Consider the following 70,871-nt stretch of genomic DNA (forward strand, 5'->3'; position numbering starts at 1 on the left):
AAGACTTGAACTAGCAGCTGGCTAGTTAGCACATCCTGACTAACAGCTAGTACTACAGCAGCTGGCTAGCTAGCACGTCCTAACTAACAGCTAGTACAATAGCAGCTGGTTAGCTAACACTATCTGGCCAACAACTTGAACGGTCCTACAACTTCTGCTACATAATACATTCTGGTTAGTAGCTACTAAGATAGCTTCTGCTAGCTAAAGTGGCACAGCCTGTCTAAAAGCTGGTACTGTAACAGCTAGCTAGCAGAGGCAGGCAAACAGCTAGTATTGGTGCATCTTATCAGGGGGGTGTTGAAAGGTATGAGAGGTCATTGAATAAAGACACAATGGGGGTATATAATAGTGTATTTTTAACCTTAGAGTTAAGTATCCTGGAATAGCTCCATGCCCCTGTGGAGACGGAGGTAGGCTTGCTAGACTGGCTGGATCCAGGCCCCTGTGTGGGATATATGGGCTCCCTCACCTGAAACACACACATTTGAAATGAGATTGTGTAATTTATCTGGCTTCTGGAGTGGCTACTAAAGGTCCCCTCTACTGCTGCATTAGCAACACAGAGGTGATGCAGCCGCTCTGAAAGCTGTGCTCCAACGACCGTCTGCGCATGATAGGCTTCTTTATGTTCACCACGCCTGCTGGATGAGTTTCGGTTGGTGTGTGATGTGGCTGGCGCATGCTCCTTGAGTCTGACCAGAAACACTCAGAACTATGCGCTTCAGATCCTTGATCCCTGCTGGACTGTACATGTGTTACTGTACGTGGCTGTAGATGAAAGGGTCTGCCAGATGAACACAGTGTGAATGTAGCAGACACAAACAGGCTGGCTGGAGAGGCAATGCAGGTTTTACATTCAGGGAACCCAGGGTTTGAGAGAGTAAGGGGGAGAGAGGTAGAGATTGAGGAGGAGAGAGGAAGAGAGAGATTGAGGAGGAGAGAGGAAGAGAGAGATTGAGGAGAGAGGAAGAGAGAGATTGAAGGGGAGAGAGGAAGAGAGAGATTGAGGAGGAGAGAGGAAGAGAGAGATCGAGGGGGAGAGAGGGAGAGAAAGGGAGAGGGAGAGAACTGACAGAAAAAAAGAGCTGGACTTTCCCATCATCATCCTCATCATCAAAAGACCTCACAGTTCATTACTTGATTCATGAAGACTCCGCCCCCGTAGTGCATGACTGAGTTTGTTACACACACACATACACACACACACATGCACACACACACATACATACACACACACAAAACATCCCAAACATAAGGGCTGCTTTTCCGAGAAGCTTAGCTGGAGCCAGTGGAATCCCTCCTTTTTTAGGGGCTTGGGTAATTGCTAAAGTTTGAATAAAAAGTGGAAGACCAAAGTCATTCACTGAGTCACCCCTAACCCACAGGCTTCTCTCCCCCTCCTCTCTCCCCTCTCTCTTCTTCTCTCTCTCTCTCTCTCTCTCCCTCCTCTATCTACCCTCCCTCTACTCCCTCTCTCCCTCCCCTCTTTCCCTCCCCTCTCTCTGCCCCCTCCCCTCTCTCCCTCCTTTCTCTCCCTCCCCTCTCTCTCCCTCCCCTCTCTGCCCCCCTCTCTCCTCTCTCTCCATTCTCTCTCCCTCTCCCCCCCTCTCCTCCCCTCTCTCCTCCTCTCTCCCTCCCCTCTTTCTCCGATGTGGGAACGTCCTTTCTTCCATGCCGACCTCCAGAATGAACTCATCCTAAACCTCTCCGAACAAAACAACCTTTCATGAAAGCCCTCATTCACAACGGCCTCCTCAACAACCAATCTAGGAGCAGCGTGCGTAATCCCATCAGCCAATCACTGAGCTGGCTCACTGTGGGAACCTAGGAACTCAACAACACGGTCTGAATGGAGATGGAGATGTGCACATGTTGGATGTTGGTTGGATAAGCTGGAGGGAAGGAACCAGGGCTGAGGATGTTGGATGTTTCAGGGAGGAGGAGGTGGTTAGGGGGAGCTGCACTGCTGCACTGTGAGGTTAGATGAAGCTGCACTGTGAGGTTAGATGAAGCTGCACTGTGAGGTTAGATGAAGCTGCACTGTGACGTTAGATGAAGCTGCACTGTGACGTTAGATGAAGCTGCACTGTGAGGTTAGATGAAGCTGCACTGTGAAGTTAGATGAAGCTGCACTGTGAGCACTGTGAGGTTAGATGAAGCTGCACTGTGAGGTTAGATGAAGCTGCACTGTGACATTAGATGAAGCTGCACTGTGAGCACTGTGAGGTTAGATGAAGCTGCACTGTGAATTTCTACCACAGAATCATGGGGTTCTCAGGGTTTCATCACAGTTGTATCGTCAGGGTTCTCTGAGGAGAGAATGTTTACACGCTGACTAGGGGCGGAGCCAGACATTGTAAACATTTGTGGCTTAGCCCCAACCTAGGACCTAGTGAAGGTTTGATGTGTGTCCACAGGTAATGCAAGCATGCAAAAACAAACATTATGTAGATTAAACATTAGGTTGGACTCATATTATTATATTTGCAGAAAATTACAACCCACATTTTTGGCTAAAAGATTCAGGGCTGTTGAGAAGACATTCGGGGCTTAAGCCCAAGAACCCCAACCCCCCCCCCCCCACCCACAACGCTGACGTTTCGGTTCAGAGTTTCTGTCCAATCAGATAGGTCCTGCCCAGCCTCAACCCCAACCCCAAACTCAGTCTCTCTCACATCTTTATCCCAACCTCAACCCCAGCCTCGGGTTCCCCCTCAAATATGAGACGGGACAATCAACTTGGGAAAAGATTTAAAACAAACAACTTGTGTTTGAACCAGAGCAGCAGACGGACCCATTCCACTGGCTCAGACAGCACAGCTTCACTGGCTCAGACAGCACAGCTTCACTGGCTCAGACAGCACAGCTTCACTGGCTCAGACAGCACAGCTTCACTGGCTCAGACAGCACAGCTTCAAGAATTGTTTCTTTATAAAAACAGGAAGCTTTTCTGAGATCACAGCTCAGTGACACAGTCTGACATGCAGGTTGGGGGACGGGGGCCATGTTAGTTGATTAACGTCCATTTGCATTCATGTAGGACCTACTGGGAGTGTGTGTCAGTGGGTGTGTGTCTGTGTGTGTCCGTGTGTGTGCGTGTGTCAGTGTGTGTGCGTGTCTGCAGAAGATAGAAGTGGAAATCCCATGACCTTGTCTCCCCCTGTCTCCATGGAGAGGGTTAGGGTTAGGGTTAGAGAGGTCAACAACTGCTCCAACTCAACAACTTCCAAAGAAAAACATTCTCTCTCTCCTCTTCTTCTCCTCCTGCTGTCCTCTCTCTCTCCTCTCTCCTCTTCTCTCCTCACCAGTCAGAGCCCTTATCAGGGTTAGCTACTCATGCAGGTCAGAAGGGTGCTTCTCGGCTACACACACACACACACACATTGACATGTTTCCTCTGTGGGAGATGCAGGGTGGCCGACAGCTCTCTCTGTGTGCTAATCAGAAGCGCTTTTCAGACTGATGGAGGGAGGGGGGGGCTCTATCAGGGGAGGGGGGGTGAGGGGGCAGGTGGACCGGGGGAGGGGGGATGGGCTCTACCGGGGGGGCAGAAAGGTCACAACCCCTGCACCAGCTGAGACCTGAACTCAGGACCCCGGCAGCTATCCTAACTACTGTGTGTGTGTGTGTGTGTAGCGCTCTGCTCCAGGTTGGAATGCTGCGTGTGTTCTGTGACATCATCAATGTTCCAGGAGGACGTGCCCCTCCTTCCAGGCACAATGAGAACACTTCCTGTTTGACAACACTTCCTGTTTGGGAGAGGGGGGCTGGACAGGTTTTACATAATTTCCAAATACTCACGCTACTGTGAGTCACATCTGTACCCAGTGGGGATCGAACCCTAACCTGTCTCTCGCCATGTCAGAAAGCCCACCATTAGACCACAGGACGCCCTCAGATAAGGAGAGAGAGAGAGAGAGAGAGAGAGAGATAGAGAGAGAGAGAGAGAGAGAGAGAGAGAGAGAGAGAGAGAGAGAGAGAGAGAGAGGGATGGGGGAGAGAGGGAGAGAACTCCCAGTCTTTTAGGGTATTGGCAACAATAGTCACTCATTCATGCCATGAGTAAAGTAAATTTTAAAAGAGAGATGGGTGGTGAAGCAACTAAATATATTAAACCTAAATCAGCCATCAATGATTTTGTAGAGCGACCAGCACTCCCAGAGACACCAAGCCTGTGTAAGGGGGGTGGAAGAGACGTGGTTTTGCTCCGCCAGGGCCGTCGTTGGCTGCCATCAGGAATCGAACCTGCCACCTCTGGACTGCCAAGCGCAACCACTACCAATTACGCCAAAGAACAGCTAGGTTTTCGTCAACGCGGGTAGCCCGTTAAATACCTGAGGAGTGAGTTTCACCGATTCACACCGGTTACACCTGCAATAGGAACAGTCCCAATCTCCCTGTAATCTCTTCTATCAACAACAAACAATAATAACCAGAAAGAAGTCAGAGTTCGACAGCTAAGTACAAACTAGGGGAAAGAGAAAGATAACAAGCGAGAGAGAGAGAGAGAGACAGAGAGACTGGGAGAGAGAGAGACAGAGAGAGATCGAGAGAGAGACGGAGAGAGACAGAGGGAGACGGAGACAGAGAGAGACAGAGAGAGAGAGAGAGAGTTAGGAGAGAGAGAGAGAGACAGGGAGAGAGAGAGACAGGGAAAAAGAGACAGAGAGAGACAGACAGGGAGAGAGAGACAGGGAGAGAGAGACAGGGAGAGAGTAGGAGAGAGTAGGAGAGAGAGAGAGAGAGAGAGAGAGAGAGAGAGAGAGAGGGAGAGAGAGAGAGAGAGAGAGAGAGAGAGAGAGAGAGAGAGAGAGAGAGAGAGAGAGAGAGGGGCCGTTGGGGGAGAGCTGCTGTTCGGCTCCAACCACTTTCACAGCAATCATTCTGACTCGAGCCACGGGGTCTACGGAGCACTGGACAAAGAAGTTTATCTGGATTTAAACAAATTAATTTTAAAAGGTAGGCGTTTACAATTCGTCGCTTGGGTTGCAAGTCTGCCTCCTAGCACTTATAGGCATTTGTTGTTTGAATTAGAGGTTTTAATAAATAAATGTAGTTTTTTATTAGTAATCTTATCGACATTTTCCGAATAGGCTACTAGAGGTCTTCTGTTATTTTCGAAATACTTGTTTTTTCCGTTAATGTAGCCTTACGTCAATTTACCGTGACTGTTCATTTCGATCGGCTATGGTCCAACAGAATGTGAACGCTCTGCAGACAGATGTATTACTCACTTTCGGCCACAACAGTTTTTTATTTAAATAAACTCATTTTATTTTAGTTGGGGATTTGCCTGTGCAATAATATCAGGAGATACCTATAAAGAACAGGCCAACACAGTCTCCAGACGGACCGGCTATAAATCAATAAGCACTTTCATGAGAAGCGGGCATAGTTATAATTTATAATCAGGTGGTAATTCCATTAAATAGCCTGAGTAGCCTATACAATTTCCAACTGAATTTAATCGGTCCGTGTAACCTACGTTCGTGCTTTGCGTTTTGTGTTTATGTTAATTCTAAACAACAGTACAGATTGTCCAACAACATTCTGAGACGGAAGCGTAGAGACGCGAGGAGACAGGGGTGGGAGAGATGGACAGTTTTACGGTGTATGGGCTGGCACTTCTAAAAGTAGGCTTTTCTCAAGGTTATCCAATTGAGCTACACAGAACAACGTAGGCTAGCATTTGAAGTGGAAAAAAATCACATGAATCAAGCGTTCTGAAACCGCGGAAACGAAATAAACAAGTAAACTGTAATTGGGTGCTGAAAAACGCCAAGTCTAAGTTACTCATTTAGTTTTACAAAGTTGATGTTGTAATGTGGCTGTTTCTGCTCCTGCCTTCCCCTGCTCTCCAGGCCTCCCTAGCGTCCTCACTGCGCAACTGCGCCGGCACGAGAGGGCAGAGATCCAGCAGGATACAATATCTGATGACGCATCACTCTGACATTGAATGCTTCCTGATTCCAGCAAACAGCGGATTACAAAGAGGAAACTGAACCACTTAAGGGGATTTCAGAGAAACTATCCCAGGGAATACCGCCTGCCCTGGCTCAGTTCTGTGCCCTTGACTGAAACATGGACCATCTGACTCAACTTGGATGCCCCATCTGAAGGATCTCAGTGGTTGAATAAAGATCTGTCAGACACACACACACACACGCTCAGCAGTCATGTCTACCGATGCGTCCCACGCTGCCTACGCGGGGGCGGAGCCCTCCACGGTTCCCATGACGCCCGGGGCGGGGTACCTGCTGCGGATGTTCAGGGAGTACCAGAGCAACGCCGTCATCATGAAACACTACAACTTCACCGGCAAGCTGAAGGAGAACAAGTACCGTGATGGCCTGAAACCTGAGGCCATCTTCTTCCTGCTGGTCTGCCTCCTCATCGTCCTGGAGAACGCAACGGTTCTCCTGGCCATCTGGAGGAACAAGAAGTTCCACCTGCCCATGTACTACCTGCTGGGGAACCTAACACTGTCCGACCTGCTGGCGGGATTCACATACATGGTGAACATCGTGACGTCGGGCGCCAACACGCTCACGATGACCCCTGCCCTCTGGTTCCTGAGGGAGGGGGGCGTGTTCATCACGCTGGCGGCCTCTGTCATCAGCCTCCTGGCCATCGCCATCGAGCGCCACGTCACCATGGTGAGGATGAAGCCCTACCAGGGCGCCAAGCGCGGACGCATGTTCGCCCTGATCGGAGCCAGCTGGGTTCTGGCCGTCCTGCTCGGGGTTCTCCCGGTTCTGGGGTGGAACTGCATGGGCCGTCTGGACCGCTGCTCCACGGTGCTGCCGCTCTATGCCAAGAGCTACATCCTGTTCTGCATCACAGTGTTCACCGCCGTGCTGCTGGCCATAGTGGTGCTCTACGTGCGGATCTACCGCATTGTCAAGTCCAACACGCAGCATCTGGGCTCCGCCCCCCAGAGGAAGGGCCTTGCCAGGAAGAGTCAGAAGTATCTGGCTCTGCTGAAAACCGTCACCATCGTGGTGGGGGTCTTCATCGCCTGCTGGGCTCCGCTCTTCATCCTCCTCCTCCTGGACTTCTGCTGCGCCCCGCGGGGATGCCAGGTCCTCTTCAAGGCTGACTACTTCCTGGGCGTGGCCATGCTGAACTCCCTGCTGAACCCCATCATCTACACCCTGACCAGCCAGGACATGCGGCGGGCCATCCTGCGGCTGCTGTGCGGGAGCTGCCTGCGCGGGGGCGGCCGCGCCCACAAGCTGGGCGCTCTCTTCCTGGACGGCAGCACCAGCCACACCGAGGCCGCCCCCCAACGGCTGGAGGGGCTGGAGACCACCGTGTCATCTGGGAACTTCACCCCCTCCACTGTCAAGGCCATCTACCCCCGCATGGCCCAGACATGATCCTACCCCCAAATCGGGGGGGGGGGGGGGGGGGGGGATTTGGAGGAGTTCTAAGGACAAGACTTATACCTGCAGATGACAACTTCCTGTGTGGAGAGGATGGGTGGAGTACAGGATGTGAATACATCTGGACGGGTAAAGCTCAATGGTAGACTGCAGGTCGTCGTGGTCTACATCTTTGGATGAAAGCATCTGCTAATTGAACCTTTTCATGTACTTATGTAGACTGTTTGTACATGTCCTGCTTGAGGATGACCGTCTCCTGAGAGGACTGGCTGCCTGTAGATCTCACACATCAGGAGGCCCACTTGAGTTGTGTCTTGCGGGATCTCTACTAGTCAAGGCTGTGTTTCCAAGTCACTAAAGAAGAATTAGTTAGGGGTAGGTGTAGCTGAGTGGTTAGAGCATTAGACTACCGATCAAGCAAGTTCAAATCTCTCTCAGTAGGTTGTTTTGGATAAAGGTATCTGCTAAATGAACAGTACTCATCACTTACCCCACATAATAATGCTGTTTGTAACACAACCCAACAGTACAGTACTACAGACAGTGAAGCATATGGAGCTGTTCTGACAGCCTCTGTTATCAGACTGCTGGTCTGACTGATGCCTGGTAGCGTCTTCAACATCTATCCCTCCACTGCAGAAAACATTTAACAGACATGATGATATGTAGTTAGAGCACACTGCCTCCACACCCAGTGCTGCCCTGCTAAGCTTGTCCTTCCTGCTGTCAGATCTGCCCTCAGAAGGTATGCTGGGAGATCTCAGGGCTGGGTGTGGAGACAGGACCTGGGATGGTGAGGCGGTGGAGAGAGGAGCTATTTGGTCCATTCTACAAACAAAATCTGTTTCTGTAAGGCAGCCAAACTGGGGGTTGTTTGTAAATAGAACCAACTGTAGATTTCTTATCAGAAATGCATTTTGTATAATCTGAACTATTCTTAAATTATGAGATTGTCCCCTGTGTTATATATGTACGTTCAACAAATAAATGTATATTTAAATGAGTATTATAATATTAAAATAGTTTGTTGACACTGTCACCACCTTGTATAAATAGTATTAACTGTGACCACATTTAAATATATGTATTGCCTTTCTTATTGTGGTTTCTTTTTTTAAGGATTTATTTAATAGGAAGATTTATTTAATATTGACAGAGAGCAAGACGGGATGGCAGTCACAAGGGGCCGCTTAACACCTTCAGACACCTTCAGACACACCAAGGCTGTTGCCATGGAGTCAACATTGGGAGGGGACGAATTAAATTTTTTATGATAATTTCGGACAGCGTGCATGGTTGCCTGTCGTAGCGTAGCACATTTACACTTTTTTTCAATATATTGGGGGGGACATTTTGACCAGATTTGAGGGGGATGTGTCCCCCCCCAATATATATTATGATTACGGCCTTGAGACATAATACACTCAAAGAGAAATTCTTCTCCGTCTTGTGATGAGAAAAGCATGACAGGAGTGATCATAATATCATGACAGGAGTTATTAGTTGTTCAGCATGGTTAGTACACACACATACACACAGACATACCGACAAACAAAGCATTTCTCATAACTGAAACCAAAGTCTTTGTTCTCCAAGCCACAGTCACCGCACAAAGCCACCACACACAGTCACCACACACAGTCGCGTGTCATCAACTTACAACATCAACTTTATAGCCCTTGTATGCGATTATAGTCCCCAGGTGATAAAGTTATGTAGATTTGTGTGTAATAATTTTCTGCAAAATTATGATAACACACTGTTGTTGGTCATCCTGTCAGCTGGCAGAGAGAGCTGACAGGTCCATGAACACAGTGCAGAGAACACCTTCTCAGAGAACCCTGTGGCCCACACCCACCCTCAGCCATGACACCACCTGTAGTGCACAACAACAGCGCCCCCTGGGGGACTGCCAAATAACACAGAAATGATGTATTCATTTAGTTTATTCATTTACCATCATCTTTTATCCAAGGCGACAGTACAAATAGTGCAGATAGAAAGCACAACAGAAGATGAAGGATCAGAAGTACAAAGTTCTAAGGTTAGTTTGGTGGTCAGAGTGCAGGAACGGTTTGGGTTTACCTGGCCTGGTGCAGAGGAAGCAGCTGTTATGCACACCATGTGTGTGTCCTGGAGTGTATGACATGTGTGTGTGTGTGCAACACTTTCATCCAAAGTAGCGTACAGCGAGGAGAAATGAACCTGCAACCTCAACATTTTACCGGGAAAGACTGCCCTGTCCTAACACAAGCTCTTCTCCTGCCTGGCCCCCCAGTGGTGGAATCACCTCCCCACCTCCATCAGAGACACAGACTGTCTCTCCACCTTCAAGAGAAGGCTCAAGACACACTTGTTCCGGGAGTACAACAGTACTTAGGAATGGTTTGTTGAACCCAATGCTAGTTTCCTCGAGGATCACAATGACTCTTGCTTATTTTTTATTTTATTTTACTGTTGTTTGTTTTTCTACAGGTACACTTGCACTTACAGATTCATGTTATTTAAATTGTAACTTGCTTAACTACATGCTCTTATGGTTTTTCCCTTTGGCAATTATATTTTGGTTGTTCACAATGTGTGCTTCTTGTTTTGGCTACCCACAAAGCTTTGGGGCTATCTTGTTGTTATTATCAGTGACCTATGCACTTTGTAAAGCTCTCTCTAGGAAGTCGCTTTGGATAAAAGCATCTGCTAAATGAATAAATGTAATTTTAGGACAAATGCTCTACCGCTGAGCTAGCCCATGTAGCATGTTGTACTCATGATGTAATGCTATATTAGCTGAATGCACAAGTTGTGCCCTCACAAAAGCACAAAAAAGCCAGTGAAATATTTGTGATTTATAAATTATATAAATATATAATTACTTAAAACAACGGACAGAGAGCTGTAACCAAAAGAAGTGTTGTTTAGGAGCAGCCTCTGTGAGGTTCCAGGGCTGCAACACAAGCTATATCCAGGGATTAGTTAGAAAAGCAGTTTATTCAAGATTCAAACATGAACATAAATACAGATAAGATAGTTAATTCCATCTATCCTCCAGCCAGGATAGTTCTACCAGTCTCCACTCTACCACTCCTGTCCTCTCTTCTCCTCCTCTCTACCACTCCTCCTCATCTCTCTTCTCTACCACTCAGTGTTGACAAAGTCCCAGAGGTCGTTGCTGACAGCACAGGCAGAACGCAGCGATGTGTCCATGTGGATGGGTGAGGCCAGGTCTGCCCCGTAGTGCACTGTTCAGAAACACACCCACACAGTTCAGAAACACACACTGTTTAGACACACACACACTGTTCAGAAACACACACAGTTCAGAAAACACAGTGTTTAGACACACAAACAGTTCAGAAACACACACAGTTTAGACATGCACAGTGTTCAGAAACACACACAGTGTTTAGACATGCACACAGTGTTTAGACATGCACAGTGTTCAGAAACACACACAGTGTTTATACATGCACAGTGTTCAGAAACACACAGTGTTTAGACATGCACAGTGTTCAGAAACACACACAGTGTTTAGACATGCACACTGCACAGTGTTCAGAAACACAGTGTTCAGAAACACACAGTGTTTAGACATGCAGTGTTCAGAAACACACAGTGTTTAGACATGCACAGTGTTCAGAAACACACACAGTGTTTATACATGCACAGTGTTCAGAAACACACACAGTGTTTAGACATGCACAGTGTTTAGACATGCACAGTGTTCAGAAACACACACAGTGTTTAGACATGCACAGTGTTCAGAAACACACACAGTGTTTAGACATGCACAGTGTTCAGAAACACACACAGTGTTTATACATGCACAGTGTTCAGAAACACACACAGTGTTTAGACATGCAGTGTTCAGAAACACACACAGTGTTTATACATGCACAGTGTTCAGAAACACACACAGTGTTTAGACATGCAGTGTTCAGAAACACACACAGTGTTTAGACATGCACACTGCACAGTGTTCAGAAACACACAGTGTTTAGACATGCAGTGTTCAGAAACACACAGTGTTTAGACATGCAGTGTTCAGAAACACACACAGTGTTTATACATGCACAGTGTTCAGAAACACACACAGTGTTTAGACATGCACAGTGTTTAGACATGCACAGTGTTCAGAAACACACACAGTGTTTAGACATGCACACTGCACATTGTTCAGAAACACAGTGTTCAGAAACACACAGTGTTTAGACATGCACAGCCAGTGTTCAGAAACACACACAGTGTTCAGAAAAACCCACAGTGTTGACAGACAGCTGAGAGCAGGTACCTCCTCTGAGTATGTGAGGCTCTGTGTCGTATTCCCACTTGATCCTGGTCACCTTGTGGTACAGCTGGGCCATGTATCTGACACACACACAGACACACACACACATTAACTACTGACCCCTGTATTAAATGACCCTCACCCTGTATCTGAGGAGAGCAAGGACAGGATAAAAACCACAGTACTGCGCCCTGTGATAACCACTGTGATAACCACTGTGATAACCACCGAGGCCTGTGATAACCACTTTGATAACCACTGTGTCAGTGTTAAGGTTAAAGGTCGGGTAGAGGACGGACTCACATGGTGGAGGGGATGACCTCCGTGGTGTCTTCATCCACTTCCTGCTGCAGGACCTGGAGTTCCTGTTCAGAGTGCTGCAGGCTATCTAGCTCCCTCTGCAGGAACCTGGGGGAAGTGGTGAAGGAGGAACACTGCTGCCAGGGCCTACACTGCTGCCAGGGCCTACACTGCTGCCAGGGCCTACACTGCTGTCAGGGCCTACACTGCTGCCAGGAGAGGTGGTGGGTTTAGACAAAAACCACCTCTCTCTCCCTCGTATCTTTCATCTGTCTCTCATCGCTTTTCAGCCCTGACCCTAACCCAGATCAGACAGACAGGCACCACACCTTAACCCAGATCAGACAGACCGGCACCACACCCTAACCCAGATCAGACAGGCAGGCACCACACCCTAACCCAGATCAGACAGACAGGCACCACACCCTAACCCAGATCAGACAGACAGGCACCACACCCTATCCCAGAACAGACAGACAGGCACCACACCCTAACCCAGATCAGACAGGCAGGCACCACACCCTAACCCAGATCAGACAGACAGGCACCACACCCTAACCCAGATCAGACAGACAGGCACCACACCCTATCCCAGAACAGACAGGCAGGCACCACACCCTAACCCAGAACAGACAGGCACCACACCCTAACCCAGATCAGACAGACAGGCACCACACCCTATCCCAGAACAGACAGGCAGGCACCACACCCTAACCCAGATCAGACAGACAGGCACCACACCCTAACCCAGATCAGACAGGCAGGCACCACACCCTAACCCAGAACAGACAGACAGGCACCACACCCTAACCCAGATCAGACAGACAGGCACCACACCCTAACCCAGATCAGACAGGCAGGCACCACACCCTAACCCAGAACAGACAGACAGGCACCACACCCTAACCCAGATCAGACAGACAGGCACCACACCCTATCCCAGAACAGACAGGCAGGCACCACACCCTAACCCAGATCAGACAGACAGGCACCACACCCTAACCCAGATCAGACAGGCAGGCACCACACCCTAACCCAGAACAGACAGACAGGCACCACACCCTAACCCAGATCAGACAGGCAGGCACCAAACCCTAACCCAGAACAGACAGACAGGCACCACACCCTAACCCAGATCAGACAGACAGACAGGCACCACACAGTCCTCTCATAGCAGTGTCATACTGAGGAGTTAGTTTTACTCTGTTACACGAGCACTACTTAGGTCAATCCTAACCATGTGTGACACCATGATTGACCAGCCTGCTGACCAACCACATGACAGGATACTGCAGCTCAGAGTCCATGTTGTGACTCTTGGCCGTGACGCGCTGAAGCTCCGCCTCCAGACTTTCCAGCTCCGTATCTAATTGGCTCTTCTGCTCTTCCTGGTCCAGCAGCTTCTGGCTCGCCTTGTGCTCACTCTGCATGATGTCTGGAGACAAACATGACAGGTCACACATACACACGACAGGTCACAGACACACACACACACACGACAGGTCACACACACGACAAGTCACACACACAACGGGTCACACACACACACACGACAGGTCACACACACACAAACACCAAAAGACCCCCCCACACACGGTATAGTAAGAACGACAACGAAAACAACAACACTATCCCTCCCCTTCCCCCCTCTTACTCTTCAGAATCTGCGCAGCGGTGTTCTTGGTTTCCAAGTGTCGGTCGTAGAACGTCTTCAGGCGCTCCCCCGCCAGCCGCAGCTCCTTCTCCGCCCTGCTGCTCCTCACGAGCCCCACCAGCACCTCGCCGAAGTCCTCCAAGCTGTTCTGAGACATGGCCACACAACTGCTGCACAGGACAGCATCAACGGAAATAACGGATAAAGCTTTAAATAATAGATACGTTGGATGTATGTTTTAAGTATTAATGGACAGTTTGGATTGTTTTGAGTTCTGACTAATGTCAGACTGGAAGTGAATAACGGCCCGGGACTTTGAAACGCAGACCGGCCCACCAACGTGTAGTATTATTATAAATGTATTTTTTTTCCCATCATGCCGTGGCCTTTTGACCGGCCGTTCGGGAAATCCCCCGACGGCCAATCCGACCCTTATGTCAGTGGCGTGTATACGGGTGCTCATGAGCGTTGCCCACCCAGATAAAGCATCTGCCCATTTAATCATAATTCTGAACAAATGCCGTCGAAGGTATTTTAACGTTAATCGTTTTCTGTAAGTTTGGCATTGATCATGAAAACATGCACCGCTTTCACGTTGCCATTTTTGAATTTGTGGGTGTGCTTGGTCGTTATGGGTAAATAAGTAGTTTTTCTTTATTTTCGGTAATAAATACATTTTTTCCTCTATTATAAGCAATTTGTGTATACTAATTAGCCCTCTGAGTTGGAAAGTTGCATTAGCCAACAACACACAAAATAGGCTGTTTGATAATCCTCTAGTCTACAACATTCAAAAAGACCTGTAACTCGACGAAATTGCTAAACGCATCCCTGAAAACGCTTGTCTAAACGTCAAACGTCACCTTTGGCTTATTATACATTTTTACAGTTACCTACCCAAAGATGAAATCCTAGTGAAGCCAGAAGGTTAAACTTCTTCCTACTAGTACCGTAGGCTAACTGTGTTGTCTACCAGTTAGATTAACTACTAGAGCAATAATCGGTGCAACTACACAGAACTAGCCAGCTAACCTTACCAATTAGCATTATCTGCTTGCTATGTCCCCTGTAAATCTTACCGTTTAGCATAACCTGCTAGCTATGTACCCTGTAAACCACCATAAACGCAACAACGTTACACTCCAAATACTTCACGATTTCTATCAAGACTGTAAAATGTGATTTATAAACAAACCTTAGAGACGCTAGCTGTTCGTTCACCTCGCTTCCTAGTTTAAAGTGGTCCTACTAGCGCGCGCATTCTCAAGGGGTTCCGAGGATGTGCCTGACGGGAAAATATCATCACCCAAATTATTACGATTAAATATGATTTTACAGGTTTATAGACGTCTGATTAATTCGAGACTATTCAGGATGTGATTAATCTAGTCATATATTTTTCATAGATTGTTGCGTCTTCTAAAATACCATAATTAATTGCATTTTACTGTGTCCAACGTTAATTGTGTCCACACGCGGCGACAAATGAACAAATTAAATCGTATTTGTAACTTTTATCAACTTTACAGTGGGTTCACAGATGACCAGAACTGCCCCTAAACAAACCTAAAACCATAATGAAAAACTCGGATAAACTCTTTGCAAAACCCATGACAAGGGTTCCCCCTCCTCCAGACACGGTCTGGTGCGATCAGTGGTAAATTGCGGTTACTTAACGGACTCCATCATCATTACTTTACTAATATTTTGTTAAAAACACAATTAGACAAAACAAAATTTTTGTACACAAAATATATTTACAAAATCCCACTTCAGTCAAACAAAACAACACGTTGAAAGCTACTCTCATTAAGAGAATCTAAATAAAATATAGATTTAAAACAATTTATTGGAAAACGAAACTTTGTTCAGGCTCGGGTCGTCAGAGCTGCTATGGGGAGGTGTGTTCTGGAACATTCTCCAAGAAGAATCTTTAGACACGCAAGAGTATCAATAATATGATTATAATAATATGCAGGCAGAGTTGGTGATGAGTTTCCCCCGACTCGCCCTCCCTCCCGACTCGCCCTCCCTCCCGACTCGCCCTCCCTCCCGACTCGCCCTCACTCCCGACTCGCCCTCCCTCCCGACTCGCCCTCCCTCCCGACTCGCCCTCCCTCCCGACTCGCCCTCACTCCCGACTCGCCCTCACTCCCGACTCGCCCTCACCTCCCGACTCTTCCTCACTCCTGACTCTTCCTCTGGGCCTTGTTCCTCTGCCGCCCCAGCTGTCTAAAGTGCAGTCTTTTGGGGTTCAGCCCATAGGCCTTCAGCCTTTGGCCGCTGAACTCACGGCCCCCCATCTTCAGCCTGAAGGGCCTCTGGATGAGGCGTCCTCCAGGGTGCCTGAAGGGCGTTTTCCTGGGCCCTCCGGTGGTAACCCTGGTAACCTTAACCCTCCTAGCCTGGCTCTGGGATCCGTCTGCCTTCTCCTCCTCTACAGGAGGAGTTCTTTCCTCCTCTATCCTCTTCTTCTTGGGGACCAGGAACTCCTCCTCCTCCTCTTCGTGTCCAGCCTGTGTCTGGGCTGCAGGCTCCTCCTCAGGCCTCTCCTCGGGCACCTCCTCGGTGTCCTGTCCAGGCTCCTCCTCCTCCGGCTTCTTCAGCATGTCTATCCTCTTCTTCCCTGTTCTCTTCCCCTCCTCCTCTCCATCCTCCCTGCACACAAAGAGAGTTACACACACACACACCTCCAGCACTCCATCCTCCCTGCACACAAAGAGAGTTACACACACACACACACACACGCGTGTGCGAGCCAGGCTGGTCCTGTGCTGCAGGGGGCTGTACTCACTTAGAGTAGAAGGAGCTCAACACCTCTCTCTTCCTCTTTACATTCTGGGCCTTGATCTGGTAGTTCTTCAAATCACACTTCTCCTCCTTATCAGATCTGAGAGAAGGAGAGAGAGAGATGGAGGGACAGAGAGAGAGAGAGATGTAAGGGAGAGAGATGGAGGGACAGAGAGAGATGGAGGGACAGAGAGAGAGAGATGTAAGGGAGAGAGAGAGATGGAGGGACAGAGAGAGATGGAGGGACAGAGAGAGATGTAAGGGACAGAGAGAGATGTAAGGGACAGAGAGAGATGTAAGGGACAGAGAGAGATGTAAGGGACAGAGAGAGATGTAAGGGACAGAGAGAGATGGAGGGACAGAGAGAGAGAGATGGAGGGACAGAGAGAGAGAGATGGAGGGACAGAGAGAGATGGAGGGACAGAGAGAGAGAGATGGAGGGACAGAGAGAGATGGAGGGACAGAGAGAGAGAGATGGAGGGACAGAGAGAGATGGAGGGACAGAGAGAGAGAGATGGAGGGACAGAGAGAGAGAGATGTAAGGGAGAGAGAGATGTAAGGGAGAGAGAGAGAATGTCAGGAAGACTTTCACACAAACAGCTAATTTAGCATTTCTTTTAATAAATATAATGATAAAAAACTCAGGACCCAGACCCTGGACCAGGTCCAGAAAGCAGGCTAGCTGTACCTGAACATGCAAGTCTTCTTCAGGGAGCACCAGCGGTTCAGATCCTTCTCATCCGACCCCAGGATCTGAGGACACACAGGAGGGGAGAGATATGGAGGGAGGAGGAGGGAGGGAAGGAGGGAGAGATCGTGAATAGGATGGAGGGAAAGTAGTTCTCCCTCTCTCACTACCCCTTTCTCCCCCTTCCCCCCTCTCCCCTGGCCGGCTCAGAGAGAAGATTAACTGAGTCATGTCCTGGTCAGAGCTGCTCCTGGGAGCAGCAATACCAGATCAGCTACATCAAAGCTCATCAGCACCAGCCAGGGGACAGGAAGTCTACCCCGCACCCCACTAGACTAACCCAGACCCCACCAGGCTAACCCAGAGTACACAAGGCCAGGCTAACTCAGACCACACCAGGCTAACCCAGACCCCACCAGGCTAACCCAGAATACACCAGGCTAACCCAGAATACACCAGGCTAACCCAGACCACGTTTAAACATCATGTCTGCTACCTCATCAGTGGTCAGGCCAAAGTTGTTGGGCAGGACCTGGCGGTAACGGAAGCGACAGGGCAGGTCATCTATGATATCCTCATAGTCCAGTTTATAGTACTCATCCAGGTACTGCTGGAAACTCTTCTCCTCTGGAACACACACACACACAATCATCTCTCCTCTGGAACACACACACACACAATCATCTCTCCTCTGGAACACAGACACACAGACACACACAATCATCTCTCCTCTGGAACACACACACACACACAATCATCTCTCCTCTGGAACACACACACACACTATCATCTCTCCTCTGGAACACAGACACACACACACACACACACAATCATCTCTCCTCTGGAACACAGACACACACAATCATCTCTCCTCTGGAACACACACACACACAATCATCTCTCCTCTGGAACACAGACACACACAATCATCTCTCCTCTGGAACACACACACACTATCATCTATCCTCTGGAACACACACACACACAATCATCTCTCCTCTGGAACACACACACACACACAATCATCTATTTCTGGAACACACACACACACACAATCGTCTCTCCTCTGGAACACACACACACACACAATCATCTCTCCTCTGGAACACACACACACACACACAATCATCTCTCCTCTGGAACACACACACACACACACAATCATCTATTTCTGGAACACACACACACACACAATCATCTCTCCTCTGGAACACACACACACACACACACACAATCATCTCTCCTCTGGAACACAGACACACACACACAATCATCTCTCCTCTGGAACACACACACAATCATCTCTCCTCTGGAACACACATACACACACACACACAATCATCTCTCCTCTCGAACACAGACACACAATCATCTCTCCTCTGGAACACACACACAAACATCTATCCTCTGGAACACACACACACAATCATCTCTCCTCTGGAACACACACACACACAAAATCATCTCTCCTCTGGAACACACACACAATCATCTCGCCTCTGGAACACACACACACACAATCATCTCTCCTCTGGAACACACACACACACACAATCATCTCTCCTCTGGAACACAGACACACACACACAATCATCTCTCCTCTGGAACACACACACACACACACAATCATCTCTCCTTTGGAACACAGACACACACACACAATCATCTCTCCTCTGGAACACACACACACACACACAATCATCTCTCCTCTGGAACACACACACAAACATCTATCCTCTGGAACACACACACACACAATCATCTCTCCTCTGGAACACACACACAATCATCTCTCCTCTGGAACACACACACAAACATCTATCCTCTGGAACACACACACACACACAAAATCATCTCTCCTCTGGAACACACACACACACACACACAATCATCTCTCCTCTGGAACACACACACACACACACAATCATCTCTCCTTTGGAACACACACACACACTATCATCTCTCCTCTGGAACACAGACACACACACACACAATCATCTCTCCTCTGGAACACACACACACACACACAATCATCTCTCCTTTGGAACACAGACACACACACACAATCATCTCTCCTCTGGAACACACACACACACACACAATCATCTCTCCTCTGGAACACAGACACACACACACAATCATCTCTCCTCTGGAACACACACACACACACACAATCATCTCTCCTCTGGAACACACACACAAACATCTATCCTCTGGAACACACACACACACAATCATCTCTCCTCTGGAACACACACACAATCATCTCTCCTCTGGAACACACACACAAACATCTATCCTCTGGAACACACACACACACACACAATCATCTCTCCTCTGGAACACACACACACACACACAATCATCTCTCCTCTGGAACACACACACACACACAATCATCTCTCCTCTGGAACACAGACACACACACACAATCATCTCTCCTCTGGAACACACAAACACACTATCATCTATCCTCTGGAACACACACACACACACAATCATCTCTCCTCTGGAACACACACACACACACACAATCATCTATTTCTGGAACACACAATCATCTCTCCTCTGGAACACACACACACAATCATCTCTCCTCTGGAACACAGACACACACACACACAATCATCTCTCCTCTGGAACACACACACAATCATCTCTCCTCTGGAACACACACACACACAATCATCTCTCCTCTCGAACACAGACACACACACACAATCATCTCTCCTCTGGAACACACACACAAACATCTATCCTCTGGAACACACACACACAATCATCTCTCCTCTGGAACACACACACACAATCATCTCTCCTCTGGAACACACACACAATCATCTCTCCTCTGGAACACACACACAATCATCTCTCCTCTGGAACACAGACACACACACACAATCATCTCTCCTCTGGAACACACACACACACACACAATCATCTCTCCTCTGGAACACACACACAAACATCTATCCTCTGGAACACACACACACACAATCATCTCTCCTCTGGAACACACACACAATCATCTCTCCTCTGGAACACACACACAAACATCTATCCTCTGGAACACACACACACAATCATCTCTCCTCTGGAACATGCATACACAATCATCTCTCCTCTGTGTGTGTGTGTGTTCCAATCATCTCTCCTCTGGAACACACACAATCATCTCTCCTCTGGAACACACACACAAACATCTATCCTCTGGAACACACACACACACAATCATCTCTCCTCTGGAACACACACACACACAAAATCATCTCTCCTCTGGAACACACACACAAACATCTATCCTCTGGAACACACACACACGCAATCATCTCTCCTCTGGAACACACACACAATCATCTCTCCTCTGGAACACACACACGCACACACACACACAATCATCTCTCCTCTGGAACACAGACACACACACACAATCATCTCTCCTCTGGAACACACACACACACACAATCATCTCTCCTCTGGAACACACACACAAACATCTATCCTCTGGAACACACACACACACACACACACAATCATCTCTCCTCTGGAACACACACACAATCATCTCTCCTCTGGAACACACACACACACACACAATCATCTCTCCTCTGGAAAACAGACACACACACACAATCATCTCTCCTCTGGAACACACACACACACACAATCATCTCTCCTCTGGAACACACACACAAACATCTATCCTCTGGAACACACACACACACACACAATCATCTCTCCTCTGGAACACACACACACACACAATCATCTCTCCTCTGGAACACACACACAATCATCTCTCCTCTGGAACACACATACACACACACACACACAATCATCTCTCCTCTCGAACACAGACACACACACACAATCATCTCTCCTCTGGAACACACACACAAACATCTATCCTCTGGAACACACACACACAATCATCTCTCCTCTGGAACACACACACACACACACACACAATCATCTCTCCTCTGGAACACACACACAATCATCTCTCCTCTGGAACACACACACACACAATCATCTCTCCTCTGGAACACACACACACACACAATCATCTCTCCTCTGGAACACAGACACACACACACAATCATCTCTCCTCTGGAACACACACACACACACACACAATCATCTCTCCTCTGGAACACAGACACACACACACAATCATCTCTCCTCTGGAACACACACACACACACACAATCATCTCTCCTCTGGAACACACACACAAACATCTATCCTCTGGAACACACACACACACAATCATCTCTCCTCTGGAACACACACACAATCATCTCTCCTCTGGAACACACACACAAACATCTATCCTCTGGAACACACACACACACACACAATCATCTCTCCTCTGGAACACACACACACACACACAATCATCTCTCCTCTGGAACACACACACACACTATCATCTCTCCTCTGGAACACAGACACACACACACACAATCATCTCTCCTCTGGAACACACACACACACACAATCATCTCTCCTCTGGAACACAGACACACACACACAATCATCTCTCCTCTGGAACACACACACACAATCATCTCTCCTCTGGAACACAGACACACACACACAATCATCTCTCCTCTGGAACACACACACACACACACAATCATCTCTCCTCTAGAACACACACACACACACACAATCATCTCTCCTCTGGAACACACACACAAACATCTATCCTCTGGAACACACACACACACAATCATCTCTCCTCTGGAACACACACACAATCATCTCTCCTCTGGAACACACACACAAACATCTATCCTCTGGAACACACACACACACAATCATCTCTCCTCTGGAACACACACACACACACACAATCATCTCTCCTCTGGAACACACACACACACACAATCATCTCTCCTCTGGAACACAGACACACACACACAATCATCTCTCCTCTGGAACACACACACACACACACAATCATCTCTCCTCTGGAACACACACACACACACACACAATCATCTCTCCTCTGGAACACACACACAATCATCTATCCTCTGGAACACACACACACACACAATCATCTCTCCTCTGGAACACATACACACACACAATCATCTCTCCTCTGGAACACACACACACACAATCATCTCTCCTCTGGAACACACACACACACAATCATCTCTCCTCTGGAACACAGACACACACACACACAATCATCTCTCCTCTGGAACACACACACAAACATATATCCTCTGGAACACACACAATCATCTCTCCTCTGGAACACACACACAAACACAATCATCTCTCTTCTGGAACACACACACACACTATCATCTCTCCTCTGGAACACAGACACACACACACACAATCATCTCTCCTCTGGAACACAGACACACACAATCATCTCTCCTCTGGAACACAGACACACACACACAATCATCTCTCCTCTGGAACACAGACACACACACACACAATCATCTCTCCTCTGGAACACAGACACACAGACACACACAATCATCTCTCCTCTGGAACACACACACACACAATCATCTCTCCTCTGGAACACAGACACACACAATCATCTCTCCTCTGGAACACAGACACACACACACAATCATCTCTCCTCTGGAACACAGACACACACAATCATCTCTCCTCTGGAACACAGACACACACACACAATCATCTCTCCTCTGGAACACAGACACACACACACACACACACACAATCATCTCTCCTCTGGAACACACACACAATCATCTCTCCTCTGGAACACACACACACACTATCATCTATCCTCTGGAACACACACACACACACAATCATCTCTCCTCTGGAACACACACACACACACAATCATCTATTTCTGGAACACACAATCATCTCTCCTCTGGAACACACACACACAATCATCTCTCCTCTGGAACACAGACACACACACACACAATCATCTCTCCTCTGGAACACACACACAATCATCTCTCCTCTGGAACACACACACACACAATCATCTCTCCTCTCGAACACAGACACACACACACAATCATCTCTCCTCTGGAACACACACACAAACATCTATCCTCTGGAACACACACACACAATCATCTCTCCTCTGGAACACACACACACAATCATCTCTCCTCTGGAACACACACACAATCATCTCTCCTCTGGAACACACACACACACAATCATCTCTCCTCTGGAACACAGACACACACACACAATCATCTCTCCTCTGGAACACACACACAAACATCTATCCTCTGGAACACACACACACACAATCATCTCTCCTCTGGAACACACACACAAACATCTATCCTCTGGAACACACACACACACAATCATCTCTCCTCTGGAACACACACACAATCATCTCTCCTCTGGAACACGCACACAAACATCTATCCTCTGGAACACACACACACACACAATCATCTCTCCTCTGGAACACGCATACACAATCATCTCTCCTCTGTGTGTGTGTGTGTTCCAATCATCTCTCCTCTGGAACACACACAATCATCTCTCCTCTGGAACACACACACAAACATCTATCCTCTGGAACACACACACACAATCATCTCTCCTCTGGAACACACACACACACAAAATCATCTCTCCTCTGGAACACACACACAAACATCTATCCTCTGGAACACACACACACGCAATCATCTCTCCTCTGGAAAACACACACAATCATCTCTCCTCTGGAACACACACACGCACACACACACACAATCATCTCTCCTCTGGAACACAGACACACACACACAATCATCTCTCCTCTGGAACACACACACACACAATCATCTCTCCTCTGGAACACACACACAAACATCTATCCTCTGGAACACACACACACACACAATCATCTCTCCTCTGGAACACACACACAATCATCTCTCCTCTGGAACACACACACACACACACACAATCATCTCTCCTCTGGAACACAGACACACACACACAATCATCTCTCCTCTGGAACACACACACACACACACACAATCATCTCTCCTCTGGAACACACACACAAACATCTATCCTCTGGAACACACACACACACACACAATCATCTATCCTCTGGAACACACACACACACACAATCATCTCTCCTCTGGAATACACACACACAATCATCTCCCCTCTGGAACACACACACACACAATCATCTCTCCTCTGGAACACAGACACACACACACAATCATCTCTCCTCTGGAACACACACACAAACATCTATCCTCTGGAACACACACACACAATCATCTCCTCTGTGTGTGTGTTTGTGTTCCAATCATCTCTCCTCTGGAACACAGACACACACACACACACAATCATCTCTCCTCTGGAACACACACACAATCATCTCTCCTCTGGAACACACACACACACAATCATCTCTCCTCTGGGAACACACACACAAACATCTATCCTCTGGAACACACACACACAATCATCTCTCCTCTGGAACACACACACACAATCATCTCTCCTCTGGAACACACACACAATCATCTCTCCTCTGGAACACACACACACACACACAATCATCTCTCCTCTCCAATCATCTCTCCTCTGGAACACAGACACACACACACACACAATCATCTCTCCTCTGGAACACACACACAATCATCTCTCCTCTGGAACACACACACACACAATCATCTCTCCTCTCGAACACAGACACACACACACAATCATCTCTCCTCTGGAACACACACACAAACATCTATCCTCTGGAACACACACACACAATCATCTCTCCTCTGGAACACACACACACAATCATCTCTCCTCTGGAACACACACACAATCATCTCTCCTCTGGAACACACACACACACACACAATCATCTCTCCTCTGGAACACAGACACACACACACAATCATCTCTCCTCTGGAACACACACACACACACACAATCATCTCTCCTCTGGAACACACACACAAACATCTATCCTCTGGAACACACACACACACAATCATCTCTCCTCTGGAACACACACACAATCATCTCTCCTCTGGAACACGCACACAAACATCTATCCTCTGGAACACACACACACACACAATCATCTCTCCTCTGGAACACGCATACACAATCATCTCTCCTCTGTGTGTGTGTGTGTGTGTTCCAATCATCTCTCCTCTGGAACACACACAATCATCTCTCCTCTGGAACACACACACAAACATCTATCCTCTGGAACACACACACACAATCATCTCTCCTCTGGAACACACACACACACACAAAATCATCTCTCCTCTGGAACACACACACAAACATCTATCCTCTGGAACACACACACACGCAATCATCTCTCCTCTGGAACACACACACAATCATCTCTCCTCTGGAACACACACACACAATCATCTCTCCTCTGGAACACAGACACACACACACAATCATCTCTCCTCTGGAACACACACACACACAATCATCTCTCCTCTGGAACACACACACAAACATCTATCCTCTGGAACACACACACACACACAATCATCTCTCCTCTGGAACACACACACAATCATCTCTCCTCTGGAACACACACACACACACAATCATCTCTCCTCTGGAACACAGACACACACACACAATCATCTCTCCTCTGGAACACACACACACACACACACACACAATCATCTCTCCTCTGGAACACACACACAAACATCTATCCTCTGGAACACACACACACACAATCATCTCTCCTCTGGAACACACACACAAACATCTATCCTCTGGAACACACACACACGCAATCATCTCTCCTCTGGAACACACACACACACACACATCTCTCCTCTGGAACACACACACACACACAATCAACACACACACACACACACACACACAATCATCTCTCCTCTGGAACACACACACAAACATCTATCCTCTGGAACACACACACACGCAATCATCTCTCCTCTGGAACACACACACAATCATCTCTCCTCTGGAACACACACACACAATCATCTCTCCTCTGGAACACAGACACACACACACAATCATCTCTCCTCTGGAACACACACACACACAATCATCTCTCCTCTGGAACACACACACAAACATCTATCCTCTGGAACACACACACACACACAATCATCTCTCCTCTGGAACACACACACAATCGTCTCTCCTCTGGAACACACACACACACACAATCATCTCTCCTCTGGAACACAGACACACACACACAATCATCTCTCCTCTGGAACACACACACACACACACACAATCATCTCTCCTCTGGAACACACACACAAACATCTATCCTCTGGAACACACACACACACACACAATCATCTCTCCTCTGGAACACACACACACAATCATCTATCCTCTGGAACACACACACACACACAATCATCTCTCCTCTGGAATACACACACACAATCATCTCCCCTCTGGAACACACACACACACAATCATCTCTCCTCTGGAACACAGACACACACACACAATCATCTCTCCTCTGGAACACACACACACACAATCATCTCTCCTCTGGAACACACACACAAACATCTATCCTCTGGAACACACACACACACACAATCATCTCTCCTCTGGAACACACACACAATCATCTCTCCTCTGGAACACACACACACACACAATCATCTCTCCTCTGGAACACAGACACACACACACAATCACAACACACACACACACACACAATCATCAACACACACACAAACATCTATCCTCTGGAACACACACACACACACACAATCATCTCTCCTCTGGATCATCTCTCCTCTGGAACACAGACACACACACACAATCATCTCTCCTCTGGAACACACACACACACACACACACAATCATCTCTCCTCTGGAACACACACACAAACATCTATCCTCTGGAACACACACACACACACACAATCATCTCTCCTCTGGAACACACACACACACAATCATCTCTCCTCTGGAACACACACACAAACATCTATCCTCTGGAACACACACACACACACAATCATCTCTCCTCTGGAACACACACACAATCATCTCTCCTCTGGAACACACACACACACACAATCATCTCTCCTCTGGAACACAGACACACACACACAATCATCTCTCCTCTGGAACACACACACACACACACAATCATCTCTCCTCTGGAACACACACACAAACATCTATCCTCTGGAACACACACACACACACACAATCATCTCTCCTCTGGAACACACACACACAATCATCTATCCTCTGGAACACACACACACACACACAATCATCTCTCCTCTGGAATACACACACACAATCATCTCCCCTCTGGAACACACACACACACAATCATCTCTCCTCTGGAACACAGACACACACACAATCATCTCTCCTCTGGAACACACACACAAACATCTATCCTCTGGAACACACACACACAATCATCTCCTCTGTGTGTGTGTGTGTGTGTTCCAATCATCTCTCCTCTGGAACACACGCAATCATCTCTCCTCTGGAACACACACACAAACATCTCTCCTCTGGAACACACACACAATCATCTCTCCTCTGGAACACACACACACACAATCATCTCTCCTCTGGAACACGCATACACAATCATCTCTCCTCTGTGTGTGTGTGTGTTCCAATCATCTCTCCTCTGGAACACACACAATCATCTCTCCTCTGGAACACACACAATCATCTCTCCTCTGGAACACACACACAAACATCTCTCCTCTGGAACACACACACAATCATCTCTCCTCTGGAACACGCATACACAATCATCAGAAACCCATTACAGCAGCGATTCCAAACCACTGTGCCCATGCACACTAGTGTGCCGTGGGAGATCGTCAGGTGTGCCGAGAGAAATTATCCAATTTCACTTAATTAGTCTTTTAAAACATTTTTTATTAGTTATTATCTGCAATGATATTCCATTGTTGAGTGTCGTTAATATAGTGACTGGCAGAGTAATGTAATATTTGTCCGGGTAGCAGCAGGAAGCGAATTGCCTCGTTCCTTCTAAGAGAAAATTGTGGGGTGTGCTCCTGTATTTTTGTACGCCCTTCGACTGGTTAGCTCCTGCGATTCCCACACAACATAAGTGTAGTAGTTAGCTAGCTCTACTATTTACCGGAGCTAGGTCTGAATCTAGGAGCTAAACGGAACACAGCTGCCAGCTGTAGGTATATGCAGGTAGCAACGCTAGTGCTAAATAAGTATAAGGGAGTCAGGTGGCTGAGCGGTTAGGGAATCGGGCTAGTAATCTGAAGGTCGCCAGTTCGATTCCCGGCTGAGCCAAATGACGTTGTGTCCTTGGGCAAGGCACTTCACCCTACTTGCCTCGGGGGAATGTCCCTGTACTTACTGTAAGTCGCTCTGGATAAGAGCGTCTGCTAAATAACTAAATGTAAATGTAAATTTAGCTGGTCGGCTCGATTACACTCGTGAGACTGCTCACCAAAAGAACGAAGGGCGAATACAAGCAACTAAATCGGGAAAGTTTTATTTGAGGTGGGAAAATAAATAATAATAAATTTATGAGAGAGAACAATAGTTGTACCCGCCGAAGGCTTGAGCACACCCAATTATATATGCTGTATTAGGCTACAGTGTCATTTTGTAAAATATTTGGTCGGTCGTTTGCCGCAAGATTTTTCCAATGTAAAAAATGTGCCGTGGCTCAAAGCAGGTTGAAAAACACAGAGATAAACACTGCATCACACACACACACACACACACACACACACACATCTATGACAAGCAGCTAACTGACAGGAAGTCAGACAACACCTTGTTATGACAGCGGAACAATGACAACTTCCTGGTTACTGTTGCTAAGAGCTACTCACGGGGATCAAACACAGGCTTGTCCTTGGTGATGACCTCAGCAAAGTGAGACTTCCTCTTCCTCTTCCCCATCAGAGGAGCCTCCTCCTTCCTCCTCCTCTTCTTCTTGGAGCTGCTTGGCAGGCTGGGGTCGTAGTCCGCATCCATCTGAGAGGGTCAGGGGTCAGTCAGGTGATGTTTTCTAACCTATCATATCAGGTTGTTTCGTCAGATGTCTTTGGAATCAACACACTCACAATGAAGTCTGGGTCTTCACAGTTGGGCTCCTCCCCTTCCCCCTCTTCCTCCCCCCCCTCTTCCTCTCCTCCTACTCCTTCCTCTCCTGCCCATGTATCCCAGTTCCAGTGGTCTGTGGACCAAAGAACACAAGCAAACTGAAACACACACACACACACACAAAATCACACGTTTGATTGACAGGTAGAGGGATGATTGACAGGTCCTCACCCTCCTGCTCTTCATCATCAAACTGGGGCTTCTCATCCTCATCCTCTCCGTAGTACTGGTCCCCAAACATCTCCTGGAGACAGACAGGTTAGCTACCTAGCTACGTGTGTCTGGATGTAGACGCATGTAGATTTATATGAATACATATTTGAAATTTGAAATTTATTGTTTGGAGGATAACCCCTTGAGATGCAGCATCTCGTTTTCGAGGGGGTCCTCAATGTATGTGTGTGTGTGTGTCTCTGACGTGTGTGTGACACATGTGTCCCCCACCTGCATCATCATGTCGTGCTGCTCAGGGTTGAAGTCTCCCTGCAGATGTGAGAGAGAGAAGCCGTCCTCCTGGCTCCCTGTCAGCTGCTGCAGTCTCTGCAGACGCCCCAGGATCTCCTCCCTCTTCAGGTTCTTCATGTGCTGCAGCTGCTGCTGCTTCTGCAGACGCTCACGCTCCTTCCTGTCCCGCCGCAGCGCCCGCGCCTCCCGCCGCCGCTCGTCTGAGCAGCGCACCGAGGTGGCGATGGAGCGAGGGTATGTCTTTATCTGGACGAGGTGGAGGGAGTTCACACACAGGTCAGCACACACACCTCTCTCACACACACACCTCTCTCACACACACCTCTCTCACACACACACCTCTCACACAAACCTTTTGCGAGTCGGGCTCCTCGAAGCGGAAGTTGTAGTGTCTCTCGAAGACTTCCTGTTTGAGCAGGAAGTCTTCCCCCTCCTCCGATGAGTCCTGAACCTCCTCCTGCACCACCTCGTCATAGGAGGGGATCCTGCACACAAACACACACACACGTCAGAGACACACACACACGTCAGAGACACACACACACGTGTTTGTGTGTATGTGTACCTGTCCTGGTCTTTCTCCAGGTAAGCCTTGTTGAGGACGAAGTCTCGGAGGAAGCGCTCCTTCTCATCCAGCTGAGGGTCGTTCCAGTACTCCCTCAGGTAGCTCTGTGCACACACACACACACAGTCAGGTACACACACACACACAGTCAGGCGTGCACACACACAGTCAGGTGCACACACACACACACACAGTCTTACCAGGTCCTGCATCTCCTCCGGTCCCTGCAGCTGTGCTTGGCCCTTCAGCCACTCCACATAGTCCTGCTCCTCCCTCTCCTGCAGGGGGCAGCACAGGGCAGGCACACCAGGGGGTAGTTACCAGGAGCAGGGTTAGGGTTAGTTACAGTTAGCTAGGGTTAAGGTTAAGTAGGGTTAGTTAGAGTTACCTTCTCCTCCTGGGTCCTGCTCCTCCTGGTCAACAGGGGCTCTTCTCCTCCACTGCCCTCCTCCTCACTGTCCTGGACCCAGTGCCTGAAGCTGCACGCGCACACACACACACACACAGGTTAGACACACAGGGTAGACACACAGAGACACACAGGTTAGACACAAACAGACACACAGGTTAGACACAAACAGACACACAGGTTAGACACAAACAGACACACAGGTTAGACACAGGTTAGACACACAGATTAGACACATAGACACACAGGTTAGACACAAACAGACACACAGGTTAGCAGAAACAGACACACAGGTTAGACACACAGGTTAGACACACAGGTTAGACACACAGGTTAGACACAAACAGACACACAGGTTAGACACACAGGTTATACACACATAGACACACAGGTTAGACACACAAACGAGAGCGTATAGCGTCATACTGAAGAGAACTTCGAGAGCGCTGCATTGACTGCGAGTGATCAAGACTAGTATATTATTGAGTTTAGCTAAAAGTTAGTCTCTTGGGCAGAGCAGAAGGGTCAGCAGTTGGATAACCAGTTGAAACTGGTCAAGGAGTAGCTAGCCAGTGAGTCATTTTCGGTTTCAGGGTACTCAGGGTATTCTTTTGTTTGGCAGTAATTGGGGGCGTTGTATCTGCGCATTAGCATATTTAAGGCGGTTAGCATTACAGAGGCAGCCTCGTCTGCCAGCCTCGTCTGCCAGCCTCGTCTGCCAGCCTCGTCTGCCAGCCTCGTCTGCCAGCCTCGTCTGCCAGCCTCGGCGCACAAAGACAAGGAGTCTACCTGCGGAGTCCACCGAGGAAGGCCGACGAGGCGGATCACCTCTTCTGATAAGTATCAACCTATTTATATTCATATTTAGATTATATTCTACCTAGAATTTATTCATAGCTAGCATGTGTTTCCTTAGCATTCCTGTTCATTACACTACCCGTAGACGTAGATATGTCACAAAGTATATTCGGTCAACTTCTAACCTTCACTACCTATCCAGTTCTTCTCCACCTGCCCTCTCTCTTTCCTTAGGGCTCTGGAACTGCCAGTCTGCTGTGAACAAGGCAGACTTCATCCCGGCGTTTGCATCCCATGCTTCTCTTCATGCCCTTGCGCTGACTGAGACATGGATCCGCCCAGAGAACACTGCAACTCCAGCTGCTCTCTCCGTCAACCACTCCTTCACTCACTCACCCCGCTCAACCGGGCGGGGTGGTGGGACAGGTTTGCTTCTTTCCCCACATATTAAATACACATCCACACCACTCTCTGTTACTGCCAAATCATTTGAACACCATTATGTGATGCTAACTGACCCTATCAAAGCATGCTTAATTGTTCTTTATCGCCCACCAGGACCGCTAGCCGACTTTGTGGAGGAGCTGGACATGCTCCTCAGCGTCCTTCCGGATGATGGAACCCCCCTGATAGTCCCTGGGGACTTCAACATCCACCTCCAAGGAATGCAGGCTGTCGACTTCTTGTCTCTCCTGACCTCCTTCGACCTGACGCTGCTGAGCACACCGGCAACCCACAAGGCAGGCAAACAGCTAGACCTCGTCCTGACACGTAACTGTATCACTGACTTAACCTCTGTAACCCCACTGCACATCTCTGATCACTACTTTATCCAATTCACTGTCTCTCTCCCTCCAATCACTCCTACCTCCCCTCCCCTCGTAACTTTCCGGCGCAACCTCCGCTCGCTATCCCCCTCCCACTTCTCCTCTATTGTAACATCCTCCCTCCCTCCCATTGACGAGTTCTCGTCCCACCCCACTAACACTGCCACCGACACCTTGCTAACCACTTTAACTGCATCACTTGACTCTCTCTGTCCCCTGTCTACCAGGCCTGCACGATCTTCTCCCCCCTGCCCGTGGCTTACGGATGTTATTCGTGAAGAACGGTCCACCCTTCGAGCAGCTGAGAGGAGATGGCGCAAGTCCAAAGACGGTCTGGACCTTGATAAGTATCACTCCCTCCTCAAATCCTTCTCTTCTCACATAACTGGTGCCAAAACCCTCTACTTTCTTAACAAAATTAACTCCGCTTCAAACCCCCACAAACTTTTCTCTACCTTCTCCACCCTTCTTAACCCACCTCCCCCACCCCCTCCCTCCACCCTGAGAGCAGACGACTTCTCCTCCTTCTTTGAGAAAAAAGTCGCCGACATTAGCAGTCGGTTCCCTAAACCCACCCTTCCTACCCCCTCACCCTCCATTACTGACCCAACTAAATGTCTAAACTCCTTCACTCCCCTGTCCGAGGCAGAGCTCTCTGACCTCATTCTCTCTCATCGCCCCACCTCCTGTCCCCTTGATCCTGTCCCCTCCCCTCTCTTTCAAACCATCTCCCCCTCTATCATAACTTTTCTGCTCCATGTTCTAAACTCCTCTCTTACCTCTGGCACCTTCCCCTCTGCCTTCAAACAGGCCAGAGTTACCCCTTTACTCAAAAAACCCTCCCTTAACCCTGCCGTCCTCCAGAACTACAGACCGGTATCATTGTTACACTTCTTTTCTAAAACAATTGAACGTGCTGTATCTAACCAACTGTCTAACTTCCTTTCTCAGAACAACCTGCTCGACCCCAACCAATCGGGCTTCAAGACCGGCCACTCCACAGAGACTGCCCTCCTTTCAGTCACCACTGCCCTCCAGTCTGCCAGAGCGGCTTCCAGGTCAGCCGTCATCATTCTGCTGGACCTTTCTGCGGCGTTTGATACGGTTAACCACCAGATCCTGCTCTCCAGACTTTCTGAGATAGGCATCACTGGCACTGCACTCCAGTGGATCTCATCCTACCTGTCGGGAAGATCCTACCAGGTCTCCTGGGGAGGCAAACTGTCAGGCCCACGCCAGCTCTCCACTGGTGTCCCACAGGGCTCCGTCCTTGGTCCCCTCCTCTTCTCTCTGTACACCACCTCACTTGGACCAATCATCACCTCCCATGGCTTCTCCTACCACTGCTACGCTGACGACACGCAGCTGTACCTGTCATTCCCTCCGACCGATCCGGGGATCTCAGCTAGGATTGAGGCCTGCCTCGCAGACATCTCCGCCTGGATGACTGAGCACCACCTCCAGCTGAACCTTGCCAAAACGGAACTTCTCATCATCCCGGCCAAACCCTCCATCTCCCATGACTTCTCAATCACCCTGGGATCTGCGACGGTGACCCCCTCATCCTCTGCCAGGAACCTTGGGGTTACCATGGATGACGAGCTCTCCCTCACGGCCCACATTGCTGCAGTCTCCCGGTCGTGTAGATTCACCCTCTACAACATCCGAAAGATCAGGAGATACCTGTCTGAGCACTCCACCCAGCTGCTTGTCCAAGCACTTGCCCTCTCCAAGTTGGACTACTGCAACTCGCTGCTCGCCGGTCTCCCATCATGCGCAACCCGCCCTCTTCAGAGAATTCAGAACGCAGCAGCCCGTCTGGTCTACAATCTACCCAGACGCTCCCACGTTACCCCGCTCCTCATCTCCCTCCACTGGCTACCCATAACGGCCCGCATCAGATTCAAGACCCTGGTACTGACCTTCCGAGCAGTGAACGGGACTGCGCCCGACTACATCAAGTCTCTCCTGCAGCCTTACACCCCCACCCGCCACCTACGGTCTTCTTCAGACAACCGCCTGGTGGTCCCACCTCTCAAGACCGCCCGGTCCCAGCACAAGCTCTTCTCCTGCCTGGCACCCCAGTGGTGGAATCAACTCCCCACCTCCATCAGAGACACGGACTGTCTCTCCACCTTCAAGAGAAGGCTCAAGACGCACTTGTTCCGGGAGTGTAATGGTACTTAGGAATGGTTTGCTGAACCCAACGCTAGTTTCCTCAAGGTTCACAATGACTCTTGCTTAGACTGTTGCTCTTGTTGGTTAGTGGTAGCTGATTTAAACTGTTGTATTCTTTTTTTAGTTAATCCTATTTTTATTGCTTTCCTACAGGTACACCTGCACTTAGAGATTAATGTTGTGTAATTTTAACTTGTTTAACTACATGCTCTTATGGTTTCTTCCCTTTAGCACTATTTTTTGGTTGTTCACAATATGTACTTCTTGTTTTTGACTACCCGCAATGCTGTGGGGCTATCTTGTTGTTATTATCAGTGACCTATGCACTTTGTGAAGCTCTCTCTTGGAAGTCGCTTTGGATAAAAGCGTCTGCTAAATGAATAAATGTAATGTAAATGTAATGTAACAGACAGGTATCACGTTTCTGGTTCCCCCTGGACTTCAGGTGAGCTCACCTCTCCTTCAGATCCCTCTGCTCTTGAATGTAGCTGGGAGACACAGCCCTCTGGAGACACAACACACCAGTCAACACAACACCACTCAACTACACAACTCAACTACACACCAGTCAACAACAGCAACATTCAACTACACAACAACACACCAGTCAACAACAGCAACATTCAACTACAGAACCACACACCAGTCAACCACAACACCACTCAAACACCAACTCAAACGTGTACCTCTCTCCTTTTCATTGCCTCTTCGTCATCACTCTCCTCCTCCTCCTCATCATCATCATCGTATTTACTGTGGAGAGGTGGAAGGATCTGGTCTGAGTCAAGAGTTGAAGAAGTGTGTGCGTGTAAAGGTTAGATGTGAGTGTGAGTGTGTATGTGTTTAAAGCCCGCAGTGAGCTCAAGCCCTCTCACCCTCCTCTCTCCAGGATGACTTTGCGTTCGTAGTCCTTCAGGAACATCGCCTTCTGGGGCTTCTGGGAGCTGGAGGGCTGGCCGGCGCTGCCAGAACCTGCTGCTATAGGACAACAACATCCAGTCTGCTGAGACTGACACACCTGAGAGCCAATCATAACACAGCCCCACTAACCCTAGACCTGTCTGAACCAATCGCCTCCTGAAGGTTGACAGAATACAGACTCCATGTTGAGCACAGAGATAACTTGTTTTTGTATGATCTCAACTGACAGTTTTCTTTAACTTTTTAACTTGATAATTTGTCATGTGGTCTGTGATGATGTGGTGCTGGCTACTCTGGCTGGGACTCCTCTGAAGGAGACTGTCTATCGCAATGAACCTCACTGGGTGAACCTCACCTCACTGGGTGAACCTCACCTCACTGGGTGAACGTCACCTCACTGGGTGAACCTCACCTCACTGGGTGAACCTCACCTCACTGGGTGAATACAGCTTCTCTCAGTGTTTAACATACAGTCAAACGTTTGGACACATTTTCCCTACAGTACCGGTCAAAAGTTGGGAAAATGTGTCCAAACTTTTGACTGGTACTGTACCTTAACTGCAGATCTAAACTGTAAGCCACTTTGGATCAAATTGCTGCTAAATAAATCCAGTTTATTTAATTATTACCGCATACTCCCTCTTCAGTGACATGAGGGTTACCACGGTTACCTGGCTCTGTGTAGAACTGAGTATCTGTCTGGTAGATCTTGGGGTCCTTCTTCTTCAGGAGAGACAGAGTTCTGTAGAAGTCCTTCTCCTGCTGGGGGTCCAGCTCCTGAACACGGGGAGAAATAAGGCGAGCAAAGAGGGAGTGGATAGAAAGAAGTAGTGCATCTTTTTTCTATAATTCCAGGTCTCGTTGTGTGTGGCACGATGATCTCCTATGGTGCACAGTAACCAGAAAAGGTACCAGGCACGGTGCAAAAATGACCTCGCAATCACAATAGTACAGTTTAAGAAACCGAGTCATATCTTTAGTGCATCATCAGTTAACACGGAAACAGATTGGTGATAGCTGGACAACATGAGGATTAGCAGGAATGGGTTAGCAAGTCATATATCCGCGTGGAACTACTACTAATAATCTATTCATTTAGCAGGCGAGTTTATCTAAAGCAACCGATTCACTTCTGCTCACCACTTCACTGTCCTCGTCGGACTCTGATTCCGACGAACCGGAGTCACTCTCGTCCCCCTGGGCTCCATACCGGTCCTTAACTGGAACAATTCATGACCAAGTTAGCTGCCAATAAGCTAACGATCTAGCAGCATGTAGTTAGACATCCTATCATATTCTCAGTCTCTTCACAATAACATAACTAGCATACCTACATAATCTAAGTTAAAATAATATTACAAGCTAGCAATGCAATAAAAAAAGTCGCTATCTAGATTACATTGGAATTGAAAGATGCAAATTATCTGGCTAGCTAACTGGCTAGCTAGCTAGCGCTGTAGCCATCATGCCTGGACACTCACGTCTTTGTAGCTCTTCTCTTTGTCTGTATTTCTCGTATTTCGAAGCAAATTTAGAATTTATCTTTAATTCCGATTTGCCAGACATGGTTAATTGAAAACTATTAACTTAATATCGCTAAAAGTCAAAGTAGTTTCTCAGAGTAGATTGACCATGTTTGCGTCACAACAGCATGGGCAACGAGGACCAACCATGTGGTTTCCTGTACGTGGGTCAAAGTTGACCACGTTTAAACTCATCGGCGATTTAACTTCTGATGTAATTGAATAAAATGTAAATGTTCTAACACCATTTTCTGTTACACATACTTCTGTATAACATTCTTTCAAATGTTTAAAATAAAATAAAAACATATTTACAAGTGTGTACATGCGTGGGTGTGTACGTGTGTGTGACCACCAGGGGATGCTGCAAAGCATCCAGAGACCACGGAACCCTCTCACATCTGGTCACACACACACACACACACGTACCATATCCAAGCAAGCAGAGAGAAAGAGGAAGGATAAGAGAGGGAGAAGAGGGAGGGAGAGTGAGATGTGGTCATTCTGCACTGTACCAGGTAATTACAGACTGTTTCTTGACCCTGACCACCGGAATGCTGTTTGTCAGGAGGGTCATGGAAGTGCTGTGTCCTGGCCTCCCCTGCCAGACAAACCTACTGCCATGTCCCTAACTCCCCTCTCTCTGTACCTACTGCCATGTCCCTAACTCCCCTCTCTCTGTACCTACTGCCATGTCCCTAACTCCCCTCTCTCTGTACCTACTGCCATGTCCCTAACTCCCCTCTCTCTGTACCTACTGCCATGTCCCTAACTCCCCTCTCTCTGTACCTACTGCCATGTCCCTAACTCCCCTCTCTCTGTACCTACTGCCATGTCCCTAACTCCCCTCTCTCTGTACCTACTGCCATGTCCCTAACTCCCCTCTCTCTGTACCTACTGCCATGTCCCTAACTCCCCTCTCTCTGTACCTACTGCCATGTCCCTAACTCCCCTCTCTCTGTACCTACTGCCATGTCCCTAACTCCCCTCTCTCTGTACCTACTGCCATGTCCCTAACTCCCCTCTCTCTGTACCTACTGCCATGTCCCTAACTCCCCTCTCTCTGTACCTACTGCCATGTCCCTAACTCCCCTCTCTCTGTACCTACTGCCATGTCCCTAACTCCCCTCTCTCTGTACCTTAATCCTCTCTTTCTCTCTCGCCTTCCTCCTCTCTCTCCCTCCCGATCTTTCAGGAGAGACCAGCCAGGTTCAGTACAGCAGAGAGGCGTACATCAGAGACTTACAGGGGGAAGAACCTGGGATCTTTTGATCTGTTGTGCAACCTCTTCTACTGTCATGTTTTTGATTCCACTTCATCCAATTATGTCGTAACGGATCAGACCAAGTTCAGCTCTAACATTTTTGTGATAAAACTGACTTAACACCTCCAGCCTTCTGGCTCCGTCGCCTTCACCTCTGGCCTCAATGGGTGTGTGTGTGTCTGTGTGTGTCTGTGTGTGTGTCTGTGTGTGTGAGCATGGTGAGTGTGTGTGTTTTATCAGCTCATCTCTCCAGGTTGTCCACAGCCTTGGACTGTGGGGGCTGGTCCTCGTGGGCCTCATATGCAGGAAGGCACCTACCTTCGCCCTCTCCTGGTCACCGTGGCAATGTGGGTCACCTCATCCAGTCACCGTGGCAATATATATAATCTAATCTCAAGCTCCTGACATGTGAGAAAACCCTGCATGACCACTGACCTTCTCTAGTACTACCTCAGGTCAGAGGTCATTCTGCCTTGCTCCCTGTTTATTGGAGTCAGTGGTGTGAGGTGTATGAGTCGTTAGATCCTCAGAGATAGAGATCTAGACAGGTGAGCAGGTAGATAGATCTACACAGGTGCAGGTGATTACACAACCTCCTTGGCCCTCTAATCACTATCCTGAGAACCAGGCAGAGAACCAGAAGGACGTCACAGTGCTTGTTTTTCTGGGTTGTACTGTTTTGCCTGTGTGTGTGTAGATATCTCCTGTAACTAGAACTGCAGTACAGAACAAACCAGGTGTTTGGTTGCTGCTTCTGGTTGCTGCTTCTGGTTGCTGCTCCTGGTTGCTCAACCATTGTTTGAGACAAACAACACAGGGTTTCTGGGAAACGCTTGGCTCTGAGCTCTGGTGAGCTGAGCTCTGGTGAGCTGTCAGTAAACATGCAGGTGAGATCAGTGAACGTGGGACAGACAGACAGATACACAGAGAGAGAGAGAGAGACAACAGACAAGGAGACAAACAGGTAGAGAGGGGGAGAGACAGACAGGTAGAGAGGGAGACAGACCGACAGGTAGAGAGGGAGAGAGAGACAGGTGGAGAGGGAAAGAGATAGACAGGTAGAGAAGGAGAGAGATAGACAGGTAGAGAGGGAGACAGACCGACAGGTAGAGAGGGAGAGAGAGACAGGTGGAGAGGGAAAGAGATAGACAGGTAGATAAGGAGAGAAATAGACAGGTAGAGGGAGAAAGATAAACAGGTAGAGAGATAGGCAGGTAGAGAGCGAGAGAGATGCCAGTTGATAGTGATGCCAGCTGATAGTGATGCCAGCTGATAATGATGCCAGCTGATAGTAATGCCAGCTGATAGTGATGCCAGCTGATAATGATGCCAGCTGATAGTAATGCCAGCTGATAGTGATTCCAGCTGATAGTAATGCCAGCTGATAGTGATGCCAGCTGATAGTAATGCCAGCTGATAGTGATGCCAGCTGATAGTGATGCCAGCTGATAATGATGCCAGCTGATAGTAATGCCAGCTGATAGTGATGCCAGCTGATAATGATGCCAGCTGATAGTAATGCCAGCTGATAGTGATTCCAGCTGATAGTAATGCCAGCTGATAGTGATGCCAGCTGATAGTAATGCCAGCTGATAGTAATGCCAGCTGATAGTGATGCCAGCTGATAGTGATGCCAGCTGATAGTGATGCCAGCTGAAAGTGATGCCAGCTGATAGTGATGCCAGCTGATAGTAATGCCAGCTGATAGTGATGCCAGCTGATAGTGATACCAGCTGATAGTGATACCAGCTGAAAGTGATCATATAGATGTTTCCCTCATGACAAGATTGCTCTTGCAAAACACATACAATCGATTCATTAAATATATATTTATTATATATATATTATACAAACATTAATTTGTTCTATTTATGTTATATCAACATGGTTTGGCTCTATTCATATGATATAGACCTGAGTTCTATGTATCTAATAAAAGGACATTTTGTGCTGTGTTGTGTGAGAGGCAGGAGCCACAGGTCACACAAAGCCCAGAAGGACAAAGGATTCTCCTGTTGTTAACGTCTGTTTAATCTGTCTGATGATTCAAATGCAGTATGAAGTCAGGGAGGGCTGATTTCACACAGCAAGCACTACAGCTGATTTCAGCACTGCAGGCAGGTCAGACAGATCGCACACACCAAGCATTAAACCAAATGTAATGATTCTAAAATGAATAGAAGCATTTATTTATATACAGAAAATGTTTGAAAGGGTACAAAGTTGGCAGGATAACGTTGTCATGACACAAAACCAAACAAGAACAAATATGAGCTGTACATTTATGAACACCAATATTTACATTATCATAATCTGCACTGTTTGATACCTATCATCTCTGTTTGTGTCTCACACAACCTTACACAACCTTGCACAACCCTTCACAACCTCACAAGCTGGGGTGAGAGAAGTGAGGCTGGGAGTTACCTGAGTGTGTGTGATGCCTGTGGGTGTGTTACCTGAGTGTGTATTGCCTGTGTGTATGTGTGGTGTGAAAGTCCATTGGTCCTTGTTGATGCAGATGAGGTCACAGATCTCCCCCCAACCTGCAGCTGTAAGATTCCTGTCTGCGATGTTAGCTTCCTGTCAGCGATGTTAGCTTCCTGTCCGCGATGTTAGCTTCCTGTCAGCGATGTTAGCTTCCTGTCAGCGATGTTAGCTTCCTGTCTGCGATGTTAGCTTCTTGTCAGCGATGTCAGCTTCCTGTCAGCGATGTTAGCTTCCTGTCAACGATGTTAGCTTCCTGTCAGCGATGTTAATCACAAAAGTGTGTCCGAGGTCCTGATGCAGGTCAGTACCAAGATTTCATACACAATAGTAAAACACAAAAAACGCACAACAGAACATTATTCATGAAGAAAAAAAAAGTTTTGTGTTGGACTTCAGAAGAGCTCTCCGTTGAACCGAAGCTGGAAGCAGGGAGGACCAAAACCAGTCAGAACCAGTCAAAGCCAGTCAGAACCAGTCAGAACCAGAAAGATCTGGAAGCTTCCAGAAGGACGGTGGTGGGCTGGATGACAACAACGATAACAGAGATTTTGGACGGAGGGATAAAAGAAGCCCGTCCTCCCTTGTTCAGCCGCTCCTCCCTTCCTCCCTCCCCCTCTCTCTCTCTCTTTATCTCCCCCTCTCCCTCCCTCTCCACCCCGGCAGTGTCTCAGGCTGTTGTGGTTTGGTCTTGAAGTGTGCCTCTGGTATGTGTCTTTGAGGTAAAATCCCGTCCATGTAGCTTCTATAGCCAGCTCCTGCTCCTCTCCTCTCTAGGAGGTGAATGCAGGGTTATCAGCCTCCTCATCCAGACTCACTACCTGTCTCTGTGAGGACAGAAACAGAGAGCTCAGTGACACAGTGTCCATCTAGAGCTACGTAGCTCACCCCATGCTAAGCTATGCCATGGTCTAAGCTACCTAGCCACATGCTAAGCTACATTACACCTGCTAGCTGCTACATGTGTATGCTAGTTATGCTAACAGAGCATGCTAAGCTACATTGCTAAGATAGTCATGTTATGTGGGAATTTCTAAGCTACAGTGCTAAGCCCAGTCATGTAAACTGATAACTGACCGCAGGGTAGGAGTACCCGTCAGGGCTGTGGCTCCTGCAGATGTGCACCTGGTCCTCCGTGGTCTTCTGGTAGACTGGGTTGTCAAAGTGGATTGTGTTGCTGGTCTTCAGACGGTAGTTTCTCCACAACACCATGGCAACGAACGCCACCAGAACCACCACGACTGAAGAAGAGAGAGAGGGGAGGAGGAAGGGGGGAGAAGGGAGGAGGAAGACAAGTTAACCAACTCTGTCTGACTAACCAGGTGTGTGTGAGGAACCTATAGGAATGTGTGTGTGTGTGTGTGTGTGTGTGAGGTACCTATGGGAACAGAGATGTACAGGGCGGTCTGGGTGGAGAGGGAAGTCCTGGGTATGGAGGCTAGCTCTGGTCTCCCTGACTCTACACAGGAGGAGTCAGGTTTCACACATCAACAACACACACATCAATGATGATAAAAATGTGTTCCTTTAGCAGACATTTGTTATCCAAATCTATGTATTGTATATACCCATCCCCATGCTCTACCACTGAGCTATACCCATCCCCATGTTCTACCACTGAGCTATACCCATCCCCATGTTCTACCACTGAGCTATACCCATCCCCATGTTCTACCACTGAGCTATACCCATCCCCATGTTCTACCACTGAGCTATACCCATCCCCATGTTCTACCACTGAGCTATACCCATCCCCATGTTCTACCACTGAGCTATACCCATCCCCATGTTCTACCACTGAGCTATACCCATCCCCATGTTCTACCACTAAGCTATACCCATCCCCATGTTCTACCACTGAGCTATACCCATCCCCATGTTCTACCACTGAGCTATACCCATCCCCATGCTCTACCACTGAGCTATACCCATCCCCATGTTCTACCACTGAGCTATACCCATCCCCATGTTCTACCACTGAGCTATACCCATCCCCATGTTCTACCACTGAGCTATACCCATCCCCATGTTCTACCACTGAGCTATACCCATCCCCATGTTCTACCACTGAGCTATACCCATCCCCATGTTCTACCACTGAGCTATACCCATCCCCATGTTCTACCACTGAGCTATACCCATCCCCATGTTCTACCACTGAGCTATACCCATCCCCATGTTCTACCACTGAGCTATACCCATCCCCATGTTCTACCACTAAGCTATACCCATCCCTATGTTCTACCACTGAGCTATACCCATCCCCATGTTCTACCACTGAGCTATACCCATCCCCATGCTCTACCACTGAGCTATACCCATCCCCATGCTCTACCACTGAGCTATACCCATCCCCATGTTCTACCACTGAGCTATACCCATCCCCATGTTCTACCACTGAGCTATACCCATCCCCATGCTCTACCACTGAGCAGTGCCTATGATGAGAATGGACATGTTGACATTACGCCCAGAAGTACTGACCTTGGGGGGGGGCAGCAGGCTGGCTGGGGGGCTGGGCTGTGGGGATCCTGGGTTCCGGTCTTGGGGCCAGAGGAGTTGGCCAGGTGGTGGAGGGGGCGAGAGTCCTGGTGCCTGTTGGAGCGGGGGTATTGCGGGGGGTCGGAGGGGGGGTCCTGGTGCCTGTTGGAGCAGGGCTATTGCGGGGGGTCGGAGGGGGGGTCCTGGTGCCTGTTGGAGCGGGGGTCTTACGGGGGGTCGGAGGGGGGGTCCTGGGAGTGGGGGGGGCATCAGGCTGAACAGGAACTGCAGGAGCAGCTGAAACATACAGGTCTGGTCAGAGAGATGAAGGGATAGAGCAACAAGATGGAAAGAGAGAGAGAGAGAGAGGGAGAGGGGGTTAGGTTTAGGGTACCTGGGACACAGCCCCTCAGGTTCTTGGCCAGCTGCATGTGGTCAGGGCAGGCACATGTGTACTTAGGGGCGTGGCTCCCCACCTGAGGTGCTGCCAGACACAGGAACTCACAGCCTCCATTGGCTATCTTGCACCAATCACGACCTGGGGTGGGGGGAGGAGGGGTGAATGTGTAGGTGAGGGAGACTTCTACTGATACAGGTACTGACTCGACCCGTCGTTTTGGTTTTTCATCGAAAATATCACGTGTTTGAAGAGCAGCACAGAGAAGTTCTAGTGATGTTCTAGGGTTCCGTACCGGCGGGCTGTTTGAGGTTGTGGAACAAGATGATGTCTTCCGGGGACGCCAGGTGCTCCGCCAGCGTCTGGATGTTTCCACCCGTCAGACGGCTGGCACTCTGGATCACGTTCCTGCTCACATCTGTCCAGAACACTCTCTCCTGCACACACACACACAGGCACACACACACACAGACACACAGGCACACACACACACACACACACAGGCACACACACACACACACACAGACACAGACACAGACACACACAGATAGGCACAATAAAAGACTGTACTGTATTTCAGTTCAACATGGTGTGTGAGTGTGGGTAGGGGTGTGTGTGTTTGTGAGTGTGTAGAACAGTGTGTGTAGGGGTGTGTGTGATGGTTGAGCTGACCTCGAACACAGCGATGCCCAGGGGGTGAGCCAGCCTGCTGTGGTCCATGATGAGGGTCCGCCTGCCCCCGCCCTGCACACTGATGCTGGACAGAGTGTGGAGCTTAGAGTCCACCCAGTACAGGCGCTGGTTCAGCAGGTCTGGGGGGCGGTGAGACCACAGTGACCATGACGGCACACACACACACTGACCCAGGGTGATGCCACACACACACACTGACCCAGGGTGATGCCACACACACACACTGACCCAGGGTGATGCCACACACACACACACTGACCCAGGGTGATGCCACACACACACACTGACCCAGGGTGATGCCACACACACACACTGACCCAGGGTGATGCCACACACACACACTGACCCAGGGTGATGCCGTTGGGCCAGACGATGTTGTCTGAGACCAGGGTGTTGCGGTCTCCTCCATTCAGACCCGCCTTCTCTATCTTCGCTGTTGTTCCCCAGTCCGACCAGTACAGGAAGCTGCCATGGCAACACAACACAGTCAGACCAGCTGCCATGGCAATGCTGTGGTGTAGTTAGTGTAGGCCTACTTGCTGTGGGATAGTTAGTGTAGACCTACTTGCTGTAGGGTAATTAGTGTAGACCTACTTGCTGTGGGGTAGTTAGTGTAGACCTACTTGCTGTAGGGTAGTTAGTGTAGACGTACTTGCTGTGGGGGTAGTTAGTGTAGACATACTTGCTGTGGGGTAGTTAGTGTAGACCTACTTGCTGTGGGGTAGTTAGTGTAGACCTACTTGCTGTAGGGTAGTTAGTGTAGACGTACTTGCTGTGGGGGTAGTTAGTGTAGACCTACTTGCTGTAGGGTAGTTAGTGTAGACGTACTTGCTGTGGGGGTAGTTAGTGTAGACATACTTGCTGTGGGGTAGTTAGTGTAGACCTACTTGCTGTAGGGTAGTTAGTGTAGACCTACTTGCTGTAGGGTAGTTAGTGTAGACGTACTTGCTGTGGGGGTAGTTAGTGTAGACATACTTGCTGTGGGGTAGTTAGTGTAGACCTACTTGCTGTGGGGGTAGTTAGTGTAGACCTACTTGCTGTGGGGTAGTTAGTGTAGACCTACTTGCTGTAGGGTAGTTAGTGTAGACATACTTGCTGTGGGGTAGTTAGTGTAGACCTACTTGCTGTGGGGTAGTTAGTGTAGACCTACTTGCTGTAGGGGTAGTTAGTGTAGACCTACTTGCTGTGGGGGTAGTTAGTGTAGACCTACTTGCTGTGGGGTAGTTAGTGTAGACCTACTTGCTGTAGGGTAGTTAGTGTAGACCTACTTGCTGTAGGGTAGTTAGTGTAGACCTACTTGCTGTGGGGGTAGTTAGTGTAGACCTACTTGCTGTGGGGTAGTTAGTGTAGACCTACTTGCTGTAGGGTAGTTAGTGTAGACCTACTTGCTGTGGGGTAGTTAGTGTAGACCTACTTGCTGTGGGGTAGTTAGTGTAGACCTACTTGCTGTAGGGTAGTTAGTGTAGACCTACTTGCTGTAGGGTAGTTAGTGTAGACCTACTTGCTGTGGGGTAGTTAGTGTAGGCCTACTTGCTGTAGGGTAGTTAGTGTAGACATACTTGCTGTAGGGTAGTTAGTGTAGACCTACTTGCTGTGGGGTAGTTAGTGTAGACCTACTTGCTGTGGGGTAGTTAGTGTAGACCTACTTGCTGTAGGGTAGTTAGTGTAGACCTACTTGCTGTGGGGTAGTTAGTGTAGACCTACTTGCTGTAGGGTAGTTAGTGTAGACATACTTGCTGTGGGGTAGTTAGTGTAGACCTACTTGCTGTAGGGTAGTTAGTGTAGACGTACTTGCTGTGGGGGTAGTTAGTGTAGACATACTTGCTGTGGGGTAGTTAGTGTAGACCTACTTGCTGTGGGGGTAGTTAGTGTAGACCTACTTGCTGTGGGGTAGTTAGTGTAGACCTACTTGCTGTAGGGTAGTTAGTGTAGACATACTTGCTGTGGGGTAGTTAGTGTAGACCTACTTGCTGTGGGGTAGTTAGTGTAGACCTACTTGCTGTAGGGGTAGTTAGTGTAGACCTACTTGCTGTGGGGGTAGTTAGTGTAGACCTACTTGCTGTGGGGTAGTTAGTGTAGACCTACTTGCTGTAGGGTAGTTAGTGTAGACCTACTTGCTGTAGGGTAGTTAGTGTAGACCTACTTGCTGTGGGGGTAGTTAGTGTAGACCTACTTGCTGTGGGGTAGTTAGTGTAGACCTACTTGCTGTAGGGTAGTTAGTGTAGACCTACTTGCTGTGGGGTAGTTAGTGTAGACCTACTTGCTGTAGGGTAGTTAGTGTAGACCTACTTGCTGTGGGGTAGTTAGTGTAGACCTACTTGCTGTAGGGTAGTTAGTGTAGACCTACTTGCTGTGGGGTAGTTAGTGTAGGCCTACTTGCTGTAGGGTAGTTAGTGTAGACATACTTGCTGTAGGGTAGTTAGTGTAGACCTACTTGCTGTGGGGTAGTTAGTGTAGACCTACTTGCTGTGGGGTAGTTAGTGTAGACCTACTTGCTGTAGGGTAGTTAGTGTAGACCTACTTGCTGTGGGGTAGTTAGTGTAGACCTACTTGCTGTAGGGTAGTTAGTGTAGACATACTTGCTGTGGGGTAGTTAGTGTAGACCTACTTGCTGTAGGGTAGTTAGTGTAGACCTACTTGCTGTGGGGTAGTTAGTGTAGACCTACTTGCTGTGGGGGTAGTTAGTGTAGACATACTTGCTGTGGGGGTAGTTAGTGTAGACATACTTGCTGTGGGGATCCACCACAATGGCGCGGGGCTTCGCCAGATCTTTCTGGAACAAAGTCTTTCTCCGGCTTCCGTCTGCCGTTGCCACGGAGATAGTGCTGCGGATGCTGTCGGTCCAGTAGATGTTGCCGTGGATCCAGTCAACTGCCAGGCCCTCGGGAGCCGACACGTCGCTGTCAATCACTACTCGGGGGGGGGCGGGGTCTTCTGCCGTAGCCAGGGACGCACTGGAGAGAGAGATGGAGAGATGGGAAGATTGAGATGGAGAGATTGGGATTTGAAAAAGACAGACAGAATGCAGACAACACATAATACAGAGAGAGAGTTAGAGACAGAGCGAGGGATAGAGAGAAAGACACAGAGAGGGAGGGAGGGATAGAGAGGGAGGGGGGATAGGAAGAGAGAGAGCGAGAGAGCGAGGTAGCGAAAGAGAGAGTGTGAGAGAGAGGGGGGGGAGAGGTGCAGACCTGTAGATCTTCTTCTGGGACAGGTCTGACCAGTAGATGATGTTGGCGGCCATGTTGATGTCGAGGGCCACAGCGTTCTTGAGGCGTGGGATGACGCAGGTGTACTCGCTCTTGTCCAGGGTCATCTTCCTCACCTCGTGGCGGTTGGTGAAGAACAGGTAGGCCACCGTGCCTGCCACACAGGAAGCGGTTGGTGAAGAACAGGTAGGACACCATGCCTGCCACCCTGGAGGGCCTCCAGAGCAGCTAGAACAACATGGCTCTGGTCTTGGTAATGGAAGTCTTGGTAATGGAAGTCTTGGTAATGGTAGTCTTGGTAATGGAAGTCTTGGCAATGGCGGCCATGGTGATAATGGTCATGGTGATATTGATGGTATTTACAGTGGTGGTAGTTATGGCGATGGTAGTTGCGGTGATGGTAACAATGGTGATTGTAGTTATGGTGATGGGAAGGATGGTGTTAGCGATGGTAGGAATGGGGATGGTAGTCATGGTTTTGGCAGGGATAGTGACGGTAGTCACGGTAACAGAAGGCGGGCTCACCGATGGCCTTGCAGGCTGAGCTACTGGGGTCCACCTGGTAGCCATCCTCACAGTCACACTTGTAGCTTCCCACCTGGTTCACACAGATCTGGCTACATGTGTCCGGACTCAGACACTCATCTATATCTGGGGGCAGGGGTCAGCAGAGAGACATGAACACAGAGGCTGAACACTGTACATAGAATCAGATAAGTTGTTAGAGTGTTTACTTGGTGTATGTGGAGGGCTGCCTGATCAAGCACTGTGGAGTGTGCTGCCTGGACCCTGACCCATCCTGGCTAATCTGAATGTTGACCACTCAGAGCATGCCCCGCCCCCTTACTCAGAGCATGCCCCGCCCCCTCACCCCACTGTCAGCCGCTGGTCATGCCACATGGAGCCTGACCAAAACAAACACCCCTGGACACGGGGGGTGGAGTGGGTTGGGGCAGGCGGGGGGTTGTTTCATGTCATATGTATGAAGACAGGGTGGTCAGATAGAGACAGGTGTAGCAGAGGTGGTTGGAGGACAGGGAGGTGTAGCAGAGGTGGTTGGAGGACAGGGTGTACCTTCACAGCGCTTGGTGTCGATCAGCTGGAAGCCAGAGGGACAGAGACACTGGAAGCCGATCTTCAGGTCCTGGCAGACGTGGGAGCAGCCACCATTGTTGTTCAGACATTCATTAGAGTCTGGGGAGAGAGGGGGAGGAGGGGGGGGGGAGAGAGAGGTGGGAGGAGGGGGGGAGGGGAGAGAGAGGGGGAGGAAGGGGAGAGAGGGGGAGGGGAGAGAGAGGGGGGAGGGAGGGGAGAGAGGGGGGGAGGGAGGGAGGAGGGGGGGAGGGAGGGAGGAGGGGGGAGGGAGGGAGGAAGGGGGAGGGAGGGAGGGGAGAGAGGGGGGGAGGGAGGAGGGGGGGGAGGGGAGAGAGGGGGGGGAGGGAGGGGGAGGGAGGGGAGAGAGAGGGGGGAGGGAGGGGGGGAGGAGGTGGGGAGTAGGGGGAGGGAAGGGAGAGAGGGGAGGGAGGAGGGTAGAGAGGGAGGAGGATAGAGATTTCACCACAACCTCTCCTGTGTTCTTCCTCCATAACCAACATTCCACAGCTCCAACCCGCAGAGAAGGAAACCATGATAACCCCGGTCATAGAGCGACCGTTGACACGACAACATGACCTGGCGTACTCACCACATTCCCTCAGAGGCTCGTCCGACCAATCACGGCAGTCCTTCTGCCTGTCACACACCTTCGCCATGGTGATGCACTCTCCACTCCGACACCGGAACATGGCTGGAGCCTCACACCTGCTGACTGGAGGGGGGGTGGAGATTGGGCACAGTGTGAACATGGTTGAAGGTTAAAGTTCTCTCTGAAGGGGGGAGCGGGGGGTGAAGGGAGAGAGGAAGGGATGGAAAAGGAGGGAGAAGGAGAGAGGGGAGATAGGGATGAAGAGATGATAGGGAGGAAGAGATGGAGGGGAAAGCCAGGCGTACCGTTGACACAGCCCATCTCGTCACTAAGGTCTCGACAGTCATACTGGCGGTCACACTGACGGCTGCCATGGATACAGGAACCATCGCCACACTCAAACTCATCAGGACCACATGTGGTCCGGGCTGGGGGAGGGAGAGGGGCGGGGAGATGTTAGCTTCATGCTCAACTGAGGCCAAAAGGTCAGCAGGTCAGCCAAAAGCACGATGAGGCCGTCTCCCACCAAGCCAATCAGGACACTCACAGCATCCGTCCTCGTCGGAGCGGTCCAGGCAGTCGGCCCCCCCGTCACACCTCCAGCTGCCGTGGATACACTCCCCGTTCCCGCAGGGAAACTCGAGCGGCGAACAGGCGGGCGTGGCCTGCGCGGCCAAAGGGGCGGGGCCACATCCCACCTCGTCAGAGCCGTCGGTGCAGTCCGCGTCGCCGTCGCAAGCCCACAGCAGCGGCACGCACGCCGAGTTGCTGTGGCAACGGAAGGTGGAGGAGGAGCAGCTGGCGGGCGGACAGGAAGCCTCGTCTGAGCCATCATCGCAGTCCGGCTCCTCATCACACCGGAAGGAGGAGGAGACACACTGACCGCTGGAGCAGCGGAACTCACTGGAGGAGCACTGCTTAGGAGCTGGGGGGAGGAGGGAGGGGGGAGGGGGGAGGAGGAAGGGGAGGATGGAGGGGGGAGGGGAGGGGGGAGGAGGAAGGGGAGGGGGGAGGAGGAAGGGGAGGATGGAGGGGGGAGGGGAAGGGGGAGGGGGTTGGAGGAAGGGGAGGATGGAGGGGGGAGGGAGGGGAGGGGGGAGGGAGGAGGGGAGGAGAGGAGAGAGGAGTGGAGGAGGGAGGAGAGAGGGGGGGAGGAGGGAGGAGAGGATTAAAAAAGGATAGAGAACAAGAAGACTAGAGAGAACAGGAAGAGGAGAGAGAACAGGAAGAGGATAGAGAACAGGAAGAGGAGAGAGAACAGGAAGAGGAGAGAGAACAGGAAGAGGAGAGAGAACAGGAAGAGGAGAGAGAACAAGAAGAGGAGAGAGAACAGGAAGGGTTTTGCTCACCACAGCTCCCCTCATCAGCTCCATTCTCACAGTCCACCATGCCATCGCAGTGCCAGGAAGTAGGAACACACTGGTTCAGACGGCCGCCACAGCTGATCTCTGTAGACCTGCAGGTCCTCAGCACTGCACACGCACACACACACAGACACACAAGATGAGCCTTATGGGAGGTGAGGTGCATTGTGGGAGGTGAGGTGCATTGTGGGAGGTGAGGTGCATTGTGGGAGGTGGCTCACTGCAGGTTCCAGGAAGCTCGTCAGTTCCGTCTCCACAGTCGTCTGTCCCGTCACACACCCAGCGTATCGTGATGCACTTCCCATCTCCACACTGGAACTGGCTGCTGCCACAGGTGGACAGAGCACCTGGAACACACACCACACACAGTTAGTGACTGGGGCTAGCTCAGCTGTCCTTATTTCTGCAGCTGCCAGTCTGCTGGATCAGTAATGACAGACTGGACATGAGAAGCTGTAAAATGGAAAAGGAAAAAAAGAGGAGAGGGGAGGGGAAAGGTGGAGCTTCGTACAGGTACACACCTCCACACACCCACAAACATTCCTGTTTCAGCAAACCAGAGGTGTGTCCGCATTCCTTTAGGAGGGGTGAGGAGGGGATGGGGGTGAGGGTCACTACGATAACTGTCTCCCAGAGGGCTTGGTTGTGGAGTCCTGACTGACAGGCTGTGAATCTGTTACATTTATTTTATTCTGTTTCAGTCCGAGGGTCCACCAGACTCAGTACAGTACAGTAAGGTACAGTAGATCAGAAAGGTGGTACTGGGCCTCTCCTCTCCTCCCCTCCCCTCTCCTCTCCTCTCCTCTCCTGTCCTTCCTGTCCTGTCCTGTCCTCTCATGTCCTGTCCTCTCCTCTACTCTCCTCCCAGAGAGCGTCCAGTAGGACTGTTTACTGGGTTTAAAGTTCATTTGTTCAGAGCAGTCAGGAAGGGGCGTATGTTACTGATTACTCTGATTCTCTGATTCTCTGATTCTCTCCCTCCCTCCCTCCCTCCCTCCCTCCCTCCCTCCCTCCCTCCCTCCCTCCCTCCTCTGGCAGAGCATGTTGCTGATGACAGAGGGGAGGCACATACAGCTGATCATGTTTGACTCCATGTTCCGGGAGATTCTCTGCTCAGGAGCAGAAACACAACACTCTCTGTAGCTCTGCTGGAGGTCTGAGACAACCAATCACACAATGGACAATACAGAGACACAGAGAGAGACAAAGAGACAGCGAGAGACAGAGACAGACACACAAAGACAGAGACAAGAGAGAGACACAGAGAAAGACAGACAAGAGACAGAGAAAGAGACACAGAGAGTGAGAGACAGAGAGATAGATCAGGGGTCTGTACAGCTGATTCAAGCCAACAACACAGGTCTATGTACAGCTCTGTCCAGTCCCAACATGCCTCCTGGATTTACATACTGGTGTCTGACTGGTACTGGTGCGGTTTCCCAGCTCCCAAGAATGTGCCTCCGGATAAACACGGAGAAGACCGTGAAGGGCCGCTACGCGAATAACGACACCGCAGAGGCCGGCGCGCATTAAGTTCAACACGTGAGCGAGAAGCAAGGGTCAACATGTCAATGTGGCGGGATGTTGCCACATTCACAGGTTGTAAATGTTAGAGGTGCGCGCTCGGCCTCGGTGGTGTGAGCACGGTAGGAAAACAAGGTTTAGGTACTGGCTCTTTGATAAGAGACAGCTCCCACGCTGCATTTAAGTTGAAATGTGATGCACTGTCGGCACCTATGTAATATTGGAGATGATAGGCTATAGGCTCGTTAATTGCACATGAAATAAACATTGAATAAATAAATATTCAGCGGCTTTTCCAAACCTGCTCAAGACATTACTGATTGGCTGCTGGATCGAGTCAACGGAAAACAACGAATCGCCTGCGAAGTGTTCATTCATGCAAGCCTACATGCAGGGAGAAATACATAAATACAATGTGTAGCTTACTAAATAAAATAAATTAAGTGTCATTTATTAAACACTAAAAGGAGGGTGGGAGTGTTCTTCAAGATTTCAAGGCGGTTTAGGACAGTTATACACATAGCCAATTACCAGCGCTTCCATAATTTGACCTACATTAACCCCTCCCCCTCAGAGAGCCCGCGAGGAGAAGACGTATCAACGTAAATAGTTAACATTTATATTTAGACAATTTGATTAGTTTCTGCTCAAATAAAAAATTAAACTCCCATCGCAAAGCTTTGGCAAACCAATGTATAACTCAAATCTGCACATTGATGAGCAGTTGAAAGAGCTTAACTTGTAAAGGAATAAAGAGCTGCTCTTACTGTGAGCCACACCAACAAGCAGGAGCAGGGCACACAGCACGCACGGTCCCATCTTCAGCAGGTTGGACTCCCACGAGACTACGGTAACGCTAAATCGGTAAACACTATATTGATATCTCTTTAAAACCAAACAAAAACTCGTACCAACTGCTCCAGGTAAAATACGTTTTCTGACTCCGGTATTGCTGGCAGCGGTATGCGTGGATGAGGCTGGGGAGGATGCGCACGGTATGAAGTGTTTGGCAACAACATCACAACCATTTCACTGTGGTCCATAAGGGGGGCGGGGTCATGGGGGGCCCGGGAGCGAGGGCGGGGTCTGGAGTGGTCTGATCATTTTACTATTGTTTAACCCTTTCAGTGTACGTATGTCCATAGGATGTGTATGTGTGGGTGAGAGAGATAAATTGTGGATGTTTTCTTCCCCTCACACTGGTACCGCACAAACACACACACACACACACACACACAACACAGACACACAGTGCACACACACACACACACACACAGTGCACAGGGAAAGGAGGCCTGAGGCCCCCGACTCTTGCTTCAGGTACCAACACAAATCAAAACATGTTTGTCCAAACCCCTGATAACAGAGCTCCACACGCCCACGCACACACACCTTCTCTCCACAGGAACCTTCATAACCTCTATCCCTGACCTGCCTCACCTTCAGCTTATCTGTACAACAACAACATTAGCAGTTCCATAACGGTTCAGTAGAATACGGGGATCTCGGGTCAGCAGAGTCATTAGATGGTTTACTACCAGATACACGTCTGAGATAAGGTAACACCTTGGAGATAGGACAGAGAAAGATATAAGGAGATAGGGAGAAAAAGGGAGATATAGGGAAATAGGATAAGAGAGGAAGAGAGAGTGTGAATGTAGAAAACCCCTTTCCCCACAATAAACTGAATTCAGATAAGAAGGAATATATATATATATATATATATATATATATATCCAGAGAGAGAGAGAAAGAGAGAGGAAGTTAGAGAGAGATAGAAGGAGAGTTAGTGAGAGGGAGAGAGTTAGAGGGAGAGAGAGTTAGATGGAGAGAGGGTTAGAGGGAGAGACAGAGGGAGGGTTAGAGGGAGAGACAGAGGGAGGGACACCTGAAGCCTTGACCCAGGGTCGAGCCCCAGCCTCAGATCTCTCATGAAACCAGAGAGAGTGGACGTTGCACAACCAGCATGACACATCAACAGCAGCAACAACCGCCTGCCTGTCTGCCTCCGCCCTCCCTGGGGCTCTGCAGGGTCTTCTGGGAAACCTTGACTGGTGCGACTCACAGGGGACACGGTGTACGTAGTGTGTGTGTGCGTATGTTGTGGTAGCTTGTTGGGTCACACTGATCAGTATTTGTCAGAGGACAGTTTTTCCCATGCTCTGCAATATTGATCTGGCTCCTAAAGGGAATAACAATTATGTTTTCAAAACACTAAAGAGTGTGAGAATGTTCAAAATACATTTTTAAAATAATTTCCGGGCAGTCAAATTCTCCTCATAATCTGCCTTCACAGCAGGTGACCCTACTCCCCAGCAACACTGCCTCACAGCAGGTGACCCTACTCCCCAGCAACACTGCCTCACAGCAGGTGACCCTACTCCCCAGCAACACTGCCTCACAGCAGGTGACCCTACTCCCCAGCAACACTGCCTCACAGCAGGTGACCCTGCTCACAAGAGCATCCTTTTCTGTGTCTTCCACTCTGCTAATTTTAACGGTTTCTGAGCAGCTTCTAAATCAGCTTCCCCGAGGGACTGCAACCACGCCCACCAGCCTGTCAGGAAGGGAGCAGCTTGAGTGGAGAAGGACGAGGTTTCAAGAGAGACAGGGAGAGAGAGAGACAGGGAGGGAGAGAGACAGAGGGGAAGAGAGAGAGAGACAAAGAGAGGAAGAGAGAGACAGGTAGAGAGAGACATTGAGAGAGAGAGGAAGAGAGAGACGGAGAGAGAGAGGAAGAGAGACAGGGAGAGAGAAAGAGAGACAGGGACAGAGGAAGAAAGAGACAGTGAGAGAGAGGAAGAGAGTGACATAGAGAGACAGGGAGAGAGAGGAAGAGAGAGAGGGAGAGAGGAACAGAGAGACAGATAGGAAGAGAGAGAGAGAGACAGAGGGCCCTATTTTAACGATTTACCGACGTGCGTGTGTGAAGGGAGAATTTGAGTGCAAAATAGGAATGATACAAAGTCAATTGCACACAAACAGCTTCCCTTCACAGGAACCTACATTACCTCTATCCCTGGCCTGTGAAAGGGGTTCAGGTCCACTTACCACACTTCAGCTGAACTGGTTCACGTGCAGGTTTGTGTGTGTGAAGAGGAGGGAGGTGACAGTATAGAGGAGGGAGGTGACAGTATAGAGGAGGAGGGAGGTGACAGTATAGAGGAGGAGGGAGGTGACAGTATAGAGGAGGGAGGTGACAGTATAGAGGAGGAGGGAGGTGACAATATAGAGGAGGGAGGTGACAGTAGAGAGGAGGAGGTAGGTGACAGTATAGAGGGAGGTGACAGTATAGAGGAGGATGGAGGTGACAGTATAGAGGAGGGAGGTGACAGTATAGAGAAGGATGGAGGTGACAGTATAGAGGAGGGAGGTGACAGTAGAGAGGAGGAGGTAGGTGACAGTATAGAGGGAGGTGACAGTATAGAGGAGGATGGAGGTGACAGTATAGAGGAGGGAGGTGACAGTATAGAGAAGGGAGGTGACAGTATAGAGGAGGTGACAGTAGAGAGGAGGGAGGTGACAGTATAGAGGGAGGTGACAGTATAGAGGAGGATGGAGGTGACAGTATAGAGGAGGGAGGTGACAGTATAGAGGAGGGAGGTGACAGTATAGAGGAGGGAGGTGACAGTAGAGAGGAGGAGGGAGGTGACAGTATAGAGGAGGAGGGAGGTGACAGTATAGAGGAGGAGGGACGTGACAGTATAGAGGAGGTGACAGTAGAGAGGAGGGAGGTGACAGTATAGAGGAGGAGGGAGGTGACAGTATAAAGGAGCAGCAGTACTGGGACATTCCCATGGTTATGACTGGAGCAACATAGGCCTCATTAACAGCACCAGAGAAGAAGGATCCTTTAGAACATGCAGCTGCAAAATCTTATGTGGATGCAGAGCTCCCCCTGGTGGCCAGAACAGGGATTGACTACAGCTTCCTCAACAACTAGATGGCTAGTTCTAGACAGACAGACACTCAGGAGAAACACATGGCGACAAGAAGGAAGGGAGAGACAGACAGACAGGAAGGAAGACAGACAGGAAGGAAGACAGACAGACAGGAAGGAAAAGAGAGAGACAGGAAGGAAGACAGACAGGAAGGAAGAGACACACCGAAGATATAGAATTATGAGATGTCTTTATTGTAGTTTTTGTATTCCAGTGACACAGACACAAAACAGAAAAAACCTTCATACCCTGCCCCCCTCCCTCCCTCCCCCCCCCCCGCTCCCTCCAAACACACACAGCTCAGAGGAGGGATTAGAGTGTACCGTGATCTTGTGTTTCCTTAAATTAAACAGAGACAGAAACAGGAAGAGAGAGAGAGAGTAGAGAGACAGAGAGATATAAGCTACAGTTTACAGGAAGAGAGAGAGGAGAGAGACAGAGAGATACAACCTGAAAGCTACAGTTTACACAACAGTGCTGTCTCAACAACAACAACACTGAAACTATAACTGACAAGGGAAGAAAAAAAAGCAACAAAATCATTTCATTTTTAAAATGTCGTTAACTATCAACTATCTGTGGTCCGGAGGGGGGGTGAAACCATGACGACCACTCACCCCCCCACTCTTCTACACTTCTCTTTGTCAAGTTTTGAATGTTGAACTTTATTAAATGGTAATACATGTTCTCACTAAAAATCAGCTTGTCTAGTCAACTAGGTAAGGGGGGGGGGGGGGTAGGTAAGGAGGGCAGGGAGGGGTGCAAGAGGAGGTCCTGGGTGGTCCGGGGGGGTTCGGGGGGCAGGAGATGGTGTGCTCAGTCCTCTTCACTGCCGCTGGCAGAACGCTCCTACAACACAGAACCTCACTTACTGCTGGGAGAGTGTGTGTGAGAGAGAGAGAGAGAGAGAGAGAGAGAGAGAGAGAGTGTGTGTGTGTGTGTGTGTGTGAGAGAGGGTGTGTGAGCCTCACCTCCTCCTGCTCCTCCTCACTATCGTCGTCGCTGACGACGGGCTTGGCCCTGGAGCCCCGCCCCCTGCGGCGCTGGCTCCGCCCCCTATCCTTCTCCTTCCTGCCCAGCTTGATCTTCACCTTCACCGAGCGAGCTGGAGGAAAACACAGGGGTTAAAGTGACAACAAGTCCTGAGCCTGAACTGTGTTTGGGGGGGGTGGAGAGAAACTGCACAGACAGACTTATCTTCAATGGCACCATTTATTAGTATTATGGCTGTATGTTAAAATGGTAACATAAATACGTAAATAAATACATCAATCTTCTAGTTTTCTACACAGGGTGACCAGTGGCTGCGAAATTGTGAATGACAAGTTCATGTTCCGCAATAAATGTGCACAAACGTATTTGTAAGTCGCAGACATGGTCAGTCGTAGACAACGGTGTGTCAGCTGTAACAGTTGCTCCCGGCAACGTCGTGGTAAGTTTGGGTGCACGGGCAGCGGCTCTATGACCGGGGTTTAACTCGAGCAAGCACTTTCTTACCGCTGCTGGCATATAGTATCTTTCTCGAGCAAAACGTGCAGAAACAAGCACCTCTACCCTTTTCTATCCACGCCCAGCCCCATTTATTCAGAGTCCTTTATCTATGGATAGGACATCATCTCCAGGCTTCATGAAGCCGCGCTCCATGCTTTCACCGACTACGCTAACGTGACGTATGGATCTCATTCACACTGCGTTGGCAGGACCCGCCCTGCTCTGCTTCTGATAGGCTTGTAACGTTAGTTATAGCTGCGTTCCTCTCATATGATTGGTAGAGGAAATCAATTGACGCGAAAATATTAAACTGCATGCAAGTTCCCAAATTATTATTATTTTTCCTCATGGCTGACGCCAGGCATCCGGCACGGTGCCGGAATACTTTAAGCCCTGAAAACAGATCACTCCTGTGTGTGTGTGTGTGTGTTAACCCCTCACATTCAGACTCGGAGCCTTCGTCCAGCTCCTCCTCCTCCTCCTCGCTGTCCTCCCCCTCGCTGTCCTCCTCCTTCTCCACCTTCTGCCTCACACTGGTAAACACCGACTGGAGCACTATAGAGTCCTCGTAGATCTGGAGATTAAAGAGGCTGGGGTCAGGGTGGGGTCATCAGGGTGGGGTCAGGGGTCATCAGGGTGGGGGGTCAGGGGTCATCAGGGTCAGGGGTCATCAGGGTGGGGTCATCAGGGTGGGGTCATGGGTCATCAGGGTGGGGTCATCAGGGTGGGGTCAGGGGTCATCAGGGTGGGGTCAGGGGTCATCAGGGTGGGGTCAGGGGTCATCAGGGTGGGGGGTCAGGGGTCATCAGGGTGGGGGGTCAGGGGTCATCAGGGTCAGGGGTCATCAGGGTGGGGTCATCAGGGTGGGGTCATGGGTCATCAGGGTGGGGTCATCAGGGTGGGGTCAGGGGTCATCAGGGTGGGGTCAGGGGTCATCAGGGTGGGGTCAGGGGTCATCAGGGTGGGGTCATGGGTCATCAGGGTGGGGTCATCAGGGTGGGGTCAGGGGTCATCAGGGTGGGGTCATCAGGGTGGGGTCAGGGGTCATCAGGGTGGGGTCATCAGGGTGGGGTCAGGGGTCATCAGGGTGGGGTCATCAGGGTGGGGTCAGGGGTCATCAGGGTGGGGTCATGGGTCATCATGGTGGGGTCAGGGGTCATCAGGGTGGGGTCATCAGGGGTCATCATGGTGTGGTCAGGGGTCATCATGGTGTGGTCAGAGGTCATCAGGGTGGGGTCATCAGGGTGGGGTCAGGGGTCATCAGGGTGGGGTCATCAGGGTGGGGTCAGGGGTCATCAGGGTGGGGTCATGGTGGAGGTCTAACCAGAGAGCCCTCCAGGTTGAAGGTCTGGGCGTTCTGACAGAGCAGCATCACATCCTTTTCCAGGTCATTCAGACTGCGGTACTTGTGACTGCGGATCCGATCCTTGGGGGGGAGCAGGGAGGGAGAGAGCAGGGAGGAAGGAGAGAGAGAGGGGGGGGGGAGCAGGGAGGGAGAGAGCAGGGAGGAAGGAGAGAGAGAGGGGGGGGGAGCAGGGAGGGAGAGCATGGTTAGATCAGAGCAAGTCCTCTCTGCAGGCTGCCTGCTTCCTGCTTCTGTACCTTGATCTTCCTGAAGTCCACAGGCTTCCTGATGAGCTCATAGTACTCGGGCAGCTCCTTTCTGGAGGGCAGCTGGATAAACACCTCGCTCAGCTGGCGGCCATTACTGCTGTGAGGGGGGGGGGGGGGGGGGGGAGACTCTTAGTGCACTTCAACTACAGCAAACTAGTCCTTTAGAGATTGGCAGGTCACAGACAGACAGACAGACAGACAGGGTGTGAGAGGAGAGACACATTCAGACAGACAGGCTCCATTAAGACAGGAGACACATTCAGATTCAGGTGGAGAGCGACAGACAGGTGGAGAGCGACAGACAGGTGGAGAGCGACAGACAGGTGGAGAGCGACAGACAGGTGATTTATTTAGAAAGATTTATTTAATTACGTGATTATCCTCATTGTATTCATTCATTTTCTATGTATTAGTTTGCTTTAGCACCTATTTATTACTATACATTTGGTTTAGTTTAGAGAAGTAGGGCCTCGTATAAGCGTTTACGCTTCTTCCTTCCTCCTGCACCTGTTTTACCCAGTTGTTTGTATTATGTTTTTATATAATATTTTGTGCAAATAAACAAACAAACAGACAGGTGGAGAGCGACAGATAGACGGAGACAGAGACAGGTGGAGACAGAGACAGGTGGAGACAGAGACAGGTGGAGACAGAGACAGGTGGAGACAGAGACAGACGGAGACAGCCAGGCGGAGACAGACGGGGACAGACGGAGACAGACAGACGGAGACAGACAGACAGACGGAGACAGACAGGCGGAGAGCGACAGACAGACGGGGACAGACGGAGACAGACAGACAGGTGGAGAGTGACAGACAGACGGAGACAGATGGAGACAGACAGACGGAGACAGACAGACGTAGACAGACAGCCAGGAGGAGACAGCCAGATGGAGACAGACAGCCAGGTGTAGACAGACAGCCAGGTGGAGACAGACAGCCAGGAGGAGACAGACAGCCAGGTGGAGACAGACAGCCAGGTGGAGACAGACAGCCAGGTGGAGACAGACAGACAGCCAGGGAGTGAGAGGAGACACACATGAACACCCCCTCACCCGTCCTTGTACTTAATAACGGCGTCCACCATCTTCTTCATCTTCTTGGTGAGAGAGGGGGGGTTGGGGGACAGCTTCTCCGCGGGGGGGCGCCCCCTCTTCTTGGCCTTCTTCCCTTCCTCCTCCTTGTCTCTGCCCCGCCCCCCGCTGGAGCTGGGCGTGGCCGGCCCCGGGAGGTCAGGGTCACGGTCTCTCTTCCTCTTCCTGGTGGTCTTCTTGTGGCGCACCTCCTCCTCGATCTCATCCAGGGTGCCCTCCTCAATGGCCTGGGAGAGGAGAGGAGGGGGGTCAGACTATGGGCCTGCTTTCACCTCTCTCTGTTTATGTATTCATCCATCATCCAACCATCTCCCTCCCTCCCCCTCTCTCTCTCCTTCCATCATCCAACCATCTCCCTCCCTCCCCCTCTCTCCTTCCATCATCCAACCATCTCCCTCCCTCCCCCTCTCTCTCCTTCCATCATCCAACCATCTCCCTCCCTCCCCCTCTCTCTCCTTCCATCATCCAACCATCTCCCTCCCTCCCCCTCTCTCTCCTTCCATCATCCAACCATCTCCCTCCCTCCCCCTCTCTCCTTCCATTGTCATCTCCCTCCCTCCCCCTCTCTCTCCTTCCATTGTCATCTCCCTCCCTCCCCCTCTCTCTCCTTCCATTGTCATCTCCCTCCCTCCCCCTCTCTCTCCTTCCATTGTCATCTCCCTCATCATTCATCCATACTCTCCTCTCTTCTCTCTCCCCCAGATCTGAGACAAAGTCAGAGGTGACTGACCTTGAGCCACTGTTTCTCGGTGAGTGAGTCACTGTAGTCGACTTCCTTCCTCTGGCGGGAGCCGCGGCCGAACATCTTCTCCTCCTCCTCCTCGCAGGTGAGCCGCTCCACCTCTGCGTCGTCCTTCATGATCCAGGTGGGCAGCTCCTCGTCCTCCATCAGGCGGGGCCGGCGCTTCACGTTCCGGGCCTCCTCCCGGCGCCGGTCCAGGTCCATACGCTGGGGGAACATGACTCACTTAGATACCACGTCTGAACTAACAGGTTCTCCTGTCTGAGGGCCGGGTTCTCCTGTCTGAGGGCCGGGTTCTCCTGTCTGAGGGCCGGGTTCTCCTGTATGAGGGCCAGGTTCTCCTGTCTGAGGGCCGGGTTCTCCTGTCTGAGGGCCGGGTTCTCCTGTATGAGGGCCGGGTTCTCCTGTATGAGGGCCAGGTTCTCCTGTATGAGGGCCAGGTTCTCACCATGAACTGTTCAAACTCCTCTTCACTCCTGGCGATCATCTGGTTGACTGTCTCATCATCAGGAACTTCATCTTCCTCCTGGGAGAGAGAGAGCAGAGGTGAGACCAGGGAGGAGAGAGGAGAGACAGACAGAGAGAGAGCAGAGGTGAGACCAGGGAGGAGAGAGGAGAGACAGACAGAGAGAGAGAGCAGAGGTGAGACCAGGGAGGAGAGACAGACAGAGAGAGAGAGTTCAGAGAAGTCTGATCTCTCCAGGAGAACACCATGCGTGTCGGAATGCTGGAGTTACCAGGAAAACTAGGACAGACTATGGCTGAAGTCCAATACTCCCCCTTCCCCTTAATTTACCCCTTCCCCTTGGCCCTCGAAAGTAAGGGGTAAGGGCTACATAGCCCTAAGAAATGGGACGCCACTTGGTTACAGGTACGTCATCTAGCACGTATCGATATCTCCAAAGCAAGTAGCGTTATGCACTGATATTAAACGAAATACGCTGCTAATGGAGTTTACTTAAAACTGTAGACATGCTAGTCAGAGAAATGCAGGACTGTTGTGCAATTCAACACTGTCGCATTAGCGTACCAAACACGAGATATTTTTCAAAACAATTCGATTTGGAAAATGGTTGCAAATATATATGTTCAGGACTGTGTATAACTCAAATCAAGACTTTCATAATTTTTTTATCAATTAATTAAGCCGAAAATATTACATTTATCGGACTCTCTGGATGATGTGGCCGCCATTGTTGCCGGTCGCGCAGTTTTCACATAGCCCTAGGTTTCAAGTAAGCTCCCGATCTTACTTGGTTTTAAGGGGTGTATACCCCTTAGTCTTAGCCCTACCCCTAGCTCCAAAAGAGTATTGGGACACCACTACCTCTCACGGGAACGCACAAAACTAAGGGGAAGGGGTAAGGAGGAGTATTGGGATTTGGCCTAAACTCGAGAAACCCTACAGTTCTATGTATGGGTGAAAAAGCAGGATTCAAAGAAGGGAAAAAACAGGGAGAGACAGAGCATGACAGGGAGAGAGATGGAAGTGATGTAAGTGATGGGGGGGGTGTGGTGTGTTTTTGGAGGTCTACTCACACCCACCCACGTCCCCCCTGCCCGCCAGCCCCCCTGGGGGCAGGCTTCGTCCTGTTCCTCGTGCTCCAGGATGGCCTGCAGGAAGGCGCGGCGCTCGTGGCTCGATGACTTCTGGTCGAACATGCCCGCCTGGATGACCTTCTGGTCCACGTTCAGCTTGTACTTGGCTGCTGCCAGGATCTTCTCCTCCACGCTGTTGACCGTGCAGAGCCGCAGCACACGCACCTCGTTCTGCTGCCCAATCCGGTGGGCCCTGTCCTGGGCCTGGAGGTCCTGGGGAGGAGGAGGAGAGGGTTACAGATGGACAGGTGGATACCTGGTGTGTGTGTACCTGGTGTGTGTGTACCTGGTGTGTATGTACCTGGTGTGTGTGTACCTGGTGTGTGTGTACCTGGTGTGTGTGTACCTGGTGTGTGTGTACCTGGTGTGTATGTACCTGGTGTGTGTGTACCTGGTGTGTGTGTACCTGGTGTGTGTGTGTGCACCTGGTGTGTATGTACCTGGTGTGTGTGAACCTGGTGTGTGTGTACCTGGTGTGTGTGTGTGCACCTGGTTTGTGTGTGTGTACCTGGTGAGGGTTCCAGTCTGAGTCGAAGATGACGACCGTGTCAGCAGACTGTAGGTTGAGGCCCAGCCCTCCCGCCCGTGTCGACAGCAGGAACACAAAATACTCTGACGCAGGGTCGTTAAAGGTCTTCAGCAGCATGCCCCTGTCCTCCGCCTTGGTGGTCCCTGCTCTCACACACACACACACACGCGGTTAGGAACCATGGATGTGTTCTACTAGGAAAGGACATCGTTGATCTCTCGTCCCCCCTCACCGTCCAGGCGGAGGTATTTAAAGTTGCGGTAGGCGAAGTAGTCCTCCATGATGGTCATGAGGGTGGTCATCTGACAGAAGAGCAGCACCTTGTGGTTGGTGACCCTCAGCTTGGGCAGAATACGGTCCAGAACCTCAAACTTCCCTGAGGAGCGGTACAGGTCTGGCCTGGAGCGACACAGAGGATCAGACACAGATAGTCAAATACAGTGACAATAACAGACAGTTCACCACGTTACTGAAGTAACAGACAGCCTACACCACATGTTACTACAGTAAGATTCAGTAACAGACGTTAACATGTATTAACAGTAACATGTCGTAACATGCAGGGTTGGGGAGTAACGGATTACAAGTACTCTGATTACAAAATAATTGTAACTGTAATCCGTTACGTTACTGGCACACACAAAAAATATCGGATTACAGATCCTTTTGAAAAATATTGAGGATTACTTTTCCGATACTTTTACATTTGGAAGTAGTCAATTTTCGTTGTTTCCTTTTAATTGCAAAATTGGCCATTTTCTCTGTGATGTTTCACATTTGCTTAACAGACACACTACTAGCTTGTTAAAACTTTGATCATGGCTGCCTGACAACGCAAACATGTCGCAGCAACACACTGCATTTTTGATTAGCGTGGATTAGTGATTTATTAAAAAAAAATTAAAACTTTATCGAAAAGGTAAAGAATGTGGAAGTAGGCCAACCATTATTAGAATAATCGTGTGTATATTTGAGATTTGACTATTTTGAAAAAGGTTTTAAGATTAGCGAGGATATCATGTTATTTTCATAGACAAGACATTTTCTATCATTCTGTTTGAAGCTTAATTGAAAATGTAAAGGGTGTGGAAGTAGGCCAGATATTATTAGAATAATCTGGTGTATATTTGAGATTTTTTGACACCATCTTGAAAAAATGTAGATTTGAGAGGATTTAGCTATTTTCAGAGATTAGTGATTTTCTATCATTTTGTTTGAAACTTAATTGAAAAAGTAAAGGCTGTGGAAGTACACCAGACATAGAATACTCTGATGTCCGTTTGAGGTTTTATATTAATAAAAATATTTTGAAAGTCATAATTTTTCAAATGGTTTGAATAGTTTTTCACCCAGTCCCCAACGCAACGCTGCAAAGTAGCATCTTCAGAATGTGAGACGAATGTCCAATATGAAACTAACCTCACCTCGGTCATAAATTGACGGTTTTTTATAAAAGCCCAGTAGTGGTAAACAGAGTTAGTGATAAGAGTTGCTGTGATGTATGCTGTACATTTTCATTGGTAAAGGAGTAACTACCATATAGCTACCAGTTAAGATACATTAATCAGTCTTTAAAACTTATGTCATTCTCTTCATAATAAGCTAAAATGTTGAATTTGGCCAGGGTTGTTGAAAGAATTAGCTTGTTAGGGACTGTAGTTTTGTGTAAGGGTAACATTTAGCTGCCTTGCTTTTTTCCAACATTCCAAGAATGGTTAAACAGGTTAACCATAATAACCAAAAAAGGATATGAACTAAGATTCAATCTTAGAGACATATTTCAATTTCATTAATATATATTTAAAAAAATTCAAGTGTTTAGGTTGAACTCGAATAAGACGTTACATTTATGTTATGTGGTTAAAGTTCTTATGGTACTTGATGAATAGTAAAATATCAATTTTGAACCTTACATTGTATCATATCCACTTGATCATCCTTAGCTTAAGATTGGCTTATGTACCACTTATTTTTCCCTTTTAACTAAATAAGTAATTATAGTACTAAATGTAAGGCATTCTGTATAACAGCTTAAAGAAACACTCCAGACCCCTAAACAGCTCAAACTTGTCGTGCTGGTCATGTTTCCGTCACGACAGGCACTAAAAACACCAGTGCTTTCGGTCATTCCTAACTCAGCCTCCGTAAGTGACCAGACATTCTTACAGTGACGTCACTTTTCTTTAGAAAATGTTGGAACATTGAAAATGAATCAACATTGTCGGAAACATGACCGGCACAATGATTTTGATCTATTTAGGGGTCTGCAGTGTTGCTTTAATAAAAAGCTAAGTAAATTGTTATAGTTTATATTTCTGCGATTTAGTGGCCAGTGGCCACAATAAGTGAATAACATTGTTGGTTAATTGTCCCCAAACTGCAGTTTTTGGTGGATTGATCAAAATGTGCTTTATGCATTTCTCAAACAATAAATAAAAGTGTGTAAATAATATTGTGCATTATATGTCAACTGCCATTATTGGACCCTCTATATCCTTTTTTCCCTTTTGGTACACTACCACTGGTCATCAGTCCACACATCAGTGTAATGATCTTAACGCGTATTAACAGTAACATGTCATAACATGCACTTGTTCCGGGAGTACAATGGTACTCAAGCATGGTTTGCTGGTCCCAATGTTAGTTTCGTCAAGGATCACAATGACTCTTGCTTAGAGACTTGTTGATCTTGTTGGTCAGTGGTAACTGATTTAAATTGTTGTACTCGCTGTGAAATATTTTTTACTGTTGCTTGCTTTTCTACAGGTACACTTGCACTTATAGCAATTCATGTTGTTAAATTGTAACTTGTTTCACTACATGCTCTTATGGTTCTTCCCTTGGGTACTTACTTTGGTTGTTCAATGTGTGCTTCATGTTTTGGCTACCCGCAATGTTTTTGGGGCTATCTTGTTGTTATTATCAGTGATCTATGCACTTTGTAAAGCTCTCTCTTGGAAGTCGCTTTGGATGAAAGAGTCTGCTAAATGAATACATGAAAATAAGACAGTAACAGACAGTAACAGACACTTACCCACTTACTACTCCTCCTGTGTAGCCCAGGTGCTCAGAGAAGGATTCCTGGAGACAGACACACCAGAGTTACACAACAACCACAGGCTCTCATACATGGGTCAATCTGAACATGTGCTATTTAAGGTGGACTGGGGGAGGTGTGCTATTTAAGGTGGACTGGGGAGGTGTACCTCTATATGCTGGAACATGTAAGGATGGTTGCAGATCTTCCTCAGCTGCATGATGGTGTTCATCAGAGTCTTGGTTCCACCTTTACCCTGAAACACAACACACACACACAGTGACAGCACACAGTGACAGCACACACAGTGACAGCACACACAGTGACAGCACACAAAGTGACAGCACACACACAGTAGCATGAAAGCACACAGGTATATCTGCTCACCTTCTTGTCCTTCTCAGAGCCGTCGGTCAGCAGCACCCCCTTGGCCTGCATGTGTCTGTACAGAACCCTCTGCAGAGCTGACATGTCACACTTGATCACATACTCCACCTGCCGCGCACACACACACACACACACACACACACAACACATCAGGACAGAGACATCTATAGAAAGAGAGAGAGTACAGGGACAGAGCGAGCATGCGTGTGTGAGAGAGAGAGTAGAGGGAGAGAGCGAGCATGCGTGTGTGAGAGCGAGCATGCGTGTGTGAGAGAGAGAGTACAGGGAGAGAGCGAGCATGCGTGTGTGAGAGAGAGAGTAGAGGGAGAGAGCGAGCATGCGTGTGTGAGAGAGAGAGTACAGGGAGAGAGCGAGCATGCGTGTGTGAGAGAGAGAGTAGAGGGAGAGAGCGAGCATGCGTGTGTGAGAGAGAGAGTACAGGGAGAGAGCGAGCATGCGTGTGTGAGAGAGAGAGTAGAGGGAGAGAGCGAGCATGCGTGTGTGAGAGAGAGAGTAGAGGGAGAGAGCGAGCATGCGTGTGTGAGAGAGAGAGTAGAGGGAGAGAGCGAGCATGCGTGTGTGAGAGAGAGAGTAGAGGGAGAGAGCGAGCATGCGTGTGTGAGAGAGAGAGGTACCTTCTCAGGTAGCTGAGCCTCCACTTCCTTCTTGAGGCGGCGCAGCAGGAAGGGGCGGAGCACCTTGTGGAGACGCCTGATGATCAGGATGGTCTCCTCCTCGTTCAGGTCCACCTGGGAGGAAGTCCACATCTTGGTCACCTTCAGCCCGTCATGATGTGTGTGTGTGTGTGTGAGTGTGTATACACACACACGTGTGTGTGTGTGTTTCACCTTCTCCCTGTCATGATGTGTGTGTACATGTGTGTGTGTCTCACCTTCTCCCCCGTCATGGCGAAGGGGGCGTTGAACCACTGCTCGAAGGTGCTGCAGCTCTTGAAGATGGTGGGCAGCAGGAAGTTGAGCAGCGCCCAGAGCTCCGGCAGCTTGTTCTGCAGCGGCGTGCCCGTGAGCAGCAGGCGCCGGGGGGCCAGGTAGTGGGTGTTCAGCACCACCGTCAGCTTACAGTGGTGGTTCTTCATCCGGTGACCCTCATCCACGATCATGTACTTCCAACGCAGCTGGAGGGAGAGGTTACCATGTCAGGACCTGCATAGTGTATGTGTCCTACCTTAGCCAGGACGTGCATAGTGTGTGTCCTACCTTAGCCAGGACCTGCATAGTGTGTGTGTCCTACCTTAGCCAGGACGTGCATAGTGTGTGTCCTACCTTAGCCAGGACCTGCATAGTGTGTGTGTCCTACCTTAGCCAGGACCTGCATAGTGTGTGTCCTACCTTGGCCAGGACCTGCATAGTGTGTGTGTCCTACCTTGGCCAGGACGTGCATAGTGTGTGTGTCCTACCTTAGCCAGGACCTGCATAGTGTGTGTGTCCTACCTTAGCCAGGACGTGCATAGTGTGTGTGTCCTACCTTAGCCAGGACCTGCATAGTGTGTGTGTCCTACCTTAGCCAGGACCTGCATAGTGTGTGTGTCCTACCTTAGCCAGGACCTGCATAGTGTGTGTGTCCTACCTTAGCCAGGACGTGCATAGTGTGTGTCCTACCTTAGCCAGGACCTGCATAGTGTGTGTGTCCTACCTTAGCCAGGACCTGCATAGTGTGTGTGTCCTACCTTAGCCAGGACGTGCATAGTGTGTGTCCTACCTTAGCCAGGACCTGCATAGTGTGTGTGTCCTACCTTAGCCAGGACCTGCATAGTGTGTGTCCTACCTTAGCCAGGACCTGCATAGTGTGTGTGTCCTACCTTAGCCAGGACCTGCATAGTGTGTGTGTCCTACCTTAGCCAGGACCTGCATAGTGTGTGTGTCCTACCTTAGCCAGGACGTGCATAGTGTGTGTGTCCTACCTTAGCCAGGACCTGCTTAGTGTGTGTGTCCTACCTTAGCCAGGACCTGCATAGTGTGTGTGTCCTACCTTAGCCAGGACGTGCATAGTGTGTGTGTCCTACCTTAGCCAGGACGTGCATAGTGTGTGTGTCCTACCTTAGCCAGGACCTGCATAGTGTGTGTGTCCTACCTTAGCCAGGACCTGCATAGTGTGTGTCCTACCTTAGCCAGGACCTGCATAGTGTGTGTGTCCTACCTTAGCCAGGACCTGCATAGTGTGTGTGTCCTACCTTAGCCAGGACCTGCATAGTGTGTGTGTCCTACCTTAGCCAGGACGTGCATAGTGTGTGTGTCCTACCTTAGCCAGGACCTGCATAGTGTGTGTGTCCTACCTTAGCCAGGACGTGCATAGTGTGTGTGTCCTACCTTAGCCAGGACCTGCATAGTGTGTGTGTCCTACCTTAGCCAGGACCTGCATAGTGTGTGTGTCCTACCTTAGCCAGGACGTGCATAGTGTGTGTGTCCTACCTTAGCCAGGACGTGCATAGTGTGTGTGTCCTACCTTAGCCAGGACCTGCATAGTGTGTGTGTCCTACCTTAGCCAGGACCTGCATAGTGTGTGTGTCCTACCTTAGCCAGGACCTGCATAGTGTGTGTGTCCTACCTTAGCCAGGACGTGCATAGTGTGTGTGTCCTACCTTAGCCAGGACGTGCATAGTGTGTGTGTCCTACCTTAGCCAGGACCTGCATAGTGTGTGTGTCCTACCTTAGCCAGGACCTGCATAGTGTGTGTGTCCTACCTTAGCCAGGACCTGCATAGTGTGTGTGTCCTACCTTAGCCAGGACCTGCATAGTGTGTGTCCTACCTTAGCCAGGACCTGCATAGTGTGTGTGTCCTACCTTAGCCAGGACCTGCATAGTGTGTGTCCTACCTTAGCCAGGACCTGCATAGTGTGTGTGTCCTACCTTAGCCAGGACCTGCATAGTGTGTGTGTCCTACCTTAGCCAGGACCTGCATAGTGTGTGTCCTACCTTAGCCAGGACCTGCATAGTGTGTGTGTCCTACCTTAGCCAGGACCTGCTTGTCCTTGATGATGTACTCGTAGGTGGTCAGCAGAACGTTGAACTTGCCGCTGCGCAGGATGGGGACGAACGCACGCCTCGCTTGTGGCGATCCCTGCACACACACACACACACACAGTGAGACCCCTGTCCCAGGGGCTCCCTCCCTCTGTTAGGATACTCACGGCACGTGTCCACTACATCGAAGCAAACCGCTTGCCTCCCACAGTGCACCACGCTCAGGGCAGTGTCAGACAGATTAATGCAGAGTTGTAGTTCTCTAAAGTCAGTTGTAGTTCGTGTAACGTCATGGCAGTGTGCAGATTTGGGTTGACGTACAATATCGATCAAAATACAACTTTTACACACGATGCAGAGGTCTGATATGCTGGCTAGATGAAGCATGATGTTATCTACAGAACACACTAGTTCTGGCTGTATTTTAACCAGAGTGAAAGATTAAATGTTACAGTACGCAATCGGACGGCTAGCTACGTTTTGTTACAAGACAGAATTTAAAAGCACAAAACCCCCACCAGGGGCACCAACAACATCGCCGACCTTGCGGAGCAAAGCATGTGGTGCTAGTGGACACGCACCGTAAGAGGGTCTGACTCACCTTGTAAGACACCTTGACCACCGATGGAGCCCACTTATCGAACTCATACACCCAGTTAGACAGAGTCCTGCACACACACGAGGGAAAAGTTAGTTCCAGACCAAGCCAGCTCAAGCCTTAATATCCCCCCACACAACACTAGAGAGAAGGAGAGGAGGAGAGAGGAAGAGGAGAGCTGAGAGGAGGAGGGAGGAGGAAAGGAGGAGGAGAGCTGAGAGGAGAGAGGAAGAGGAGAGCTGAGAGGAGAGAGGAAGAGGAGAGCTGAGAGGAGAGAGGAAGAGGAGAGCTGAGAGGAGGAGGGAGGAGGAAAGGAGGAGGAGAGCTGAGAGGAGAGGAGGAGGGAGGAGGAGAGGAGAGAGGAGGAGGAGAGGAGGAAAGAGGAAGAGAGCTGAGAGGAGAGGAGGAGGGAGGAGAGCTGAGAGGAGAGCTAACATACGAGAGTGGAACGATGATGAGGAAGGGTCCGTTGATGCGTTTCATCTCCATCAGGTAGGTGATGAGGGCGATGGTCTGGATGGTCTTGCCCAGACCCATTTCATCAGCCAGGATCCCGTTCAGGTTGTTGTTGTACAGAGACACCAGCCACTCCAAACCCTTGATCTGGGGCAGGACACACTGATGACACACACTGCCCACACACACACACCCTGCCACACACACACACACACCCTGCCACACACACACCCTGCCACACACACACACACACACCCTGCCACACACACACACACCCTGCCACACACACACACCCTGCCACACACACACCCTGCCACACACACACACACCCTGCCACACACACACACACACACCCTGCCACACACACACACACCCTGCCACACACACACACACCCTGCCAC

General features: G+C 49.5%; 5 protein-coding genes and 1 non-coding gene across 9 annotated transcripts in view; 1 reads left to right on the forward strand and 5 right to left on the reverse strand.

Annotated features, from left to right (window-relative positions):
* The first annotated feature begins 4,796 nt into the window (after window positions 1-4,796).
* s1pr5a (sphingosine-1-phosphate receptor 5a) lies at window positions 4,797-8,668 on the forward strand. The gene is made up of 2 exons (XM_047016149.1): window positions 4,797-4,962; window positions 5,865-8,668. The coding sequence occupies exon 2, from the start codon at window positions 6,180-6,182 to the stop codon at window positions 7,380-7,382; it is 1,203 nt and encodes a 400-aa protein (XP_046872105.1). The 5' UTR covers window positions 4,797-4,962; window positions 5,865-6,179; the 3' UTR covers window positions 7,383-8,668.
* Window positions 8,669-10,354: 1,686 nt separating this feature from the next.
* On the reverse strand, window positions 10,355-14,893 carry spc24 (SPC24 component of NDC80 kinetochore complex). Of its 3 annotated transcripts, none has more exons than XM_047016150.1 (6): window positions 14,820-14,893; window positions 13,625-13,794; window positions 13,261-13,405; window positions 11,974-12,078; window positions 11,674-11,750; window positions 10,355-10,624 (listed from the first exon to the last, which is right to left on the reverse strand). In XM_047016150.1, exons 2-6 carry the CDS (start codon window positions 13,779-13,781, stop codon window positions 10,518-10,520), a joined length of 591 nt encoding a protein of 196 aa, XP_046872106.1. In that variant the 5' UTR covers window positions 13,782-13,794; window positions 14,820-14,893; the 3' UTR covers window positions 10,355-10,517. The 3 variants fall into 3 exon arrangements, with proteins under 3 accessions (XP_046872106.1, XP_046872108.1, XP_046872107.1); XM_047016152.1 differs by lacking the exon at window positions 14,820-14,893 and adding an exon at window positions 14,704-14,809; XM_047016151.1 differs by lacking the exon at window positions 14,820-14,893 and adding an exon at window positions 14,522-14,697.
* Window positions 13,625-37,049, reverse strand: kri1 (KRI1 homolog). Of its 2 annotated transcripts, none has more exons than XM_047016148.1 (19): window positions 36,855-37,049; window positions 36,514-36,593; window positions 36,045-36,150; window positions 35,328-35,427; window positions 35,139-35,205; window positions 34,908-34,957; window positions 30,629-30,719; window positions 30,441-30,518; window positions 30,241-30,344; window positions 30,028-30,160; window positions 29,655-29,921; window positions 29,382-29,454; window positions 29,171-29,283; window positions 28,937-29,081; window positions 17,599-17,729; window positions 17,103-17,167; window positions 16,419-16,514; window positions 15,794-16,282; window positions 13,625-13,791 (listed from the first exon to the last, which is right to left on the reverse strand). In XM_047016148.1, the coding sequence occupies exons 1-18, from the start codon at window positions 36,937-36,939 to the stop codon at window positions 15,808-15,810; spliced, it is 2,259 nt and encodes a 752-aa protein (XP_046872104.1). In that variant the 5' UTR covers window positions 36,940-37,049; the 3' UTR covers window positions 13,625-13,791; window positions 15,794-15,807. The 2 variants fall into 2 exon arrangements, with proteins under 2 accessions (XP_046872104.1, XP_046872103.1); XM_047016147.1 differs by having other exon boundaries at window positions 35,328-35,430.
* Window positions 17,305-17,398, reverse strand: LOC124464200. Its single transcript, XR_006955700.1, has one exon. It is a non-coding gene; the product is annotated as a Z30 small nucleolar RNA (small nucleolar RNA).
* Window positions 37,050-40,045: 2,996 nt separating the features above from the next.
* ldlra (low density lipoprotein receptor a) lies at window positions 40,046-52,956 on the reverse strand. Its single transcript, XM_047016145.1, has 18 exons — window positions 52,770-52,956; window positions 50,700-50,825; window positions 50,464-50,586; window positions 49,662-50,039; window positions 49,420-49,542; window positions 49,115-49,237; window positions 48,505-48,624; window positions 47,956-48,081; window positions 47,413-47,584; window positions 46,945-47,172; window positions 44,565-44,683; window positions 44,198-44,337; window positions 43,821-43,962; window positions 43,523-43,666; window positions 43,132-43,425; window positions 42,026-42,106; window positions 41,725-41,888; window positions 40,046-41,474 (listed from the first exon to the last, which is right to left on the reverse strand). The coding sequence occupies exons 1-18, from the start codon at window positions 52,819-52,821 to the stop codon at window positions 41,421-41,423; spliced, it is 2,709 nt and encodes a 902-aa protein (XP_046872101.1). The 5' UTR covers window positions 52,822-52,956; the 3' UTR covers window positions 40,046-41,420.
* A 3,160-nt stretch (window positions 52,957-56,116) lies between these two features.
* smarca4a (SWI/SNF related, matrix associated, actin dependent regulator of chromatin, subfamily a, member 4a) overlaps window positions 56,117-70,871 on the reverse strand; it is a 23,164-nt gene continuing 8,409 nt past the window's right edge. The window contains 19 exon segments of the mRNA XM_047016154.1: window positions 56,117-56,792; window positions 56,915-57,048; window positions 57,876-58,008; window positions 58,759-58,860; window positions 59,037-59,145; window positions 60,103-60,368; window positions 60,872-61,090; window positions 61,332-61,409; window positions 62,429-62,695; window positions 62,991-63,154; window positions 63,244-63,410; window positions 66,046-66,092; window positions 66,218-66,304; window positions 66,436-66,543; window positions 67,071-67,184; window positions 67,328-67,570; window positions 69,403-69,513; window positions 70,018-70,084; window positions 70,454-70,617. Coding sequence (XP_046872110.1) covers window positions 56,760-56,792; window positions 56,915-57,048; window positions 57,876-58,008; window positions 58,759-58,860; window positions 59,037-59,145; window positions 60,103-60,368; window positions 60,872-61,090; window positions 61,332-61,409; window positions 62,429-62,695; window positions 62,991-63,154; window positions 63,244-63,410; window positions 66,046-66,092; window positions 66,218-66,304; window positions 66,436-66,543; window positions 67,071-67,184; window positions 67,328-67,570; window positions 69,403-69,513; window positions 70,018-70,084; window positions 70,454-70,617 — 2,613 coding nt within the window. The 3' untranslated portion in view covers window positions 56,117-56,759.

Source organism: Hypomesus transpacificus, unplaced genomic scaffold (assembly GCF_021917145.1).
Source record: "Hypomesus transpacificus isolate Combined female unplaced genomic scaffold, fHypTra1 scaffold_318, whole genome shotgun sequence".
NCBI classification, from domain to species: Eukaryota; Metazoa; Chordata; class Actinopteri; order Osmeriformes; family Osmeridae; genus Hypomesus; species Hypomesus transpacificus.

Bases quoted from the DNA above. Each gene is read 5' to 3' on its own strand.
- s1pr5a (XM_047016149.1), top strand. From the start codon at position 6,180: ATGTCTACCGATGCGTCCCACGCTGCCTACGCGGGGGCGGAGCCCTCC.
- spc24 (XM_047016150.1), bottom strand. From the start codon at position 13,781: ATGTCTCAGAACAGCTTGGAGGACTTCGGCGAGGTGCTGGTGGGGCTC. The intron at 13,406-13,624 runs GTAAGAGGGGGG...GTTTGTCTCCAG, and splicing joins CGCTGCGCAGATTCTGAAGA to ACATCATGCAGAGTGAGCAC. The intron at 10,625-11,673 runs GTACCTGCTCTC...GTTTCTGAACAG, and splicing joins GCCTCACATACTCAGAGGAG to TGCACTACGGGGCAGACCTG.
- kri1 (XM_047016147.1), bottom strand. From the start codon at position 36,939: ATGTCTGGCAAATCGGAATTAAAGATAAATTCTAAATTTGCTTCGAAA. The intron at 29,922-30,027 runs GTTTGTGTGAGA...CACCTCGTCCAG, and splicing joins AGGAGCCCGACTCGCAAAAG to ATAAAGACATACCCTCGCTC. The intron at 29,284-29,381 runs GTGAGGACCTGT...TTTGGTCCACAG, and splicing joins TGATGATGAAGAGCAGGAGG to ACCACTGGAACTGGGATACA.
- ldlra (XM_047016145.1), bottom strand. From the start codon at position 52,821: ATGGGACCGTGCGTGCTGTGTGCCCTGCTCCTGCTTGTTGGTGTGGCT. The intron at 49,238-49,419 runs GTACGCCTGGCT...CCCCCCCTCCAG, and splicing joins CGAGATGGGCTGTGTCAACG to TCAGCAGGTGTGAGGCTCCA. The intron at 43,963-44,197 runs GTCAGCTCAACC...GTGTGTGTGCAG, and splicing joins TGGGCATCGCTGTGTTCGAG to GAGAGAGTGTTCTGGACAGA.